The sequence below is a fragment of the Phoxinus phoxinus genome (genome assembly GCF_949152265.1).
Source record: "Phoxinus phoxinus genome assembly, chromosome: 9".
Classification (NCBI taxonomy): Eukaryota; Metazoa; Chordata; class Actinopteri; order Cypriniformes; family Leuciscidae; genus Phoxinus; species Phoxinus phoxinus.
In genome coordinates this window covers 28,287,350-28,359,438 of record NC_136884.1, presented here as the reverse complement: position 1 = coordinate 28,359,438, position 72,089 = coordinate 28,287,350, and the positions used below count along the sequence as shown (strand labels likewise).

Below are 72,089 nucleotides of genomic sequence, written 5' to 3'. Positions count from 1 at the left end.
AGAAGAAGAGACAGGCCGCAGTAGTGGGTTTGTCCCACAAGGGGGCGTATCTCTTTTCAGTGGTCAACCTGGTTGGACAGACAAACTCATTCAAATTAAATTCAAACTGGTTTTAGATTCAAATTTAAATAAGCCTGTGCAGAAATGTAAAAATCAGAGTGATATTTTATAATAATCCAGATGACGTTAAAGCATCAGTAATTACTATGAAATAATCAGAAGGGAAAGATGAAATAAGTACACACTTCAAAAGAGTGAAAGGGGAAAAAGAGTGGCACCGACTTAGTATCCACAAGGCCACGCGGTGGCGCTGTTTCCTTCTAGTGGATGACAGTGGCTGCCAGCCAAACAAGATTTAAATCCAAAATTTAAATCTGATTTAACTCGAATTTAGATAAGCGTGTGAGGGAATTGAGAACTCAGAATGATATCGAATAATAACTTAGATGCATTAAAGTATCAGTAATTATTATAAAATAATCAGACGAGAAAACAGAAATAAAGCAATTCACACAGAATTGGAAACAGAGAAGCGAGTTGAATGAACCGCTTTAGCGGGAGGCGGCCACTGGGTGGCGGACTTCCCTCTATGGGCTCTCAATGGCTGGGCTGGGATTTAATTTAAGTTTTAATTCACCTCTTGTTTGAACCAAACTCAAAGTAAATGTACCAGTCACAAGCAGGAAAATTGTCTAACACAAAATAATATTCGCACGAGCAAAGCTGGAAATGCCAATAATTATTGAGAATTTAGACATAAGCTAATTCACTATTCATCATAGAACACTTGAATTTAGCAGTATGAGAGCATTATCTGAAACGGCCACGAGATGGCGTAGTCGCGCTCATGCAGGCTGACGTCAGTGGGAGGCGGTGCTCACGCAGGGTGACGTCGTTGGGGCGCGTATTTTGAGACTTGAACACCTAAAAGGACCTCTGGTGTTTAGTCCGCGGAATTACAACCAATTTTAAATTTGACTCTAAAGAGCTCAGAGCGTTCAGCTCAGTCACGTGCTGATTTTCTGCAATAAAATCACAAAGGAAACAAGATCTCTACAGATCTTCGGGTGCTATACTGCACAAGAGAGAACGTGTCAGGACTTCTTCACTGCACTTTATTACTCAAATGTGGAAAACAGGAATTATCATCTGTTGTTGGGTTCCCGTAAACATTTAACCACAATAGCACTTATGATTTAAAAATGTCTTAGGTTTACAAAATGGGTAGCTAATCCAATTTTCGACCAGGAGTTATCGTTATTTTAACGATCTAATATTATTATTAGGCCTATTATCGAAACGGAGGAGACTCGCTCTGTTCCAATCTACCGCGTGATCAAAGAAACTCGTTTGATTTCAAGCGGGCTAAAGCAATATTAATTACAGGCTGAACAGAGATTCTTTTCTCTAGGACATTTACCGGTATTGTCACTTCCAGCGTCTGTTAATATGCTGAGCTGGCTCGGCGCCAGTCAGTTCTTCAGTGAGCGCGCGTGGGTTCGCATTTGGGCGCGCGCGTTTCCTCACTGAACCGCGTGGACTCTCGCTGGAGCGCGCGCGTGGGTAACACAATATTAAGAATGTACGGAATGTACAGAGATTCTGTTCTCTTTACCGACACAATATTAATATAATACATCGAAGTTTATTTTAGCAATTAACAGGGGCTGAAAATGTTAAACATATCTAGCAGGGTCAATTTGCTTTGACTGAGGTCGGCTTCGTGCCTTCTAACAGTCCTTCAGTGAGCGCGCGTGGTGGGCTCTCGCTGGAGCGCGCGCGTTACATTAATACACAATATAGACAGACTGAAACTGATTTGCTCGTAAAACACAAAGTTTGAGATTGCGCGTAATTTTCTCCACCAAACTGTAAACTATATGCCTTATGCTTCGGACTCTGGGTCCGGATGAATTAGCTCAAATGATCCATAGGGAATTTTAATAACTAATCATGAATATGATCAATATTTTGCATAGTACAGATACATTAAATTGTCGAAAGTGAAAGTGGATTATATGAATATATGAATAATCAATCACAACGAATTATAATTCCTCATTCATATATCAATAATCTTACTTAACTTCGATTATGAGATAATCTTTAATGGAAATTAATGTAATTATCAAATCGTTGTTCGTCCCGCGACCAACCGTTAGATTAAGTGATTAATTTCTCAACAAAGTTATCCTTTCTCATAAACTCCAAGAAACACCAACCTTCTGGCCGTGAACATTAATATTTCTGGTGTTCATAAAATTAAAACTACCTAATGAAGTACACAGGGAGCGCGGTAGCGCTGATCTGATCTCATTGACGTTTGTATTTTTACGAGCCTTTCACAGAAACAGTTGAATATATTGTTTTAATAAATGCAAACTACAGAGTATAACGGATTACACATAGTGATTATAGGTTTTATACGTCTATGTACAGTTACTTACATTAAACAGACAAGACAAAAACGGGTAACAGCTGATGAGAGAAGGAGAGTTATAGAGAGTTGGGGAGGGGCGCGCGCCGTAGCACGCGCTGAGATTGTAGAGAGATAAAGAGAGAGAGAGAGATTATTCTGCTTTAAGCTGGTGCTCTTTAGCAGTAGTAACGCACACCTCGCACGCGCGGGGAGCGATTTACAGAGGTTTTTGGTCGTGCGTTTGAGAGAGAGAATAAGAGGGAGAGAATGAGATCGAGGGCCGGGGCGCGCTCGATTTGAATGCGGAACAGAGAGAGAGGGAGCGAGGGAGAGAGTGCTCTGGGGCCCGCGCTCGATTTGATTGCGGGACAGAGAGAGAGAGATAAAGAGAGGATGAGAGAGAGAGAGAAAATGGTCACGTGTGACCATAGAACAGCCAACATCACAGACCTTTGAGAGAGACATCAATCAAAACACCTTAAAACATTAAAACTCGTAGAGCTTGATACTTGCAAAGTTCGTTTGTGTGGAGCTGTGCTCAGCCTGCGCGTGTTCTTGGAGCAGAGTGCGCGCGCTCGTGCTGAGGCGTGCGTGCTTGTTGCCAGAGCAAGCTGTTCGCGGGAGTTTTTGAAGAAGGTCTCTTTGGAAGGGAAGTTGCTGAAGGAATTCAGGCTTCGTTCGTTTGACTCGTAGATGGAAACGAACACAGTGGAATTTGAAAATTAAACAAAAGACTGAGATAAAGCAAATAAAAGGAGGGAACTCCTGAAGGAGTTCAGGTCAGAAGATTTCACATGATGAGCAGACGAAGGCAGGACGCGAGAGAGACAGGAGGGGCTTTGGGCTCTCTCTCTTTTAAAGGAATGTAAGGATAACGCCTTCTCATGGCGGATCGTCCAATCACCTTCAGTGATCTGAGAGCGGGAGACTTTTCTTTGTCCGCTGGGAACATCCCTCTTGCTCGGATTACCAAAGCGTTTGACTTAAAACTTTTCGGCCCCAGAAATATGAAATGTGTAAAACAATGTACGTTACTGCATTCTGCTATCGGAATTCGACTCCGTTAGATTTAGAGAATTACAAAGATACGAAACACATCATATTAACATTAATAGGAATACAACATTTGATTATTATGCATTAGTATAGACATTTAAAAGTTTAATTAATACATGCTATAATTGTAAACTAAACCCAAATCTGTCATGACATATAAATGGCAACACAGAATGCATTTGGTAATGTTTTAAATATGACTTGTTTGAAGAAAAGTCTCTTGTGTGTGTGTGCTTATCTTGGGAAAGGAATGCTTGGTGTCATATTACATGTTGGTGTGAGCAATGTTGGGCTGGGTTCTATGAAACAGCCACCAAAATGTCTTGTCTTTTCAGACCATTTAATGAACTATTCTAGAGAATCACAATTTATTAATTTGAATAAGCATCTGTCATTTTCAATGTTGCTACAAATAATTAAAACAGTTTAGAATAAAAAATAAAATACAGTACGAACATTCATTAAATGCAAAGCTAAACAGATGTGTTTTGAGTCTGGATTTGAATGTGGCTACTGTAGGAGCACACCTGATCTCTTCTGGAAGCTGGTTCCAGCTGCGGCTGGCATAATAGCTAAAAGCAGACTCGCCGTGCTTAGAATGAACCCTTGGTATTTCTAGCTGGAGTATATCTGCAATATATTGAGGTCCTAGGCCATTAAATTATTTATATACCAGTAATAATACTTTAAAATCAATCCTAAATGTAACTGGGAGCCAGTGTAGGCAAGGCAAGGCAAGTTTATTTATATAGCACATTTCATACACAATGGTAATTCAAAGTGCTTTACATAGAAGAAATTAAAATAATCAAAAGAAATAAGAATAATTAAAACAGTTTAGAGTAAAAAATTAAAATAAAATAAAATACAGTGCAAACAGTCGGACGAACAGTGGCACAGTGCTAATTCAGTAAATGCAATGTTAAACAGAAGTGTTTTGAGTCTAGATTTGAATGTGGCTACTGTAGGAGCACACCTGGGGGCTGTTCCATAAACCAAGATTAGAGTATAAGCCAGACTTATTTTGGTTAGTCAGACTTATTGTCGGTTGATTCTGTTTCATAAAGCAAACTTAAAATAGTTCAAACTCAGTTACCCTGGCAACTTATGCTGGGAAACTAGCCTGGTCCAGGGCAGGCTAACTGTCAGGCTAAGCCTCAGTTGTTGCACAGATCCTCTAACACTGACCAATAGGAACACAATTACTGACAATCTCTCATACCATTATTTGACTTTATTAACCACTATAAGTCCAAAAATAAATATACAGTAAAGAAAATCAACTTAAATAAGGCTACAGTGATAAATTAGACAATATAGACCTACAAACATATGTCGGGGTTTATATACATATATAAATATATAGGCTATATACATATATATCCTACAGGTTTTCTTTTCTTACTGGCTGAATTTTTTGTGATTTTATTAGATAGTTTAAAAAATGTATTAAATAAATAATTACAAAAGCACAGTATACATTTAAACTGGTAAGATGAATCTGAGCTTAGTAATTGCTATATTAACCTACGCTTGATTTACCCCATTACAATAGTCCCTTTACAGTTATTTATATCATAAAAATACACTAAATTGTAGGTTTAAAATTCTAAATAAGGCACATCTAATGTCCAACAACCAATATTTTAGCATTTATATTTTATGTACTTTATTATGTCTTTCAATTCAAATACATTTCACAATTATACAAATGGACAGTTCCTTTAAAGACATAATATTTCCCCCCGATAAATCTTATTTTTCCTTCTACTTTTTTCTTTTGTGATAATACCCACCAACACATAAAAACAATTAGAACAACAACCATTAAGTACATAGTTAGACACTTTTACATATGAAAAAAATGTAAAAAATCAAACATTCACATATTTATATCAAACTCTTATAATGACACATAATTCATAATAAGTTATTACATTAATATTATTTAAATATCAAATATTAAATAAGTAAATAAATAAAATAACAAATAACTAGAATTAAGGGAGCGAAGGTTATTTAGTTATACGCTAATGTAGCCTATTCCTTTATTTTATGGAATATTCTTTGATTTTAGAGTTGCACATATCTTTTCAAAATGTATACTTTTGCTCTTAATTTCATGTTATCCTCTAAATAATGCACTGTATAAACTAAATCTAACCAAACATTCTTATTTTCTCCAAAAAAAAAGAAGATTGCTTTAAAAGCTGTAATTCTCAGCATTCTAATTAAATAAGTATAAGTCATCTTTTTTAAGTAGCTTAGGTCCTAAACCCAAAACTATATTTTGTATCTTTATTATATTTGGTTTCTTAAAAAAAATTATTCCCTGAATTAGGCCTACTTCTGTTCAATTGTTTTATTATAAGTATAAAATTAGTGTAATGAGATATACTGTAAGTTCACTGCACTGATCCAACATCCTAAAGATAAATTATTATAATCAGAAGATATTATCATAAAATATCGCATAGCCTATTAATTTTCAAAGCAAAATGTATATTAGTCATACTGTCTATGATATTAGTCAGAATTATTGCGCTCCTATTTGGCGCGCATGCGCGCAGCAGCGCTCGTTCAATGTGGAGTTTACAGCAAAATTGAACTATTTGCACGACTTTCTAAGATTTTCAGATGGAGAATATTCCTGTGAAATGTAAGTTTTGCAAACTCCATGTCTCAAACGCATAAAACCGCACAAAATATATGCAGTTTGATGGTGGATCGATTTGATCTATGATCGACCTCCAGGGCTGCTTAAGAAACGCGTGCACACGCAGTTATCTAGACTAGATAAACCTGGATCAAATTAGTGGGATTGCGTGAACTTGAATTACCTTTTATGAAACCGCTTTAGCCCCAACTTATTTGTTAGGTTTATTCAAGTCGGGTTTTGGACTTTAATCCCCGCTTTTCTTAGCATCTTTTATGGAACAGCCCCCAGATCTCTTCTGGAAGCTGGTTCCAGCTGCGGCTGGCATAATAGCTAAAAGCGGACTCTCCTTGCTTTGAGTGAACCCTTGGTATTTCTAGTTGATGTGATCCTAATGATCTCAGTGATCTGTTGGGTTTATATTCAGTGAGCATATCTGCAATGTATTGAGGTCCTAGGCCATTAAATGATTTATATACCAGTAATAATACTTTAAAATCAATCCTAAATGTGACTGGAAGCCAGTGTAAAGACCTGAGGACTGGTGTGATATGTTCATATTTTCTGGTTCTGCTCAGGATCCTGGCGGCAGCGTTCTGTACGAGCTGCAACTGTCTTATGGTCTTTTTGGGAAGGCCAGTGAGGAGTCCATTACAATAATCCACCCTGCTGGTGATGAAAGCATGCACAATTTTCTCTAAGTCTTGACTGGAAACAAAGCATCTAATTCTTGCAATATTTTTCAGATGATAGTATGCTGATTTAGTTATTGCTTTGACATGACTACTGAAGCTAAGGTCTGACTCTAGAGACACACCAAGATTCCTGACTTGATTTTTAGTTGTTTGACCTCTGGAGTGAAGGTATGCATTCACCTTGAGAACTTCATCTTTGTTTCCAAATGCAATGACTTCAGTTTTGTCTTTGTTTAACTGAAGAAAGTTTTGGCACATCCAACTGTTTACTTCATCAATGCATTGGAACAGGGAGTCTATGTCTGTATGAGCTGCAACTATCTGGAGTCCATTACAATAATCCACCCTGCTGGTGATGAAAGCATGCACAAGTTTCTCTAGTATTGAGCCTTGAGGAACTCCGCATGTCATGGATGTCCACTCAGACTTATGGTCACCTATACTCACATAATAACCTGTCGCTTCCAAGTATGACCAGAAACATTTTAGGACTATCCCAGAAAGCCCCCACCCAGTTTTCCAGCCTGTCAAGAAGTATGTAGTGATCGACAGTGTCAATAATAATGATTATTATAATAATAATTTGCCTGTATCAGTATTTGAGTGAATATCGTTAATTATCTTTATGAGCGCTGTCTCTGTGCTGTGATGCGATCGGAAACCAGATTGAAAATTTTCAAAGTATCCGTTTGAGCTCAAGAATTTGTTCAGCTGATTGAAGACAACTTTTTCAATGATCTTGCCAATGAAAGGAAGATTTGAGATCGGTCTATAGTTGCTTAATATAGTCTTATCCAGATTTCTCTTTTTCAGGAGGGGTTTGACAACTGCAGTTTTCAGGGAGTTTGGAAAACTCCCAGAGAGAAGTGAGGCATTTACCACTTCTAGGAGATCTGCTTCGAAGCTGTTTAACACACTTTTGAAGAAAAATGTGGGAAGAGCGACAGGCGCAGGTTGATGTTTTAAGGTGCTGTACGGTTTCTTCCAAAATTTTGCCATCAATTTCTTTGAAATCAGGCATAGTCAGGGCTCTCAAGTGTCACGCATTGAGCGTGACAGTCACTCATTTCAGTCTTTTGTCACGCACTCCCACCACACATTGTATTTCTCACGCGGAAAAAAATTTTCTTTATTTTCTTTATTTTTTTTATAAAAAAATTTATAATATATTTAATATGCCGCAGCGGCCAAAATTTTTCTGGCCGTGCCGCTCTCACTATGGAAACGGCAAGAAACAAGCGTGTCGCCGCGTCTCCCCTGGAGTTCTTAGTTGAGCCTACCACTTAACAGGCAATCAAAAAAAAAAAAGGGGCTACACAATAGCCAATCAGAATTTAACGTAACAACCAATGGGGGGAAAAGCATAACCTGGAATTGTTCACGTGATCTTCCGAAAGTTTCGTTCAGCCACAGAGGAAAACACTGGATCTCCTCATGATCTCCTGTTTTAATGTTACAACAAATTCACAACTTGTTTGACACAAACAATGACAACTTGACTGCTTTTAGAGAATGTTTCCCAGATAATTACCATCAGTTTTTCTTGAGTTACTGTAACTTATAGCCAACAGTTTTACAGCCTGTTCACTGACAACACCTGCTCAGAACAAGTAGTCTAGGCCTGGTATAAAAAAGCATACATTGTATTTGGTTTGTATACAACATTACAAAGACAAGAACCCACAAACACTGAAACAAGACACAGGATTTAAATACAGAGACTAACAAGCTAAACAAGATAACAAGGGGGCGTGGCTAATCTGAAACAACTGGGGAAACTAATCAACATGACAGGGAACTGCAAAACATGGGACAAGACAGGGGAACACAGGTTGAAATCATAACATAGCCCCCCCTCAAAGAGCGGCTTCCAGACGCTCCTAAAATTGCCCAGGAGGGAGGTGGAGCGGAGGCGGACCCGGTGGTGGGATGGAGGGCCAGACCCGTGGAGCGGAAGAGGGCCTGGAGACTGCGGTAGGACGGGAGGCCAGGGCGGAGCAGGCAGTGCAGGCGACCAGGGTGGAGCAGGCAGTGCAGGGGACCAGGGCGGAGCAGGCAGTGTAGGGGACCAGGGCGCTGCAGGCGACCAGGGCGGAGCAGGCAGTGCAGGCGACCAGGGCGGAGCAGGCAGTGCACGCGACCCTTCAGGTGGCCAGGGTGGAGCAGACGGTTCAGGACTGCAGGGTAGACCAGACCGTTTGGGAGGCCATGGCAGCGCAGCCTCCATGGTCCTGTCAAGGGACCTCCTGCCCCCACCCAAAATTTCCTTGGGGGCAGCTATGGAGTTATGGGCAGGAACAGACACCGGCTCGGGAACAGGAACAGACAGCGTGGCGGCGGCCATCTTGTCCGGAGACTCTGGCTCGGGAACAAATACAGACAGCGTGGCGGCGGCCATCTTGTCCGGTGACTCTGAATCGGCAGAAGTGACGTGAACAGTCTCTGGAATGGCAGAAGTGACATGAACAGTCTCTGGATCGGCAGAAGTGACGTGCACAGTCTCTGGATCGGCAGAAGTGACGTGAACAGTCTCTGGATCGGCAGAAGTGACGTGAACAGTCTCTGGATCGGCAGAAGTGACGTGGAGCGTCTCTGGACCGGCAGAAGTGACGTGGAGCATCTCTGGACCGGCAGAAGTGACGTGGAGCGTCTCTGGACCGGCAGAAGTGACGTGGAGCGTCTCTGGACCGGCAGACGTGACGTGGAGCGTAGGCTCGGCAGGGCTGACGTGGAGCGTAGGCTCGGCAGGGCTGACGTGGAGCGTTTCAGGCTTTGCAGGCATGACACGAAGAAGCTCAGGTTCGGGAACAGGCTCAGACTCAGGAACAGACGAGGTCTCAGGAACAGAAAAAAGCTCAGGAAGCGTGGAGGCGGCCATCTTGGCCAGAGGCAAACTCTCAGACGACGTGGCAGCGGCCATCCTGGGAAGCAGAATCAGGCGTGGCCGCCTTCTTGGCTGGAGACTCCCCAAAGCTGCTGCTAGATCCATTTGCTAGACCCACTCGCAGTGTAATTCTGTTTGCATATTCCGGTTTTGTCTGGGCAATATTACTTTTAGTGATTGAAATACAGTTTTTTGTGTAATAAACATGCTCACAGTTGTCTTATAAAGATGATGGTGATCATCAGACACCTGTTGCAAAGAGGGCCAAGACAAACATTCAAACAAGCAACACGCATTGTCTCTGTCATGGAAAACAGAGACTGACATTGATATGGTCCAACAGACTCTGAGATTCCTGTCTGCACAGGAACCTGGACCACAACTGAGTCCTGCTGACACACACACTCCTCAGAGTCTCTTTAAAATGTTTTTTTCTGAGAATGCAGTGTCAACTCTGTGCCACAACACCAATACTCAGGCTGCTGGTGTAATGGCAAAGGGCAAGAGAGAGAGCATGAATGAAAACGCCATCCCTTTGAACCCAGCTGGACAACTCTAATTGGCTCCCGGGCACCGCCCCAATGATGAGTGACGTCCCACTAGGCCAATCACAGCAGCCGGCGAACGAGCTAGAAACAGAGAAGGATAATGGGCACAAACAATCAACACGTGCGAATATACTAGTGTGTGCAGCCCAGTGAAACAAGACAAAACACACGTGGAACGTAACAAGGGTCAAACCTCTCATGGACACTATCCGTCATGCTTGTAAATCCATATATCATCCTAAAAGAAACTTAGCTGTGGATGAAAGAATGGTGGCATGCAAAGCACACACGGGTATGACACAGTACATGAAAGCCAAGCCAACCAGGTGAGACTCATTGAATGGATACACTGTGGACTTTTCTGTTTACGCAGGAAATAACAACTTTCCCACAGGCCATGGACTGTCACATGATGCTGTAACATCTCTTTTGGACTGTAAAGTTTTGGCGCTTTTCCACTTCATGGAACGGTACGGTTCGGTACGGCACGGCACGCTTTAGCGCTTTTCCACTGCATGGTACGGCTCGGTTCGGCTCACTTATGGCGCATTTCCACTGCATGGTACGGTACGGTACGGCTCGCTTTAAATGGTACCACCTCTGTTGAGGTTCCAAGCGTACCGTACCGATACCAAATGTGACGTGAAAACACTGCAGATCACTGATTGGTCAGACAGAATCGTCACTTTAGCGTCATTGTATTTGTGACACGAGACACTAAACCCGCTAGATTTAAATAGCCAGACAACAGCAAACGCGGTAGCACCTGTTTATAGAGTATTTACTTAACAAAAAAAGAAAAGAAAAATCAAACAAGAAATGGCTGAATCGTGGTCAGTGGACGAGGTGCAGACGTTCCTCTCGTTGGTTGCCGAGGAGCGGAAGTAGCACAGCTCTTAGCCGCACACGGCTACCACCGGACTTACAAACGATCAGTCCCACCCACTTTGAAGCGGTACTAACTGCAGTGGAAAAGCAACCGAGCTAAAGCGAACCGAACCGTGCCGTACCGAGTCGAGTCGTACCACGCAGTGGAAAAGCGAAGCAAGCCGAACCGTTCCGCGCCGAGTCGAACCGTACCGAGCCGTACCATGCAGTGGAAAAGCGCCATTTTAGGCTCTGGGCACCATGTGTACATGGACAATTTCTACACAAGCCCAAAGCTCCTAAAAGACTTGTTTGCAATGAAGTTTGGTGCATGAGGGACTTACAGGGACAACAGGAAGGACTGCCCTCTAAATGCAGATAATTCACTCTCTAAAAAATCTGCCAGGGGATCCATCAGGTGGATTCGGGATGGACCTCTTGTATTTGTGAAGTGGATGGACACACAAGAGGTATCTGTCTGTTCCACCATCCATCCAGCTTATACAGGAGACCCTGCGCAGAGGAGGGTGAAAACACAAGATACATGGAGGACAAAGACATTTCCATGTCCTGCACCTGTGACTGCTTACAACAAACACATGGGGGGTGTTGACCTGTCTGATCAGCTGATACAGTACTACACTGCACAACACAAAACCATGAAGTTGCACAGAAAGATCTTTCTACACTTCTTGGACATTGCTGCCACCAATGCTTTCATTATCCACAAAGAGCTATGTGGTAACATGACCCATAAAGAGTTCATGGAACAGCGTATTGCAGAGCTCTGTGGTGTGTCACAGAAAATAGCACTAAAAGAAACCAGCAGTGACCATATACCCATTCCAGGAGATGAGCTGACCTCCGATGCAAAGGATATTTCCAAAGTTGGTCGCAAGAGCTGTGTGCTTTGCAAAGTACAGCTTGGTAAAAGGCAGAACACACCTTGGAAATGCCAGGCATATAATGTTCACTTGTGTCTTCAGTTGAACAGGAACTGTTTTCAAAAATGGCACAAAGAAATGTAACTGTAGTCTTAAAGCCGTGTGCTGTGAACTGTTCCCTTCAAAGTTTCTTGTCTCTCTCTCTCTGTGTGCACTGAACACTTAAAAAAAAAAAATTCACCTTGTCTCTGTTTGCACTTTTGGCTGAATGTTTCTTTTTAACTGTCTTTTGTAAATACAGGCTTTCCTGTAGCTCAAACAGTAGAGCGTTGGCGCTAGCAACGCCAAGGTCATGGGTTCGATTCCCAGGGAAAGCAAGAACTGACAAAAATGTAAAAATGTGTACCTTGAATGCAATGTAAGTCGCTTTGGATAAAAGCGTCTGCCAAATGCATAAATGTAAATGTAAATGTAAATGCAGCCTTGTAGAGCAGAAGAGATTCTTTAAAAAATGTACAGTTCTAAAACTTTTGAACGGTAGGGGTAGTGTCACGATCCACACACAGACGAAACAGTAGATCCAGTCGCAGTAATATTTATTTGGGGTAATCCGTACTCATAAATCCAGTTCAGGCAGGGGTCAAAACCAAAGACGCAATCCAAACATAAAACAGGAACAAACCAGAAAACAGGACTCAGAAGTGGCGTGATAAATAACAAGGACTCCGTGACAAACACTGAAACTGACAGGGTATATATACACAAGTGCTAAACGAGGTGACGAGAAACAGCTGAACACAATGAACACTCAGTGACAGACAGGATCATGGGAAACGTAGTGAAGAATGCCTAGACACCGTGAAAACTGAGGACCTCTAGTGTTTAACCCAGGGAAACACAAACCAGACACTGTGACAGGTAGGTCTAAAGTTTTTAATTAACGTTTTTATGTAAAGAAAATGTATAGTTGTATGTATTTAAGCTACTGTTAAAGCTAGGGTCGGTAATGTTGGAGAGCTAGCCAGATTTGAAAGTGGCACCTCTTCTAAGCTCCGCCCCCTCCTGTCAGTGCTCCGTCCAAAGCTACGCCCCCCCACAAACATGAACGCGCATCCACATTTGGAGTCAGCTGCATGTACCTACCAGTGATCCTGCGGTTACCCGCTGTTACGAGTCATCCAAAAATATTTTTAATGATATTCGGGTCGCCGTCGGTCGGGTCGTTTACCTTTGTAATTTATATAGTACTAGACACAATGTTCTATGAAATACATAGGTCTACACTTTATTGGCTGAATGCGCGAGGATGACGCACGAGCAGTCTGCAGATGAAAGTGGGAAATCCTTATTTACCTTTTGAATTTTGAGCGAGTTATTAACTTTTGAATAAAAGATGACACGGGACAAAATGCCCGATTTCCCAACGCGTTGAACTGAGCAATGCCATTGTGCCATTTTAATAGGCTACTTTTAAACGCATATAGCTCAGTAATGTCAGTTTTATGTAGCCTATTTGCTGAGAGGGGGCAGGATTTTTGTTGGGAAAGTCAGGGGAGAGAAGCACACGTCGATTAGACTGGATAAACACATGCAGCATCTTAATTGTTAAGAAAATGAAACGAAATAAATGAATAAATCAAGCCTTTATTACAAAACACTAGGCTATATCATACAGCATTCTGAAAAATGCGCACCCCTAGTTCCTCCGTCTATGGCCCATGACGCGATGAGCATTTAATATAGCTACTTTAAAAAACGCGGGTCAGGAAGCGGGTCAGGTACAATATTTTCTTTCTTTTTTTTTTGCGGTCCGAGTTGCGGGCGGCTTAGTTGAAAACGTCGGTCGGGTGCGGGTTGTTTATACATTGACCCACGCATCACTGCTGTGCACGCAGTGGTGCTCGGGCACCAGGGCGGAGCAGGCAGTGCAGGCGGCCAGGGCGGAGCAGGCAGTGCAGGCGGCCAGGGCGGAGCAGGCAGTGCAGGCGGCCAGGGCGGAGCAGGCAGTGCAGGCGGCCAGGGCGGAGCAGGCAGTGCAGGCGGCCAGGGCGGAGCGGGCCCTTCAGCGGGCCAGGGCGGAGACGACCCTTCAGCGGGCCAGGGAGGAGACGACCCTTCAGGGGGCCAGGGCGGAGACGACCCTTCAGGGGGCCAGGGCGGAGACGACCCTTCAGGGGGCCAGGGCGGAGACGACCCTTCAGGGGGCCAGGGCGGAGACGACCCTTCAGGGGGCCAGGGCGGAGACGACCCTTCAGGGGGCCAGGGCGGAGACGACCCTTCAGGGGGCCAGAGCGGAGACGACCCTTCAGGGGGCCAGAGCGGAGACGACCCTTCAGGGGGCCAGGGCGGATCGGCCTTGGTGGCCTTGCGTAGGCTCGGCAGGGCTGACGTGGAGCGTAGGCTCGGCAGGGCTGACGTGGAGCGTAGGCTCGGCAGGGCTGACGTGGAGCGTAGGCTCGGCAGGGCTGACGTGGAGCGTAGGCTCGGCAGGGCTGACGTGGAGCGTAGGCTCGGCAGGGCTGACGTGGAGCGTAGGCTCGGCAGGGCTGACGTGGAGCGTAGGCTCGGCAGGGCTGACGTGGACCGTAGGCTCGGCAGGGCTGACGTGGACCGTAGGCTCTGGCTCGGCAGGCATGACGCTCTCAATCTCAGGCTCGGCGGGCATGACGCTCTCAATCTCAGGCTCGGCGGGCATGACGCTCTCAATCTCAGGCTCGGCTGGACTGGCGTGAAGTGCAGGCTCGGCTGGACTGGCGTGAAGTGCAGGCTCGGCTGGACTGGCGTGAAGTGCAGGCTCGGCTGGACTGGCGTGAAGTGCAGGCTCGGCTGGACTGGCGTTCTCAGGCTCGGCGGGCATGACGCTCTCAATCTCAGGCTCGGCGGGCATGATGCTCTCAATCTCAGGCTTGGCTGGACTGGCGTTAAGTCGGTCTCAAACTCAGATAGCCTGTGGGGGGTTCAGGAGGTGTTAATGTTCTGTCTTTCATATGCAGAGTGAGCCTGATGACCAGGCAAAGGCAAAATACCTTTAAAGATAAATCTCCCGAAGTGTCCAAATGTAGGCCCTTAAATTATAAATATTGTAGTTTTATGTATTGTATTTAAAGGGGTTTCACACACACTTTCAGTTGAAGTGTTCAATCCATTTGTTTCAACTAGTTTTGTAGAATTTTAAAATGTTTGAGCAGTGTGTGCGTCAACAATCTGGCATTATCTAAACATGAACTATCGACGAAACGCGTTCTTGCCAACTAAACGAATGCAAGTGAGCAGCAGATCATACAGAGCTCTTTTATTCGCGATCCACCTCGTTTTATTGTAGCCTACGGTGAATTCAACTAGGCATTCTGTGTCTTTGAAGCAACAAAGGCTAAATCATTTGTTAGTTTTTTTTCGTGATTTGTATGGATGACACACAATGACATACTACAGTATTATCAGCTGTATGATGTGTTTTTACCCTGAAATGTTTAATTTCGAGAGAGACCCGGCGCGCGCAGTGCAGGGAGACTAAATAAGCTAAAATAAAAGAGATCCAGCGCGAGAGAGAAGCAAAGAAAAACGCATGATCTTCATTTATGTTGCTTTGAACTATTTTCGTTTTGTAGACTAGCCTACTGTTTTAATTGTTTATTTAGCTGCAATTCTTTGGCAATAAAGATTTAAAATGTCGCAAGAATAAGATTCTGTCTTACTTAGAAAATAAACTCTAACTCGATGCAACCCTGTTTTAAATAAATAAACTGCCCCCGACACTTTATTTAAACCTTGAAATGTCCAGGATCTGTTTTTAAAAATGTCTTCCTTTGCTATTGCGGGTATCAATGTCAGTCATCTCAATTTCGTGAATGATTCACAAAACTATAATTTAGCAGGTTAAAGATAGCTTCATCATTTTAATTTTCTGACGCGATCGGCTGATAATCTTCCTTCATCAGTTTTGTCGTCTGTGCAGCGGCTCTACTGGAATGTAGCAAATTTATTTTGTAATGTGCCATTAATAATTAAACAAAACGCTTGACTTCAATAAACAGTTACCTATCTAGGCATCAAGAATGGTAAAACATTTAACGCTGTCAGCTATATGAGATTCGATCTCGCATCGCTTGAAGCTCCGTGATGCTGGTGCTGTTGCGTTGTCCACAGAGCTATCATCGGTCCGCTGATAAGATCACGTCTTATGCTCTTCCAAAGCCTCATTGATGTAGCCTAATATTTTTCTATTGCAATGTTTTGTGTTGAAATGTTTTCATTATTTATTAAATATATTAGGCTACATTTAATTTCAGTCTTGTGATTATGAATTCATTTAACTACGTTTCACTTGAATTGATCTGCTAGTACCACATTTCAATCACTCTCAATGAGCCGCGGCGGCAGATTACGCAATAGAGAGAATAAACTGACACTTTTCAAAGTCTGCGATTGTAGCGCCTCTTAGCGGTCAAAGGCAGCAAATACACACCCGCAGTAAAAGTTGTATTCTGGTTGAGTACCATCTGTATGTGCGCTTGTTGAATTAACATCATTTTTATTAATATCTTTCACATCCAGTGCACCGTGTTCACTCTGAAGGAATCACTCAACATGGCTGGGCACTTGTAATGACACATCAAGATGTTAAAGGAACACTCCGACTTTTTGGGACTTTAGCCTATTCACCTTATCCCCCAGAGTTAGATAAGTCCATACATACCTTTTTCATCTCCGTGCGTGCTATAAGTCTGTTTGACGCACCCACCGCTAGCCTAGCTTAGCACAAAGACTGGATGTAAATGGTTGCAGCTAGCATACTAATCCAAATAAGTGACAAAATAACGCAAACATTTTCCTATTTATATGTTGTGATTTGTATAGTCACAGAGTGTACAAAGTCACAGACACAGTTATATTTTAACTGTATAAATACTGGGAACTATATTCTCTGAAGGCGAAGCACTGCTACTTGGGCGGAGTGATAACCGCAGCACCTCAGACGCGCTCTGAACGAACTCTCTGCTCCTCCTCACCACCATAGACATGTCTATGCTCACCACGGCGCGTCTCAGGTGCTGCAGTTATCACTCCGCCCAAGTAGCAGTGCTTCGCCTTCAGAGAATATAGTTCCCAGTATTTATACAGTTAAAATACGTCTGTGTCTCATGTGACTTTGTTTTTTGTACACTCTGTGACTATACAAATCACAACATGTAAATAGGAAAATGTTTGCGTTATTTTGTCACTTATTTGGATTAGTATGCTAGCTGCAACCATTTACATCCAGTCTTTGTGCTAAGCTAGGCTAGCGGTGGGTGCGTCAAACAGACTTATAGCACGCACGGAGATGAAAAAGGTATGTATGGACTTATCTAACTCTGGGGAATAAGGTGAATAGGCTAAAGTCCCAAAAAGTCGGAGTGTTCCTTTAAGAGGATAAAAGCAGGTTTAAAACTGGCCCCATTCAAGTCAATAGGGTGCAAATTTTAAAAAGAGGATTTTTGTCGTTGTTCTCTGTATTGACAGCACTCCAAATTTACTAAAAATTGAGTTCAATGTTAAAATTGACCGGAGTTCTCCTTTAAGACAAAGATTTTTGTTGTTTTTAAGATATAATTCTGTACATGTGTAGTATGACATAGGAAGACAAGAGGGCATGTTTCACATGTCATAGCTGAGGTTATTCTTTTAACTTTTATTGTGTGTGTTCTTCCTTTCATTCCTGGACAGTGGCAAAGTGTGGAATGACACCTGGGAGCCAGCACAACAATATGCATGACTCCATGGCAACAGCAGCACATGCAGAAACTGGTGGCTCTGACAGTTTTGGCACAGTTTCTACTTATAATAGAGCATGCTGTCATTTATAAATTGTTTCTTGATCATTTCATTGATGTTCACTTTTTAAATAAAGTTGTTGTTTTTTCATTAGAGTCGACGTGTGCTGTTTATGCATTATCAATTTTGATAAAAATTACAATCATGATAAAATACTGCCTGTGCTTTTATAAGCAACATATGCCTTACTGCCAGTTTGAAAACAGTCTACAAACACACTGAAATAAGTTTTAGAAAACATGTTACATCTACCACATTCTAGAGTTTCTGTGTTAAGTTTTGGTAATTTGTTGATTTTCACCACCTTATCGTTATGCACATACATGCAGGTAAATGGCTGTTCATAAATGTATTTGTTAATGTTGTTTACACTGCACTGTAAGAAGAAAACTGACATTTCAGTTTACCCTATCTGATGGGTTCTCATTAGGATTGAGTGAGACATTCAATTCAATTTTACTTAAATAGTGTTTAAACTATTTTTCCCAAAGCACTTTACAGAGCCTGAACCCTGTATAACAACTTGGTAGACAATAGGGCCAGGGGAAAACTCCCTATTTGACATGAAGAAACCTTGAGTAGTTACCAGACTCAAAGGAGGTACCCATCTGCTTGTGACTGGCTGGGTATAATATAACAATTAATATAATAATTATTCATTTAGCTGACGCTTTTATCCATTGTGCCTTACAATTGGCACACAATCGCCTTACAATATACCAGAGGTTGCACGTCTCTGGAGCAACTAGGTGTCTCGCTGGTGGACTAGAAATTGAGAAGAAGACGAAATGCCAATGATCCTGCATCAACGATTTTGTACCTCCAGCTCTTCGGAGAGATCCATTGTCAACCTACTTCAAACTGACTCAGATTAACAAAGGTTAACAAAGGTCTTTGTTAACATTGTTTTCATAATATACAATAATATCCTTTAATGTAAAATAGTATTTAATTTTAACTACATTAAAGATAAATTCTGTCAATTCCTTCCAGAAATTTTGGATAATTTTGCATTCAAAAAACAAATGCGTCAACACCTCTTTCCCACTTTTACAAAAAGAAAATATCAGAGTATAAGGTTGCTGACATTATTTGGTAGAATCAAAGTCCTCTACAGTACATTCAGTCTTCATCTGAAGTGCTGGAATCCAAGTCAGCTGCATCACCTTCTGACATCTCCTCCTCCGACGAGTCCATTTCCAGAAGTGGTTGATGGCTGAGAATTCTACTGTAAAAGCCCTTGACTTTTACCATTTCTGCTTTCAGTACAGTTTGTTTTTGAAGAACCAGACACTGTAGTCCTCTTTGTGCATCCTCAGACTGGTCAGCAAAAGAGGCTGTAAAAACAAAAGATTGACACTTTAATAACTTTAATTTAAGTCAATAATGACACTTTAATAAGCATTTACAAAAGTAGGTTTCAATAGTCATATTACAACAGGGTTGTGAAATGAAATTTAGATACAAGCTTCAGGGGGCAGTTTTTATATATATATAAAAAAAAACGTCAACAGTCAACACTTGCTGGTGCAAGCTATTGCTCTCTGTTCTGTCCGCTCAGTACTGGAGGTTGAGTACTATGGACGGTGACATTTGCTAGACAGTGACAGCCTGTTGGATTTATTACGTACCCAATCTAGTTTGCCTGGTTTATGTTTAAATTTCAGATTTTCAGGAAAGCAAGCAGACATTTCCCTTTCAGTAGAAGAATGTGGAAAAAAAACTCTAGTGACAAATTTTGCACAGACACAATTTAGTATAGTCCAGATCTGATATTTCAGGAGACATACATACTTTAAGTGGAGGGGATCAGTAAAAAACAACAAAAATAGCGCTTACAGTTTGCAGAGAGAGTTGCCAGCATCATAGATTGTGCCTTCATTGCTGTCCAGTGTTGCTGCATCTCTTTACAGATAATAATTTCCTCCTCCTTCAGACGTCGCACAGCCATAACCTTCTCGAACACTGTTCTTTTGGTGTGAAGGTCTGCAGCAGCTTCAATTCATCAACATCAAAACAGAAGACATAGAGTTAGAAGTTTTGTTCTTTGGATTAATACAAATAACAATATGCAAGAAGTGCTCAGATATAGATTTTATTTAAATGGATAACTTACTTTCACTTCTGTTGTTCCAAGGCCATGCATCAGTCAGGACACTAGCATCAGTGGACACAATTTGCTCAGATGGTTCAGCCAAGTTGTTGTACTCAAAAATAGTCGCTGCCAAGCGTTTTTTCTCATCAAGAATTACTTTTCGAATCTTGTGACGCCTCTTGTTGCTATCTGCAACAACAACAAAAGTCAGAGTATGTATGTATAGAATCAAATCCCAATTGTGACACTTTTGGCAAAGTTTCATTTTTGGAAAATGTGCATTTTATTCCTTTAACCAACCTGGATCAGATTTGTTGGTGTTTTCTGAACTCCTGCATAGGTTACCATGTGCATTTTCTAACTAGGAAAGTGTCAAATGTCTGCAACTGTGACCTACCAGTTTGTTTGTAAAGATTTTGGGTTCGCACTTTGATGATGACTGCTAGCTCCTCTATTCGTGCCTGCAATGCCCCAAGGCTGCCATCACCTGGATCCGTTTCTAAATCAGAGTCACATTATTGAGTATACACAATCACAATCATTCTATTACATTCAGCAATAATTTTTCTTTAAGCATAATTAGGCTAAACCTATGGTTTACATTGGCTCTGTTGTGTAACCCCATAACCTTTCCAGGAATTTTAATAACAAGACCACTGCTATACACTGTGTGCTATTTAACATAATTTCACGCAAATGTGCCGATAAAGCAAGCAAAGCAACCTTTCAACCAGCCAACTCACCCTCAGTCCATTGCTGCACTTCAGACACCCATAGCTGCAGTGTGTCGTCATCTACACCAAGCTCATCTTTGGTAGCATTCAGGATGTCCACTTGTTCTTTGAGCATCCTTACAGTCTACAATAACAAATGTTCGTACATGTACGCATGTACATTATTTGTGTTTATTTTTCATTATGATATCAACATCACTGTTAAAAAAAATTACCTTGGCGTATCTCTGGCTTAAAGTGGGGCCCATATTCTTGACTTTCTTTTTATTCCACCCGGAAGCCAGAAGGGTCAGCATGTTTGTTCTTCCTGAATTCAATGTCAGTACAAATTATTAACAACAACAACAACAACAACAACAACAACAAGTCCCCCCACCCCCCACACCTGCTTTGGACATGTACTTGGTCGTGATTGCTGCTCTGGACAAGAAACTGTTCACTTGCTCAACCTCTTCTCCAATTGTTGAGCCTGCACCTTCCTGAAATGCGCCTCCCCATTTGATCTAATAAGAAGTGCGTACAATAAATGTTATTTCTAAATTATTCAATGACTCAAATGACTACTAACTTAGTCATTAACGTTGCAATGTACCTCGCATTTCCCAGTGTGAGCCTTTGCATGCATTACAGACAGGAAAGGACGCATGGACAGGAGCTTCCTCATCTCAGGGCATTGCTGAGCCACCTTGGACAAATATGGGAAATATTTGCATGCCACATCGGAGCAAAGGAATGTGATGTTTCCTGGGGCATTTTCTGCTAACGTCCTTTGTAGGAAAAGAGGGTAGGCAAAAATCTCCCCTCGATACATATTTAGTGCTCCAAGGAGGACTCCATGGCGACATACAGCAATTTCAAGCCCTTCCTCATCCAATTTGCTGGTGTTTTTCCTGGAAGACTCCTTAGCTGCTCTCCAACTTGAAGATCCACTGTCACTGTTCATAATCCACTGTTTCCTTCCCGTCTCGTGTAACTGTTGTGTTGTGTTGTGTGTGTGTGTGTGAGTGGGCGTTTCCGCTCATTCTGGCAGATCAGTGATCCAGCTGATCTCACTCATTATCACCAGCTGCAGCTCATTCACTCTCCTATAAAATCTCACTGCATTCTTCTCTCATTGTCAGATCGTTGTTTATGTCTCTCGTGTGTGATCCCGTTCCCGTTGACGTTTCTGTTCGTGTCCCGTTCCTGTTTCCTCGTTCACCTTGGATACGTCTTCACCTGGATCATCACTTCTGCACCTCACTTAGGGGTGTAAATATCAATCGATTCGTATCGATACATCGATTATACAGCCGGCGATTCGATGCATCGTTGCGTCCGCAAGAATATCGATTAATGTGCTTATTTTGCCGCCTGTCATTTTTCAGCATCCACTCCGACATATGCGTGCAACCTACTCCTAAGCTGCGGGTGGCGATATCCTCATTATTGTCTTCTACGTCACACTGCTTCACGCGCCGCGCGCATTACGTTTATGTTCACAGTTCACACACTGTTGAGTCTGACTTTCAAGAGCGATGGAACCGTCAGAGCGAGCTGGCAATGAAAGTGAAACGTTACACACTCCAGTCGGCGTCAAGTCATGGGTGTGGAAGTATTTTGGCTTCAGGAAAATAGATGGAGCACTGGTAAGAGATGTTGCCTTTTGTAAAGAGAAAGACTGTCAGTGGGACATTCTAAAACGCTTAACGTGAAAAACGCTTAACGTGGCTTACTGTACGAAGACAGTGATATTAAAGGACCAAACTCAGTACACATCATATTAATAAACCATATTATGTATAAAAAAATCAGATGAGCCCAGAATATCAACGCGACGCGTTTAATCACGCGTTAAGCATGTTCTTACCATAGAAAACCACTATAAGAAAACGCTTAACGTGGCTTACTGTACGAAGACAGTGATATTAAAGGACCAAACTCAGTACACATCATATTAATAAACCATATTATGTATAAAAAATCAGATGAGCCCAGAATATCAACGCGACGCGTTTAATCACGCGTTAAGCATGTTCTTACCATAGAAAACCACTATAAGAAAACGCTTAACGCGTCGCGTTGATATTCTGGGCTCATCTGATTTTTTATACATAATATGGTTTATTAATATGATGTGTACTGAGTTTGGTCGTTTTAGAATGTCCCCTGTCAGTGTGAGATAAGATACTGCAGCAACACGTCGAATCTCTGTTCTATTTTCTGTTCATTTGCAGTGCATTGAGCACAAATGCTATAGTGTAACATACACATTATTATGTGAATAGATAGAATACTGTTTCTGTATTCTCAATAAAAGGCTAATTAAATGATTTATTTTTGTTGATTTATTTTGAAACTTAATAGATATCATCATGTAAAAATATCGAGCATTGAATCGTATCGAATCGAATCGAATCGTATCGCGGGGAATTCTGAAGTATCGAAAATAATCGAAGCGTTGGCTTAAGAAATCGGTATCGTATCGAATCGTCATGAAGGCCCCGATTTACACCCCTAACCTCACTTCACGGACAACATCGCTGACCATCCAGTCCCTGTGTCACCAGTGCTACTTACCACGGGACTATTACATCCTTCTTATAAACCTGAGTTTTACTTGCATATCTGCTTCCGTCTCTGTGTAAGCATGACAGAACGATCTGACCACGCTCAGGAAGCAGCAAGTAACCAGTCATCACTAGACACATTTGTCAGCACCAGCATTCAACGTATGGACCAGCAAGAAAGAAATCTCAATGATACAGCGAGAGCAGTCCAAGCGCTGGTGACGCAGGTGTCCGAGCTCACCCAGCAATTTCAACTGCTGCGAGGTCCCGCTGCGCCACCCACACCGCCCGTTCTCCCCCCACCACCGGACAACGCCTCCCAGTCAGAACCCCGCCTTCCAGTACCGGAGTCCTATGCAGGTGAGCCCAGTTTTTGCAGAGCATTTTTAACTCGCTGCTCGATGCATTTTTCCCTGCAACCCAGGACTTTCTCCAGCGAATCCGCCAAGGTCGCGTTCGTCCTCACGCTACTGACTGGGAGGGCAGCGCTATGGGGAACGGCGGTGTGGGAGAAACAAGATCCCTGCTGTGCCTCGTTCCAGACACTCTCCGCCGAGATGAGAGGAGTCTTCGACCGTGCCAGCACCGGGAGAGAAGCGGCCCGTATTCTAGCGGAGCTCAAGCAGGGAGAAAGATCAGTCTCTGACTATTCGATTGAGTTCCGGACTCTGGCGGTAGAGTGTCAATGGAACGAGGAGGCGCAGTGGGACATGTTCCTGCATGGGCTGGCTGACCGCATCCAGAGGGAGATCTATGCCCTGGATCTGCCCACGTCCCTCAATGAACTGATTGAACTGGCTCTGCGAGTAGACTGTCCACGACTGTCCCGGGTCGAGCGACGGATGCTGCCCAGCCGAGGAGCGGGAGGAGTCGAGAGTCAGCGGTCCAGCGGCGGGGGTTCGGTCAGTCCCATCTACGATCCCTAGCCCATGCAGGTGGGGCGAGCTCGGCTTACTCGGGAGGAGAAGGAGAGGCGGAGGTCCCAAGGACTCTGCCTGTACTGTGGAGCATCAGGACACTTTGCTTTCAACTGTCCAGTAAAAGGGCCAGCCCGGCGGTAAGTATGAGGCTACTGTCGGGTGGGATCTCCGCCGAGAAGACCTCATCAACATCTACACTCCTCCCAGTAAGACTAAGATGGTCAGCCCACGAGCACGAATGTCAAGCATTGGTGGACTCCGGGGCCGAAGGTAACTTCATGGATTATTCATTTGCACACAAGTTTCAAGTTCCCCTCCGTCCACTCACCCGCAAGATTGAAGTTCACGCACTCAACGGTCAAAATCTACCCAACATCTCGCTCACCACCGGACCCATCACGCTCGTCACGTCAGGCAACCACACCGAGACCCTTTCATTTTACATTTTGGACTCCCCCCTTGCACCCATTGTTCTATGACACCCCTGGCTCATTGCCCATAACCCCAAAATAGACTGGCAACAACGAGCAGTAGTGGAGTGGAGCACTAAATGTCATGAGTCCTGTCTTGTCTCTGCTTGTTCGTCTGTTTCGGTCTCTGTGTTTCAGGAGGAGGCATTGGATTTATCTAACGTGCCCGCAGAGTACCAGGACCTGAAGGAGGTGTTCAGTAAGTCTCGGGCTGCGTCTCTCCCTCCACATCGTCCCTACGATTGTGCAATAGATTTACTGCCAGGTACAACTCCGCCTAAAGGCAAGTTATATGCGCTCTCTGTTCCAGAGAGGGGGGCCATGGAGACATATATTTCTGACTCTCTAGCAACAGGGTTCATCCGTCCTTCCTCTTCTCCAGCGGGGGCGGGGTTCTTTTTTGTGAGGAAGAAGGACGGATCTCTGCGACCTTGTATTGATTACCGAGGGCTGAACAGCATCACGGTAAAGAATACTTGTCCTTTGCCGTTGATGTCTTCAGCCTTCGAGAGGTTGCAGGGAGCGTCTATCTTCAGTAAATTGGACTTATATGTACTTATACGTAATGCTTATCATTTGGTCCGCATCAGGAAGGGGGATGAGTGGAAGACTGCTTTTAACACCCCCAGGGGGCACTTTGAATACTTGGTCATGCCTTTCGGGTTGTCCAACTCCCCAGCAGTCTTCCAGGCACTCGTCAACGACGTGCTGCGAGATATGGTCGACCAGTTCATATATGTCTACCTGGATGACATATTGATTTTTTCATCATCTCTCCAGGAACACGTGCAGCACGTCCGGCGAGTGCTTCAGAGGTTGCTAGAGAATGGGCTTTTTGTCAAGGCGGAGAAATGCGATTTTCATGCACAGTCTGTTTCTTTCCTAGGTTACATTGTGTCGGCTGAGGGAATACGTATGGATCCTGAGAAGGTTAAGGCTGTAGTAGAATGGCCAAGTCCAGATTCCCGTAAGGCCCTACAGCGGTTTCTGGGGTTCGCCAATTTCTACAGACGGTTTGTTCGCAATTTCAGCCAACTAGCCTCACCTCTGACCGCCTTGACCTCCCCCAAGACTACGTTCAGGTGGTCAGACGCAGCTGAGGCTGCGTTTGCCAAACTCAAGAGTCGCTTTGTTTCGGCTCCCATCCTGATTATCCCTGATCCATCACGTCAGTTCGTGGTGGAGGTCGATTCGTCAGAGGTGGGGGTAGGTGCAGTGATATCCCAGCGTTCTCCCACAGACGACAGAATGCACCCATGCGCGTTTTTGTCCCACCGCTTGTCCCCTGCCGAACGCAACTATGACATTGGTAACAGAGAGTTGTTGGCAGTCAAGTTAGCGTTGGAGGAATGGCGCCACTGGTTAGAAGGGTCGGGGGTACCTTTTATCGTCTGGACCGACCACAAGAATCTGGAATACATTAAAACCGCCAAAAGATTGAACTCCAGGCAGGCTCGGTGGGCACTTTTTTTCGGACGTTTTGATTTTACTCTCTCGTACCGCCCGGGTTCCAAGAACATCAAACCCGATTCTTTGTCGCGCATTTTTGAGCGTTCCGAACGCCTGTCTACACCCAAGTGCATTTTACCCGAGAATCTATTTGTCTCCACACTCGTATGGGAGGTCGAATCGAAGGTCAAGACGGCCTTAGAAGGGGTAACGCCCCCGGTCGGTTGCCCACCGAATCGTTTATTTGTACCGGAGGAGTTAGTCGTACCAAGTTTCTGGTTAAGCAACGATTCTGGTGGCCACTTATGGCTCACGACGTTCACAATTTTGTGTTGGCTTGCTCAGTTTGCGCCACTGGTAAGACCTCCAATCGACCCCCTGATGGGCTACTTCAACCGCTGCCAGTCCCTTCGAGACCCTGGTCCCACATTTCGCTAAATTTTGTCACCGCCCTCCCACCCTCACAGGGTAACACGGTAGTTTTGACCGTGGTGGACCGGCTCTCGAAGGCGGCCCATTTCATTCCCTTGCCCAAATTACCCTCAGCCAAGGAGACAGCGTTGACCGTCGTTAATCACGTCTTTCGCTTACATGGCCTCCCGACAGACGTGGTTTCCGACAGAGGACCCCAATTTGTGTCCAAATTTTGGCGAGAGTTTTGTAAGTTATTGGGGGCGACTGTCAGTCTGTCCTCAGGGTTTCATCCCCAGAGCAATGGTCAAACTGAGAGAGCCAACCAAGATTTGGAGAGAACGTTGCAATGTCTGGTTTCCAAGAATCCTTCCTCATGGAGCCAACAACTAGCTATGGTGGAGTACGCCCACAATACGTTGCCAGTGTCATCTATGGGCCTATCTCCGTTTGAGTGTAGTGTAGGTTACCAGCCACCAATCTTTCCTAGTCTGGAGTCCGAAGTCGCGGTCCCCTCCGCTCACGCCTTCGTCCAGAGGTGTCATCACACTTGGACTAGAGCCCGCGAGACTCTACTCCAAGTGGGAGCGCGCACCAAGGCCAAAGCCGATCGCCACCGGTCTAGGCCTCCCGTATACGTCGCTGGTCAAAAAGTGTGGCTTTCCACCAAGAACATTCCTCTCCGCTCCGTCTCTAATAAACTTGCTCCAAAATTTATCGGCCCGTTCACTGTCACCAAGATCATTAGTCCGGTGGCAGTCCGCCTCAACCTCCCTCCAGTGTACAGGAGAATTCATCCCGTGTTTCATGTATCCAAAATCAAGCCCGTGTTTTATTCTCGAATTAATCCGCCAGCCCCGGTTCCCCCGCCGCCGCGACTCGTAGAAGGGGAACCATCATATTCGGTAAATCGTATTCTGGACACGAGGCGGAGGGGACGCGGAGTCCAGTACTTGGTGGACTGGGAAGGTTACGGTCCAGAGGAGAGAAGTTGGGTGCCTGCCAGAGACATCCTGGATCACTCCCTTATTGATGATTACAATCAACAGGTAAGGGAGTCTGGGGACGCCAGGAGGCGTTCCTAGGAGGGGGGGTACTGTCACGGTTCATAATCCACTGTTTCCTTCCCGTCTCGTGTAACTGTTGTGTTGTGTGTGTGTGTGTGAGTGGGCGTTTCTGCTCATTCTGGCAGATCAGTGATCCAGCTGATCTCACTCATTATCACCAGCTGCAGCTCATTCACTCTCCTATAAAATCTCACTGCATTCTTCTCTCATTGTCAGATCATTGTTTATGTCTCTCGTGTGTGATCCCGTTCCCGTTGACGTTTCTGTTTGTGTCCCGTTCCTGTTTCCTCGTTCACCTTGGATACGTCTTCACCTGGATCATCACTTCTGCACCTCACTTCACGGACAACATCGCTGACCATCCAGTCCCTTTGTCACCAGTGCTACTTACCACGGGACTATTACATCCTTCTAATAAACCTGAGTTTTACTTGCATATCTGCTTCCGTCTCTGTGTAAGCATGACATCCACACGACCCTTTTCCTGAGATCTATATATTCAAAGATTATAACATAAAACTAAATGAATTTTTAAACCCTCTAAGAATTGTGACTAACAGGTTCTCAAAGTTACAGGACTGGATGATGTGTTCTGTTTGCAGAACTAGGATAAACTAGTTTAACACATGTGGAACCTCCAAATGTATGGATATAAAAAGCCATCACTGTCCTTTTGAAATAGATAGAAAAAATTAAATCTGAGCTTCATAAAGTTTTCAGGTATGCCTTTTCTTACCTTAAAGTAATTTTAATAAGACATTAAACCCTGGAGAAGCCTAAATCAAGCAAGTCTAAAAAATATCAGTAATTTCCTGCACAGGTTACACTTTCTGTTCTTACTCTTTCATGAATAAGTCTGTATGATTATGTTATTGTACTTAAAGTAAATAGTATCAAGACTGCAGTGAGACAAAAACAAATATTAAAACTTGCATGGTTTGTTTGTCTGTGGATGTTGTCAACAAACTCAGCAACCTCCTCATCTTTCTGAATAAAGACACCTTCAAAGTTGCCTGGCTCTGAAGTGCCGAAACAATACAATACAATACTCTGAAGTGCTGAATGTTGACATGGGCTACTAGTTAACTTAACCCATATATCTAATGCATAAAATATAATTTCATATTAAATTTCGACATTTTGGCTCCTTAACCTGATTTGGCTACTAAACATTTGAAGTTTAGGAACCAATAGTTAGGAATACTTTTTTGGTCTAAAACCCTAAATGTGAAATACCTTGCATTTGATTTGAAGGATTAAGCTTGCGGTTTCCGTCAACTGACACTGCAAGCATCTCTGGAGTGCAGGCAGGGCAGTCAAATGATTTATCACGGAATATCTTCTCCACCTCGTACGTCACAGCGACCCACTCAGAAAAGCTTTTGCTGAAGGTATCAGCTGATATTTTGCCAGCCTTTTAGATATAGGACAAACATAAGAGAAAAGTCTAAGGAAAATAATATTTGTGTATGTGTAACTCACCATAAACACTAACTAATAAACATTGCATGCATCTTCATTAAGCTTGGCAAAATTGAAAACTCACTCTTCCGAAGCGCCCTGTTCTTTCATCAAGCATTTTGATGTACGCCTTAAGTGATACACCTGGTGCGGCCATCTTAAGGTCATAGAAAGACTGAAAGACATCAGTGGTATACAGGGTGCAGAAATTCATGGTGCCAGGCCAGTATCCATCACGCTGGATGTCCTTAATGGTGGGGGACCATGTTAGGAAACAGCTGGTGCAACTCACAGCTGGCAATACAAGGTTGTAGCGGCCTGTAGGGAGCATGAATTCAAATGAATAAATTAAGTAATACTGTTAATTTATCTCAACAGAACAAGGAAACAGGCCGTTGTTTCTAATTCCCTCTTTCTGATAACTTTAAATGGTTATAGGAAAAGTTCATGCAATTCTCAGCGGGCACAACTCGGCACAAGACTGGCAAGCGAGCAGAGCAGATGTCAACAATATGCCTCAGTTTAGCTGTGGTAAGTGACTGCGTAATAGAGTTACTAAATAATAGAGACTGCAACTCTGCAGCTTCTCAAGATTAAAGCGAAGCTACCATGTGTAAAATGTCCACTTACGATTTATGGTAATGACAGCCACATTTCTGCCAGGTGACACATGAATGTTGCCTGTTGAACAGCCACACACACGATCTGGTCTCTGTATAGGTAACAGCCGTGCTATCAAAAAAATTAATTGTGTATTGTTTAGATACCCCAAAAAAAGCACACACACTAACTTGTTCTGCAAATAATAACTAACTTGTTCTGCAAATAATAACTATTTCTTCAACTAAAAAGATGCATTGCATAGAGAATTTGAAAAACATCAACATTTGGTTTCTTAATGTGAATCCAGTAACAGGAATAGCACATGTTTCATACATAGTAAGGCATAATACTTGGAAATGGTCTTACCCATTTGCTGATGCAACTCTGACAAACGGGAAAGGCAGGCAGTCCAGACACCTCACAACAGCTTGTTTGCCACACTGGTACCCACAATGTGGATGTGGATGTTGGGTAGCCAGCATATTTTCAACAAGAAATGGCCTGGCCTCTTTCCACTTTTGTGAGGACACTTTGTTTCTGATCTCCCAGTCAGTAGCAGCTGACTCAGGTGACGCCTCACAAGTCACTGCTGTATCCTCTGTACTGTCTACTTCATCGTCTACTCATCCTTAAGCAGCTCAAGGAGCTCCTGACGAAGCACCTCAGTTTCAGATCCTAACAGAAAAAGAATTAAACAAATAAACTTCGCCAATAAACCAACTCTATTGTTTCAAATTGACAACAGCTCATTCATTTCTACCTAAACCAAAACTGTCAAGAAATGACATCTAGACTAATTAAAAGTATAATCTATCCAGGCAATTACAATACACTGTGCTTTAATTATGTACCTTTTGTTAGGTTGACACTGGCAACAACATCAGTAGGTGCCGCACATCTGGGCTGTTCTGTGTTAACAATAATTGTTTTAAGGTACCGGTAATACAGTTGGCAAAGACATGCATGCTTTATAAGGGAGACAATCAGTTTTCAGTACAATTCTGACAACAACATTTGCTCTGTTTCATTAACTAATGGTATTGCTGATGAGACTGCAACCCCTTCAACATGACATAAGGAGAGAAGAAAGACAATCTGGAACTTTGAAACTCCTTTTCACAGACTTTAATAAGGTTATGGAGATTAAAACCATGTCAATATCAATCTTTATTAGTTTTTCATTAAATCACAAAATTTGTTTTTGCTTTACCTGTGCGTTGGTGTTGCTTAGTAGTTGCCGCTGAAAATGACCTTGAGACTAATTTAGTAATGGAAATTGTTAAGTAAACAGAAAGGAGAAATATAAGTATGACTACTAACCAGATGGCATTCCACTGGTTTTCCTACTACTGGATGAAGGCCTTTTAGGAATAACAAACCCATGCCTGTCACGCTTCTTCCATTGGACAGGGGTTGGGTTGTGTTCCCTCTGTGCCTTGAGTTCCTTCTGAGCCTCACTCTGTGTAATTCAACAAGACACAAGAAAGGCAACACTCCCCAGCGAGCAAAAAGTAGTCTAGAACACGTCTATAAGACGTAATTGTTAGACATCCAGAAGACGTCCTCACAGGAGCCAGAATGAAAGTTTTTTATACGTCTTTTCTGGACATTGCATAGACGTAAATTAAAGACATGCTACAGACGTAATTGTTAGACATCCAGAAGACGTCCTCACAGGAGCCAGAATGAAAGTTCCCAGCAAACATTGGTCCGACGGCAACGTCGTGTCCCTGGCCAAAAATAGTCGCGGTATGACGGCATAAATCGGTAAAAATATGTAACACAGAACATTTCCTAAAAATGCATTCAGATACATTTGTGCATGTCTACAGTTATCTGGGGTTGCATGTATAATTGTTATTTTGACTTTTAGCTACGTGTAGTTCAATATATACAACGTTGTATTTCGGGTGAGAGAGGACGTCACCATGGCGACGTCTTTTACACGTGCATTTATAGTCCACCATGACCCTCTATGAAATCAATTGTGATAAAGCTGTGCTTCATTCTTGCATGGTTAATACTGCAATAATTAATTAAATTCGTCAAGTTTTAAGAAGTTGTATGAATACGTCCACTGACGTCCTTTACACGTCTATATAAGGCTGTGAATTGTCGTCCACTGACGTCCTTTACACGTCAAGGCTGTAAATTGTCGTCCACTGACGTCCTTTACACGTCTAGTTAAGGAAACCATTAAAAACATGAATTATCTTAATGAAATACACAATTTTACACACATATATTTACTTTATCTTGTTTAAATAAATTATAAGATAAAAGTGCCCAGTCAGTGTGGTTAATTGATTTCAAAGCCACTGCATTTTAGTCATTATTTCAACCTGTTGTAACTGTATTCGTTTATATATATATATATATATATATATATATATATATATATATATATATATATATATATATATATATATATACGGAATGCATATACAAAACATAAATATATCCGGTCACCATTATGTCTGAGTTGGAACACTTTTTTTATTTATTTTTTATTGAACAACAAGAACATAAAAAAAAAACTGAAAATACATCTATAATTGCATTGGTGATAACTGTGCAAGGCACATCAGTTAAATTAATAAATAATGATGAAAGAAAAAAAATAGGTAGGCTATAGAAAAAGAATATAATAAATAAGAGATTAATCACTAGAGATCAAAATCTCTTACTATTTGAAACAATTTATGTGCCTTACTTTTCATACATTTCAACAATGGAAATAAATTACAAATAAAATGTATTTCTTTTTCTTTAAAAGAAAAACAAGGTTTCATCTTCATATATATACATTTATGAATAAACAATTGTCCAAAATGAACATTACATTAATTACAAATTAATTTCATTTCTCATCTAATAATATTCCAAACATAATGTTTCCTACATAGACTGTAAAAAAATAGGTTTCCTATTAAAAGTGGGCAGTGAATGAATCTTTGACCCCACCCCCCCACCCACCCCCATATAACATTTTAATGAGTTTCTTTATCTTTACTGGAAAGCTAATATACTGTGTTCGCAATTTTTTAACGGAGGGTTTATCATAAGCTTGGAAAACTCAGTTATTATACAGAAATGTCTGAATAAAGAATTAAAACAAGAGCGAATACGTTTTTTTTTATGTCTGAGTTTGAAACTGCTGCCAATGTAGTAACAAAAGATCTCGCGATAGGATATATTATCTCACGAGATGTTAACGCCTTCTGGTTCTGGCGGAGGACCGGAACCTATGACCGGAACCCGGAACCCGGAACCCGGAACTTTATCATTGCCCAACCACGAGGAGAGGAGTTTGCGTCGTATTGCTATTCGAGATTATTAAAAATCTACCGTTGGGTAAGTACATTTTTTTTACTTGTTTTTACATGAATGAACCGAAAGAAATTATGCTCACACTGTCAACTGAAAAGTACTGGGTTTGTCTAAAAAAGATTATCTCACGAGAATGTTTACGCGTTCTCCCCATAGACTCTGGAACCCGTAACATTAGCACTTAGAATAACCACAAGGAGAGGAGGAATTGAGTTGTACGTTATCGAGATTATTACAATCTACTGTTGGGTAAGTACATTTGATTTTGTATTGTTAGATTAACGTGCTTGTGTTTTACTTGTTTGAACCAAAATGAACCAAAATAAAATAATGCCCAGTGTCAACAAATATACTGAATGTGGCTAAAATTAGTTAACTTTAGTAGGCTAAAAGTTACTTTCAACTTATACAACAGTATAATGTAGTACAAAGTATGTTAAATGATACAGTCAAAGTTATTACTTTAACTATTAAAGGGTTAGTTCACCCAAAAATGAAAATTCTATCATCGTTTACTCACCCTCAAGTTGTTCCAAACCTGTATGAGTTTCTTTGTTCTGTTGAACACAAAGGAAGATATTTGGAAGAATGTTTGTAACCAAACAGATCTCATTCCCCATTGACTACCATAGTATATATTTTTTCCTACTATATGGAAGTCAATGGGGAATGAAATCTGTTTGATTCTGTCATTCTTCCAAATATCTTCCTTTGTGTTCAACAGAACAAAGAAACTCATACAGGTTTGGAACAACTTGAGGGTGAGTAAACTATGATATAATTTTCATTTTTGGGTGAACTATTCCTTTAATGTAGTCTTTGAAAGGTTTATTTCAGAAAGTAAATGATCTGAATTTGAATTGTATCTTAAATTGTTTTCCTATGTGCTCTGTAGCACTTTGAGATTGCTAATGTAAAGTGCGTTACAAATAAAATGTATTCATATTTTAATTAAAATTAAATGTTTAGCTGGATTTGGACATGTATGTTGTCAGTAAATGCGTTAAAAATATTTTGTAATTTTAGAATTGCTAAACATGTCCTCCGAATACAAAAAGAAGTGAAGACGACGAAGGTCAAGGGTTGATGCCTTAGCGGAACATGGTAGCAGCTCTGAATCCGAGGGGTCAGTGGAGCCAGCCTTGGCGGGGGAGGGCAGTACACTGGCGGAGGGATCAACATATGACGATTTACCTACTATGGAGGGCTGTAGTTCTTCCAAAAGCACAGTAGCAGTGTCCATTAGTGGTGATACCGATGAAGAACATAATTATGAGACAGAATCTACTGAAACAGATTCTGAGCATTTGGATGAGACTTCACATTCAACTGATGAAACTCCTTCTCTCCACGAAGACTTGGCTAATTGGGCTACTGCTACAAATCAAACCCACAAGGCACTAAATTAGCTTCTTTGTGTGCTCAGGCGCCATGGGCATAGACTTCCTAAAGATGCTAGAACCCTTCTTGATACTCCACAAGGAGTGCCAGTTCAAAATAAATGCAATGGACAGTATATTTATTATGGTATTGAGCGTTATCTCCTTGAACACATTTCAAAAAATACACAGCCAGGACAAGTTGAACTGTCCTTTAACGTGGATGGCGTGCCATTGTTTAAATCGAGCAAAATGTGTTTCTGGCCCATTCTTGGTCAAATTCCGAACTTTCAGCCATTTGTTGTAGCTCTGTATTATGGATCCAGCAAGCCTGACTCTGTTGAGGAGTTTTTACAAGATTTCTTGGAGGAGTTGCAACCGCTCATCCAAAATGGAGTTTCATTCCAGAATTTGGTTCACACAGTTACAGTGAAGGCAATCATCTGTGATGCACAAGCCCGGTCATTTCTAAAAAGTATCAAAAGTCACAATAGTCTGCATGGATGTGAGCGATGTGTTGCAGTAGCTCAAATGATTGAAAATAGGGTAGTTTATTTGACAAAGGGTCCTTCTGAAGGAAGAACAGATGAGGTATTCAACCGAGTTGGATACCCTGACCATCAAAAACAAATGTCACCTCTTGTCAGAGCTGGTATCTTGTGTGTGAAACAGTTCCCCCTTGACTACATGCACCTAGTATGTCTTGGAGCCACAAAAAGACTGCTGACATACTTGTGGCGTGGGCCAGTTATCTGTCGGCTGAGTAAAGCTCAGAGAGAGCAAGTACAAATGAACATTACTCATTTGAAACGAGCTTTGCCTGCAGAGTTTGCAAGGCAGCCAAGAAGCATGGAAGAATTGGATAGGTGGAAAGCTACTGAGCTACGTCAGTTCATGCTCTACACAGGGCCATTAATCTTGAAGGATGTTCTTCCTAGTGACCAGTACCACCACTTTCTTTGTCTGAGTGTTGGTATGAGCATTCTTTTGGATGAAGCAGATGAGAAGAGAGAGTCTTATCTAGGATACGCGCACAACATTCTGGAACACTTTGTGGATAGCTCTGTGGATTTTTATGGACCCACCTTTCCAACATACAACATTCATTCCATCAAACACTTGGCAGATGATGCTGCAAACTTTCACAGCTCTTTGAACAATATTTCATGTTTTCCGTTTGAGAACCACTTGCAGGTTATCAAAAAAATGGTGAGAAGTGGCAAACAACCGCTTGTGCAAGTCACAAAAAGACTTGCTGAAAGACAATGTACTGAAAGACCTGCCAGACAATCCCGAAGTACAAGCAAGCTTACAGCAAAGATGCCGGACAACTGTGTGTTCCTGATGGATAATACAGTGGGATTTATCCAGGAGAAACGAAACGATGGAACACTAAGGATGGATGTGTTTAGGGAAACTGACTGTGAAAGTGTCTTCGAAAAGCCATGCAATTCAAAGCTCTTCAACATAATGTTTGTCAGCGGTGACTTGTCAATGGCAAAGCGAATACTGACAAACAGAGAAAGCATCTACAAAAAGGCTGTGTGTCTTCCTTACAAACAAGGTTATGCTATATTCCCTCTGCTGCACCAACAAGAATAACAAGACTTGGTAATAATTTTTTATGTATTTTTATATATATATATATAATATTTACACTGTTGCTTCAATAAGGTTTGAAAAAGCACCTAACACACTAATTAGCAATAACATTAAATCCACCTGATGATTTTAATCTTGTGGTTAACGGTGGTCAGCATGATTTGACTTGGGTGTAGTTCAATCAACATTCTTTTGTATATACAATTACTAGCATGTTATATTCAAAATTGTCCAATTGCTTTCCAACTGTTGGAATAAATGGACAGGTTTTAGTGTCCTGAAAGTTAAACTCTGTCCTGTTGTTTTATCTTTTAGGTAATGGACAATCGGGGGAAAGAAAAACGAACTAGAAAGAGGAAAGTCTTCCGTGACTTTGTTAATGGTACATTATTATTTGGTGTTTTAAAACGGATTTAAATTACAATTTGTTAATGCAGTCTTGACTGTTTTTCATATGTTAAACTGAAACTGTTACAAATGTGTTTGTTTTATTTATTTTAGATTTTGACCTTGACAATGACAGTGACGTGACTGACATTGACATTGAGTCAACACAGCTCAGTCAAAGTCTCCTGGCAGTCAAAAAACGTGAGTTACCAACTTTTATTATGTTATTGTGTGTCTTTAGCCTAATCACAAATATTATCTTTGTAGAATTTTAATTGTAGCCCTTCAAAATGAGGGCTTTCAGAGGAAGAAGTTTTTTGGCATGGAATTACAATGATTTGATTGATTAATCATTGGATATCTAAAATGTTACATACTGAAATACTGTTCTGTACTAAAAGCTCAACATAAGTGTTGGATTAACTTACTTTGCTTTTGTTTTGTACAAAGGAAAAGTGGAACCTAATCCAAATAAAAATAAGCAAACTGATAAAAGGACTGTGTCCTACCCACTTCCTCCACCAAAATATAAAAATCCAAAACCCAAGCCAGGTAAATGCCCATGTTTATAAATACACTTAAACATTTTGGATTTGTTATTTGTAATTAATTATCATTAATTACAATATCATTTTATTTACAATTCTTCAAGCAATAAAAAAAAAGGTATGGTAAACTGTAGATATGATTGTGTAGATGTGGCTTAAACAGTCTACAAATTTGTTAATTACCTAATTTGTCATATGTCCTTGTTTGTGCTAAAGATCAAGTTTTGTGTCCAACACACCTGGATGAGACGTGCCCGACCCCTGACTTTGAGTACCCTACATTAAGTTGTAAGTTGTTGTTTTTTATTACCTTTTTTTTGCCAAATTTTTTTGTTATTCGTACAGTTATGGTTTGTTCATTCTTTAATGTGTCCTTTCTTACCTTAAATAACTTATTATTTTTCACACCTTTTGTTTTAATGTCTGTATAGTATTGTCTCAAGTCCCAAATTCAGGATTGATGCCCCAGCATCTTAGCACGCCCCAGCACCCTAGCACGCCCCAGCACCCTAGCACGCCCCAGCACCGTAGGACGCCCCAGCACCGTAGGACGCCCCAGCACCGTAGGACACCCCAGCACATTAGCATGCCCCAGCACCGTAGGACGCCCCAGCACATTAGCATGCCCCAGCACCGTAGGACGCCCCAGCACATTAGCATGCCCCAGCACCGTAGGACGCCCCAGCACATTAGCATGCCCCAGCACATTAGCGCGCCCCAGCACCCTAGGACGCCCCAGCACCCTAGGACGCCCCAGCACCCTAGGACGCCCCAGCACCCTAGGACGCCCCAGCACCCTAGGACGCCCCAGCACCCTAGGACGGCTGAGCACCGCAGCACGCCCCAGCACCCTAGGACGTCCCAGCACCCTCGGACGGCCCTGCACCGTAGGACGGCTGAGCACCGCAGCACACCCCAGCACCCTAGGACGCCCCAGCACCCTAGGACGCCCCAGCACCCTAGGACGCCCCAGCACCCTAGGACGCCCCAGCACCGTAGGACGGCTGAGCACCGTAGGACGGCTGAGCACTGCAGCACACCCCAGCACCTTAGGACGGCCCTGCACCGTAGGATGGCCGAGCACTCCAGCACGCCCCGGCACTCCAGCACGCCCCGGCACTCCAGCACGCCCCGGCACTCCAGCACGCCCCGGCACTCCAGCACGCCCGAGCACCGTCGGACGCCCGAGCACCGTCGGACGCCCGAGCACCGTCGGACGCCCGAGCACCGTCGAGCGGCCCACTGTATGTGAGAACTTTAGTCGCATCTTATTTTAAACACATTCTACCTTAGTGACAACAGCCTAATATATACTATTAGTCTAAAGTTTGGAAAATTTACTAATTTGATTTTGTGATCATTCTTTGATTAAACATTTCAGATAAATACTTATCTTTTGAACTTATTAGTGTTTGTAACATTAGAAACATTAAGTTTTGGGTTGGTAAGAATCTTTTTGGGGAAAGAGATTAAAGAAATGTAGACTAATATTTATTAGCAAGGATGCATTAAACTGATCAATTGACAGTATAGAGATTTTAAATGTTGCAAAAGCTTTATATTTCAGATAAAAGCTGTTCTTTTAAACTTTCTATTCATTAAATAATCCTGAAAAATTAATTGTACAAAACTATTTTCAACATTGATAATGATAATGTTTTTCTTGAGCATTAAATCAGCATGTAAATTTAGTAACAGGATTTCATAATGTTGCATTGAGGAGTGAGCACAGAAGTTAGATATATGTTAATGGTCTGTTTCAGCCATGGGGTTGTCCTATCACAATTTAATTAACTTTCCTTTTTTTTTTTTAATAGGTGGCACCAGACCCTCAAAGAATGCGTACCCCATGTCAACCACAAGTAAGAAATAAATGTGGTGGTTTTAAAACACTGGCCAGCTACATAAAATGCATTAAGCTCCCATGATTTTTCTTGTTTTTGTTTTTTTTACATCAAAAAATGTGTCTAGATGTGTGTACGTATTAATCTAATACAATTTTCTTTCAGAATTTCAAAGGAAGGTGTTTTCTATGTTGTTTGATTTAAAAGATCAACTTCAGCAAGTAGCCGGCATTCTTGACCCTGGCAGGTCTACAGCAACTATTAAAAAAATGGAATCTGAGAGTGACCTAAAAATCTTTGAAGATAAAATTCAAAATGTTGATGATCGGTTGATCTGCTTAAGTTATGACAAATATGTATATATGTATTTGTGTGTGTGTATGTGTGTGTATATATATATATATATATCTCCATCTATCTTTTTCTAACATTATTTCAATTATCACATTTAGGTCCAGCAACTGTCCAGAATCGGTGGGTCTACAATAAGAGACTGTGTGAACAAAGTTATGAATAGGTATTTTTCTTGAATTGTTGACTTTTTTTATTGTGGCATAACCATAATGATAACCAACCATAGTCTGTACTGGCTCAGACAGTCAGCCAGACTGAAAACAAGAAATCAAAACATGATTTCAGTGTAAACCATGAACGACATTCATCACTTGTCAACAAAGCACTTGGTACATGATCGATGAGTAATTTTAAAAGTTTGTTTTAACATTGTATGCAACTGCTATGCTGCACTATACTGTTAATTTTGATTTATTGACCTTATTTGGATATTTTTTCTAAGGTTAAGTAATCCTTTTTTCTTTTTCTTTTTTCACAGAGTGATGTCCAATGCTTTAATGGCCAAGTTCAACATGAGGGGTGGTGGCCAGCTTGAAAAAAAGCAATTTAAAGCCACACCTTTGTATAATGTAATTCAAGGTAATTTGGGGCATATGCTGTTTTTTTTTTTTCTAATCTAGCACTTTTAACCTTTTTTTTTTTTTTTTTTTTAGTTATAGGACCATTAAAAACCTCTTTAAAATATTTGAATGTCATTTTTTCCTACTTTTTATTTTGTTTATTACTATTAATGTAATATTCTCTTTCCTTAGATGCTGTGAAGAGGTGGAACCCCAATTCAACGGAAACGGAAATTGATGGCGCTATGGCTGAACATCTAAAACATGCTCCAGGAAGAGCGGGGGGTGGGGGTTATAAAAAATAAGTTTTCGGTTGAAAAAGATGTGGGAGATATTTGTGACAGCTGAAATTGAATTTGTGTCGTGATGAACATGTTAATTTTTCCTGTTTCCCAGGTGAATTTGTATTAAAACCATAAAATAAATGTGATAAATAAATTGTGACTTAAGTTCATCCCGTTATCTTTGATCATTTCGTAATGAACTACTAAAATGTTAATAATATAACACTTTATTTTACAGTGACCTTAACCTTATATTCAGATGCAGTTAATTATATTAAGTACTTAAATGTATAAGTAAAGTAATGTGTTGTTTGATCTACACGTGATTATAACGTGTTCTAGACGTTTAGGTATGGCTGGGCCTATTTTGGCCCTTTTTAGAACCTTTGTCAAGTTTAGATGTGTAAACGTCAAAATCGCCTGTTTACGATTTAACACAATTAGTGTATGATTATTTTTATATGCAGGCTTATATGCCTACACTTATGCATAAACACACCTTATAAACATCCAGAAGAAGACTAATTCTAACGTCCAGGGACGCGCTGAAGAGACGTGGAATTCACGGCCAGAAATGACGTTGAATTCACGGCCAGAAATGACGTTGAATTCACGGCCAGATGACGTCAAAGACGTCGGTTCAACTTCCATTTTGGAACTATTTTTCAACCATGACAGGACGTGTCGGACGGACGTCTTTTCAACGGTCATTACACGTCCAAATGTTTGCTGGGTTTTTTATACGTCTTTTCTGGACATTGCATAGACGTAAATTAAAGACGTGCTACAGACGTAATTGTTAGACATCCAGAAGACGTCTTCACAGGAGCCAGAATGAAAGTTTTTTATACGTCTTTTCTGGACATTGCATAGACGTAAATTAAAGACGTGCTACAGACGTAATTGTTAGACATCCAGAAGACGTCTTCACAGGAGCCAGAATGAAAGTTTTTTATACGTCTTTTCTGGACATTGCATAGACGTAAATTAAAGACGTGCTACAGACTTAATTGTTAGACATCCAGAAGATGTCCTCACAGGAGCCAGAATTAAGTTTTTTTATATGTCTTTGTAGGACATTATTTAGACGTCAATTAAAGACGTGCTAGTGCTACAGACGTAAGTTAGACAGCTAAAGGCAGCCAGAATAAAAGTTGTATTAGATGCGTTTTCTGTAGAAATGTCAAAGACGAATGTTAAAGACCCATACTAACATGGAAATCCCATCTATGCATATTTGCAAGAATCAAACATTAAAAATGTTTTACTTCAAACAGTGGCAGTGAGTTAGTTCTCACTGAGAAAAACCCAGTTACTCATTGTTAATGGTTGTCGCGTCATGAAACTGCAGACAGACCATATACCTAAATTAGATTTGAAAGATTATTGAGAATAGTGAATATTCAATTGAATAACTGTGTAACTAGTCTTGCATTTTTGTATCTTATCAATATAATTGTAATAAACTGCTTATCATTTTCCAGTAAACCAAACTGACCACTCCAAGAAATCAACTATTTAAATCTCAAAATATATTTTTATTACTAATAGGCTACTTGACAAAACTTAAAACTAGAACAGTAGTATAAATTAACACAATAAAACTTAGAACGAGAACAGGAAGTATAAATTAACACAATAAAACTTAGAACGAGAACAGGAAGTATAAATTAACACAATAAAACAAAAGCCAAAACAGTAAAGTTATAAATAAAAGTGCTATAAAATGTTATAAAAACGGTAAACGGTTAACAAAATGTGGCTGCTTTAAGGTCCCCAGTATATCTATTTATAGCCACCACCCCCAACTCTCCCAGGGGCATGTTTTAAATGGTCAGATGCAGCAGACTTTATTTGGGCCTCTGTTGCAGCTGGGTCCCATTTCATGACAGCATCTACAATCAAAAAAGAAAAAAAAAATCCACATGTAAAATAAATAAATACGCCACTGTTGTGGTTTAGCTTGCAGCAGAGATAGAGACATAGTATACATAGATGAAAATTTGAGTAACCGAATCAATTAAATGAAAGTTATTAAATCACAAATCAAGTAAAATTACATCAAGCCTGATATTAAGCATTCCACACACACACTTTTTTAAATTACCATAATATGAAGCTTACCTTTTACTGCTAAAAACAATTTCTTGTCTTCAATTCCCATTTTGTCTTTTTTTCCCTTCCCCTTCATATTACATCTGGTCATGAGCTGATTGGTGAAGAGCCTAATCCAATCCAAGACAAAAATAATATGCAATTATTCCCCCCCACACACACATTGAATTGTCTTCAAATTAAATGAAAAACCAAACAGAGATTTTGATAGAGGAATGGCATTATACACAGCCACACTATTTTTACTTCATCAAATCGCCTGAAAATGACACTACACAATATAACCATACAGATCTCTACATACATTAGACCTCTTGCTTGGCTAAGAAGGACATTGGGCTTCATAAATTAGCCAGCGTCAGCCTTAGGCTGGCTACACATTGGCTGCGTCGCATGAGCCTGCCGTTTCTGTTGCGTGGCGGCTGCATTGCGCTTTCTACAGCATGTCTTTGCACACCAGAACGTGTTTGAATATCATGCTGCTGCTGATAGCCTTTTCTGTACACGAGCATGTTAAAGGATAATTCCGGTATTTATCACCTTGAGTCTATATTGTAGTTTGTTTTGGATGAACAAGAGTGGTGGACAACATTTTTTTGACAATGGTTCCTCTCTCGAGTTTTTGACTATAAAAGAATTGGCCATGGACCCATTTAACATGGGAGTCAATGTGCATGTCCGAAAATGTCATTAAAACAACCTTTAACATTAGTTTTCAAAACTGTGCAACTCACCGAGTGATTAGTGATGTTAGTTGATGTTCCAGAAACAAAAAGTGTTGCGAAATACAGTTTCTGTCGTGTTTTATTCGTCATTTTGTAAAATCCCAATGTTGAAAAAATAGTTCCACTATAGCAAAATAAACGGATTGGAATCATATATTGCGACGATATATTGTTTATAATCATCAACGAACACCACTAACCACTCGGTGAGTTTAACAGTTTTGTAAACGAACATTATTGGCTGTTTTAATGACATTTTCGGACATGCACATTGACTCCAATGTTAAATGGGTCCATGGCCAATTCTTTTATAGTCAAAAACTCGAGAGAGGAACCATTGTCAAAAAAAATTTGTCCACCACTCTTGTTCATCCAAAACAAACTACAATATAGACTCAAGGTCTTAAATACCGGAATTATCCTTTAACAATTGATTTACTGCAGTAGTACACTTCATGTTAAACATATACTGATTTGAAGACAACTTTGGAAGTATTGACGGGAAAATAGGCTACAGACTATCTTGTTCTGTATTGACAGGTGCAATATATAAAAAAATTTATTGGCACTTCTCTAAACCAATCACAATCGTCTTGGGCGGCGCTAAGCACTAGGCAAAATAGCCTCAGGAAGACATTTCTTTTGGTGGAACGTGCACGTTCAAAAGTTGTTTTAGTCGTGCAACAGAAAACTTAAGCTTGGACAGATAGTCTAGCTAGCTGTCTGGATTTACCCTGCTGAGCAATTTAAATAAAATCGACCAGTTTAAATTCACTTTAAAGAAAGGTAACAGACATCTGTCCGAAAAGAGTGAAATCTGGTGGAATTTCCTCTCATGCTCTCTCTTGTCCATGAGCCCCTGTCTGTCTCTCCTTCTCCCTCTCTTAATCCTGTTATTGTTGAGAAATAGTTTTTTTTTTATTCAACGTAGGGAATAAAACAGGGATTTTATTTTAATGACAGTCCGTTTAAATAAAAGTGCATATGACATCTCACAGGTGGCTTTGACTTACAAACTTAGCCATTTTCATAAAAAAATACGATATACAGTTTATTTTTTAGCACCATTTAACCAAAAAACACCAAGATATAATTGTTTTTATCCATATTGCCAAGCCCTAGCACACGGTCCTCCTCAACTAAACCAAATGAACCATTAAATGAAAACAAATTGGGGATCTGTGTCCAAGTTAATGTGTAAATATATACCTGTCCAGCACTTTGTGGGTGCAGTCCTTTACGTCTTTCCCCCCCACTCTTGCCAGCTGACAAACCTATAATTAAAAAACACATGCAAATATATTAAGGGTAAAAAGCTGAGAACATGTCAAAAATCCAATAAGGCAATACAAAAGACAAACAAGAACGGTGTAGATCCAGGACAACGACGTGTGACGACATATAACAAGGACTCAGTGAAAGACACCAAACAGGCAGGGTATTTAAACACACAGAAACTAACAATCATGATGGGGAACAGCTGGGTGCTATGAACAGTGATGAGAGCAGACAAGGATTGTGGGGAATGTAGTTCGTAATGTGACAGACACCGTGGGGGAAAAGGACCTCTAGTGGACACCAGGGAACATGAACCAGACACTGTGACAGAACATTGTACGGATAGAAAAAACTAAGTTCAACCAGTGGGGTCCAGTTGTTTGCTGCCCTGAAAAACAGTGTCAATTTTGACAATTATATACATATAACTGAGTGTATAGTCTTGAAATAATTGAAAGATTTGTTTAACGCAAATATCACATATTTTCCAACACATTGTAACAGCAGGTAAAATACAAAATGCAGATATAATTTGCTGGATCGATATTGAAATGTATCAAAACATAAGATATCTGCTGTATTACTGTGTTGCATATATCTTCTGGCATAAAATGAGAAATAAAACAAAATTAACACGCCTAATCTTTCAGAACCATATCACCCTGACTGAATTGCAGCTTGGCACAACAAAAACTCCTGCTTTTCGGATGTTGCCATTTCTGATATTTTAACATTCCAACATTTTAATTAAAATACACTACAATTTGATCAGAAATAAGAATTTTATTATAATAAGCAATACTTAAGTTACCTAAGACATGACCTACCGCTGCAGATGTGTACTGAAGTGAAAAGTGGAAATGATTAGACCTGTTTTCCAGTTAGAACGTTTGGCATTAGAGGTTTAAAACTTCTTACCAGTGTTTCAAATTTGTTTTTATCCAGAAGAGAAGCCTCCTCCCTCTCGAACTCTTCCAAGGTGTCAATCTTTCTAATCTGAATCCTTGAGTTAGGTACGCTCCTATTATATTGGTTGGCACATCCCTATTATATTGGACTTTGCATGTGAAAGACCTAAGCAGGAAAGAAAAAAGTGTGTGAAGCGATCAATATATTTAGAACATTTGTACAATGTGCCTCATTGAGTGATACAACCAATGACATTCACCATCTATGGACCTGCTTTCCACAGTCTGGGACCTGGGTACACCTGAGAAACCCAAACACCAACATTAGTCAGTCCAGTAGCAATAGTATTCTTCATGCTAATTTGATATTCAATAAGACAAGCCAAATGTAACTGGCAATACTCACGACTACTTGAACTGTCCCAGCCCACGGACCTGGATGAACCTGTGCAACCCAAATGTAGCCATTGTCAATAGTGCTAATTACCTATGCTGACTTGATGTTCAATAAGACAAACCAACTGCGCCTGGCTATACTTACAACTACTTGAACTGTCCTGGCCCACAGACCTGGACCTGGACGAATCTGTGTAACCCAAAACTGAAACATCAGTTTGTCATGATCAATTAGTAACCTGCATGCTGATTTCATAATCTGAAAATGAAAAGTTAAACTCACGACTAGTTGACCTGTCGCGGCCCGCAGACCTGGGTGTACCTAAGCAATGCAGAGCAGAAACATCAGTCAGTCATTATCAATACTCCAAGTGACCTGCCTGCAAAATTCAGCAATGAAAGGCTACTCACGACTAGTTGGCATGTCGCGGCCCGCAGACCTGGGTGAACCTAAGCAATGCAGAGCAGAAACATCAGTCAGTCATTATCAATACTCCAAGTGACCTGCCTGCAAAATTCAGCAATGAAAGGCTACTCACGACTAGTTGGCATGTCGCGGCCCGCAGACCTGGGTGTACCTAAGCAATGCAGAGCAGAAACATCAGTCACTCGTTATCAATGGTGTTAGTTACCTGCATGCGGATTTTAAAAATCTAAAAATGAAAAGTTATACTCACCACTAGTTGACCTGTCACGGCCCGCAGACCCGGGTGAACCTAAACAAACCAAATCGAAAATGTCAGTTAGTCATGATCAGTAGTAGGGCTGTACAATTAACCCTCTGGGGTCGGCAATCACGCCGGCGTGATTTGTGCGATTTTTTTTTTCACATATCAGCTGAATGGACTTAAAATACTCCGTCATTTATGGTCATACAGACTTAATAAATATGAAAAAAGAATCTGTGAGATGTCTACTTTTGTATGTGTCCACTTACAATCAAAACAAAACGTTGTGCTTTTGTAAAATAAAGAAAAAAAACAGGGTGTGCTTTCTGCCTCTCCGTCTCGTGCACTTTTTTTTCTTGAGCACGTCTCTAAACAAACAAAACTCAGCAAATACTTGTCGCACATTTATGAGCTCTTTATCTTTAAACATTTAAGTGTAAACATATAAAAAGTAAACTGACCACCAGGGCAGTTGGAACGAATTCTTAAAGTCAAATATAATTTGAATAGTAAAGAAAAATACTATTTGAATCCTAAAATTACAAAATGCTTTTCTCACGTCACGTTTTATGAACAAGTCAATTCAAGTTAGCGAGAGTGAGAAACACAAGGTAATGTGAGGTCTTTAGATTACTGAGCTAACGTTAAGTACCGAATAACGTTAGTACAGGGAAGAATGACAGGCTGCGGCTGAGAATGGGAAATAGCTTTAACAATAACTTTAAAATCGTCATCCACCGAGCCAAAATGTTTGTTATCATTAGTCAGCAAATTATTTTTTCCTCACTACATTGCGAGTTAAAGAAGTTTAGCTGGGAGCTTCATGGAGACAGCTAAAGTTAAGGTAAGCTGCTCTACAGCTGTCAGAGTTGGCTTCGACTTCATATATTACCTTCTAATAGCTGATTCTCATTAACATCACAATCAGCAAGAAATAGGTTGCGTATTAACTCACTATAATGGTAGTGACAGCACTGCTTGGCTTAAGTAGCAATGCCGTTAGCATCGTGGCTAACACTATTGTTAGTTTATGACAAATCTTTTCAGCTGTGCTTTCGAACATGCTGTAATTGTGCTAACCGAGCACCATTAGCCCTTACAAGAGAGCTGCTTCAATACACTTAGATAATGTTTCATTACGGGGTTGACAATGCATAATAGTGAAGTACAGGCTGCATTTAAGCATTAAATATTTGAATATTAAAAGAAAAATGAAATTTGAATGGTATTAAATAGGAAGATTGATAGCTCTACTCACCACTATTTGATCTGTCGCGGCCCACTGACAACAAAGATAGACAGTTTAATACAAATACTTAAAATATGAATCTGGTTAAAATGCGCATGGTCATCTTCGCAACAACTCACCATTCTTTGACTTTTTGATTGGTGGGGTGGGAAAGACTGGAATCATAGGACTGGCATCTTATCAGTAAATAAGGGGTATAAAACAAATTAACATGCAGTTTACTTAATTGTGTATTGAGCACAGGCAACGTTTCAATACAAGAAGATTGACAGCTCTACTCACCACTATTTGATCTGTCGCGGCCCACTGACAACAAAGACAGACATAGTTTAATACAAATACTTAACTTAAAATTTGAATCTGGTTAAAATGCGCATGGTCATCTTAGCAACAACTCACCATTCTTTGACTTTTTGATTGGTGGGGTGGGAAAGACCGAAATTATAGGACTGGCATCTTATCAGTAAATAAGGGGTATAAAAAAAAATTAACATATAATTTACTTAATTTTTTACTGAGCACAGGCAACATTTCAATACACATTAAAGTAATGCCACAATAAACATTTCTGTACCTCCTTTCCTCTCTTTTTCTTTTTCCTCCCCCTCAGCAGACGCCTCAGACAGGTCCGATCCTTTTAATATTAAAAAACACGTTACAATTGTAACATGAGTTTGCATGGTTTCACTATTCAACCAATGATGGGGACATACCTTCAACAAAATCTTCAAAACTTTTTGTTTTTTTCATCCTCTTTTTCACTACAACCTCTTCATCTTCATCTTCACATTGTTCAGCATGGCTGGTTTGATCATACTCCTCACACTCATGGTGACTTTCTGCAAAGACAGCATGCATGTCATCAAAGCTTATATCAATGTATAGTCCACATTACTTCTCACATTTGTTTTACCGTTGTATCAAAATATAAGAGGTTACCTGAGGTAAATTTCACTTTCAACAATGGGAAAGTTTCCCAGTCCTCCTTAGGAGCCACATGGTTGTCAAAACAATATTTTGCCCTCGTCTTTGGCCATCGAAGGGTTTTTTCAGCTACATTAACCCAGGCATCAGGGATGGTCCCCTCCATTTCCTTCCCATTTTCATTCCAAACGGCTCTGACGAAAAGCATAACCTGCAACAAAAATGAATATAATAAATAAATTAATATATATATACATTAGTGCTGCACAATCATATGATCAACCGATCATTATTGTGAAAGAATGAGGCGCGAGATCTCATCGCTGTCTCTGTCAGCAGTGGCTGGTCTTAAAAAGACAGTAGCCACTAATTATCTTGGTCAGTAAAATTAATCAAAGAACAAAGAGAACAGTGAACATTACTCACTGCTCTTGGCTAAAGAACTTTTGTAGCTTTAATAAGGATTTGTCTATATTTCATTTATAATTTATGCAGTGCAGGCTGTTGTATAACTTTATTCAATGTCGGTACATGTCCAAGGAAAGGCCTACCAGTTAGACAGTAAGGGCACAGGTAAATATGACATCTCTTTTTTACTGTTGTACTATTGAGACAAATAACAAGCCTGCAGTAATGTAAAGATGTCAATATTGAATTTAAAAATATATATTATTTCAATTTGAAAACTCTGTGCATTTAGTTGTTGCATGTTTCTAGATTTCAGCATTATCACTAATCTGTGTGTGCATTTTACTTGAGAACCAAGCAAGTTGACTCATGAAACCATTTGTTTATAATATCACAATCGCATATCGCAATATTGACAATATGACATTTTTCCCAAATCGTGCAGCCCTATATATACATACCCAACGTACTTTATGTCTTGCCAATCTTCATCATGAATGTTCAATGCCATGCAGCAGAGGAATCATGACAGAGCCATTGTTGAAAGGTAGACAGGCTACTTTTCGACCAAGGTCTTTTTCCTTGACTTCTTTTCTTCGAAATCTACGGCCATTCCCTATGTAAGCAATGTTCAAGAGCTTTGACGGACATGGTGTGTCAAACAGGTTGACAGTGTGTCTCTGTTTTACCACATCGCAAACAACTGTCCCATCTCCCTTCCTCTCTTGAACAAAAGCAAAGCTCTCATCTTCCAGAAGGAAGCAGCTGTCTCTCCTTTTTGATGAAATGTACATTTGGGGCTTCGCTTTAGGCTGTGCACTGGAATTCCCCTGGGCATGTTCGATTTCGACCAGGCGTTTGGACACCTGCGCTAATGGATTTTGGCCAGTCCTGACCAATCTTTTGATCTGCTGCAAATAGTTCTCATATGTAAAGCAACATATGTCATTTAAAGAGCACCTGAAACGAGAGACATCTTCATGGATGTGTAACAGGGCATGCACATTGTACACCGTAAATGTTTTTCCATAGAGTGCAGGGCAGCTAGACACAAAGTGCCTCATCAGTTCAGCAGAAAAATCCAAATAGGCAGCTCTTGTCCTGTCATCTGAGTCCAGCATGATGGATACTGCCACGGTAAATGTCACAAAATGATCATAGAGCTGTGAGGAGACAGTATTTTTGAGTACTATGGGTCCCGTGTAAAGAAGAAACTGACGGAACTCTGTGGCTTTCCACCTGTCCAACTCCTGAAGGCCACGGGGCTGTCTCGCAAACTCACTGGGCATCTGGCCTCGTAGCATGTTTAGTTTTTGTGAGATTTCCATTTTCTGTCTCACAGAGATCCTACACAGTTTTGGGCCTCTAGTCAGATACACCAACAGCCGCCTAACAACACCCAAGCAAATCGTATGCATATAATCTAAAACAAAGGCACTGACACAGGGAATCCCAGCAGCTATTAAAGGGCTAGACCCATTTTGATGGCGGGAATACTCTAACTGACTAAATGCTTCATCTGTGCGCAAGGTGGATGTCAGCTGATTAAAGACAACTCTTCTTTCAACATACTGTCCTTTCACTTGGCACCTCTCACAACTGTCATATGCAGTATGACCTTTAATGCATTTTAAATATGCTCTTGCCGGTGCATCACATACAAAGGTACGAACATTTACGGCATATTTTTTCTCACGAAACACCAGGCCATTCTGTTGGAGATTATTGAACTCCTCCAAAAAGTCATGGAGATATTCATCAAGGGGCTCAGGCTTGCTTTCCCCGCAGTATAATGCCACAATAAATGGACTGAAATTGCTAAATTTCACCAGTATTGGCCAGAACTGGACTTTACTACTTTTAAAGATTGGTAGTCCATCAATGTTGACATCCAAACTGACCGTACTGTGTTGTTGTCTGAAAGCATCATTTTGACACAGTACACGGGAAATGCCACCCTCCAAGCCATAGTATATATACTGGCCATTGCATTTTGAATGGCTGTCAATGACTTGAGGAGTGGCTAGTAATGTGCGTGCATCTTTGGGGAGTACATGTCCATGATCCCTTAGAATCTGCAATAATTCATTTAGGGACCTATTAGTAATTTGGTGTCTTGTACTCCACTCTCGCAAGTCATCGCCTAGGTTTCTAACTTGGACCTCTGGTTCGGGATTCAAAATCTCCACATCTGAGTCACACATTCCGATGTCAGTGTCAAAGTCTGAACCATCAGTGGTCACACTGGTGCTGTGGTCATCAGTATTGCTTCCACCATCATCATTGGTTGTTTCCTCTCTATCATTTGTCGTCACTGCGTTGTCGATTGTCACCGCATTGTCATCGTCAGACTGGAGAAGTTCATTAATGTCTGCTTTACGTTTTCTCCACATTCTTAAATAAGCCATCTGTAACCCTTAAGTTGAAAGTGTCAAAACAAAATCCAGTAATATTAAATATAGGGCAGGACAATAATTCGATATCAATATGTATCGCGATATAATTTTTTTCAATAACGGTGATATGATTTTTAAACACATTTACGATATTTCGATATACATTGCAGGCATGGGCTACGTTTACGTTTTCATTTTTACTGCGTGATAAATATAAGCAGCACGGCACAACGGTTAATATGTTCATTGCCTCCAAATTGACCGTTCGCAAAGACCCGCCCCTTTAGTTACTGTTGCTATGTCCAACAAGCTACACCGCTCTCTCACGCCACACTGTTCTCACTCAGTGAAAAATACATAGCGGAGAGAGCACACTGACATCGCGGAGCAGAAAGCGCGCCGACAGATAGGACAGAACAGGTTACTTTAGATGTGAAACAAACTTAGATGTCTCAACTTTCAAATTTGGCAATTTTGTCAAGAAATGTAAACAATAAATACAGTCTTTAATGTGTCTGACAGATCGCTGTAGAGCATCAGTTAAAGCCTATCGAGTTCTCTTTCGGTCTTGAACAAACCATAACACACACAAATTATGCCAAAATGTCCGTTTTGTTGAGTGTCCTTATAAGAGCAGTCTTAAATGATTTAAATAAAGTCTAAAATAGAGATTTGTGAGAAAATGGGACGCGTGTCAGATCGCGTCTCTGTCAGCAGCGACTGGTCTTAAAGTGTCATTAATGTTAAAGGTCCCGTTCTTCGTGATTCCATTTTTTAAACTTTAGCTAGTGTGTAATGTTGCTGTTAGAGCATAAATATACCTGTAAAATTATAAAGCTCAAAGTTCAATGCCAAGCGAGATATTTGATTTTACAGAAGTCCCCTTTCAAAGCCTACAGCGAACGGCCGGTTTGGACTATATCCTCTACTTCCTGCTTTAATGACGTCACTAGAACAGTTTGACTAACCTCCGCACACATACACAAAAAATTTATTAGTATTGCACACTGCAAACACAATCAAAGCTTCAAAAACACACGAAAAACGGGACCTTTAATCAAAGAACAAAGGTAAGAGAGTAAATGACTCACTCAGACCCGGCGCCAGGAGGATTATTATACAGGTAGCCTAAAAATTATGAATGCACTCCGTTCTTTTAACACATCTCCGGCGAACGGCTTCTTCACGCAAAAGAAAAACTCTTCATGAAGCGCAGTGAAATTCAGCGACAAATTTGGCGTTTCCTGATGGATCGAGGTTGTTCGTTAACTTCATTATATATGTGCAATTAGGGGTGTGCGATATTACGATTTTTGATCGTGGACGATTAAAATGTCTCCACGATCTGCTTTTGAAGAAATATCGTAGGATCGTGCATTTGATCAGTTTGCATTTCTGGCGCCTCCGTCTCAACATACTGTACAGCGCGACGTATATCCACATGAAATGCAGAGGAACGGGACACTAGTTCATAAAAATTAATTATTTGCATGTGCTTTAAAGCCTTGCCGGTTAAACATGTAATTCGCTGCTGATGCGCTGTTCTAACGGGCGCTTTTCTGAGCGCAAAACACCCGACGCGCACATGCACTAAAAGCCTGTCTAACAGCGCCTGATTACTGGGCTAAGTTATCTTTCGAGTCTTATTGCGCTAATACTGTCAAATACACACAAGGTTTACATAAACAAAGTTGGTTATGTCTAAAGTGAAAGAACAATAGAAAATATAGCTGCAAGCAGCGATTACGGGCCCAAGCCGGTGGCACCGCCATCCCGGTGCCTTTAGTTGCACTAAATGCACCGAGGTGGCGGTGCCACCGGCTTGGGCCCTCCATCGCTGCTTGCAGCTATATTTATATATATATATATATATATATAAAAACCGCCACCCCGGTGCTTTTAGGGTTCCTGTGCACGACGGGCAATAACGTAACTGCTCTTTGACTGTCGAGAAGAAGTCTGCTTTAGAGCTTGCATCAGTGTGGGTTCTGCAAAAGTGCGCATTGAGGGCACATATCAACCACAAAGTATGCGTGAGCACCCTTCTGAAACCTAAAATGAAAAATTAGACACCCTACAGTCTCATGGACTTAACGGACACATGAAATCAGCAGCCATTGTAAGTACACAACACCGAAAATTCCTATGAAGTGTGGTATATATATTCATTGAAATGACTGTACTTTAAAACACTTGTTTAAAAGAAAAAACACATGTATACATAGTATAAAACACTAGATGGCACAATATACCTATTTTTAATAGAGTCTTTCTGCCCCCTTCCCCACACACACAGAGACAGGGGGGCTGTCTGTGTGTGTGCCCTCCCTCCCCTCCCCACACAGACACACACGGGGGGGGGTCAGACAGACAGACGGACACACACACACACACACGCACACACACACACACGCACACACACGTGCCCTCCCTCCCCACACAGACACACACAGGGGGGGCTGTCTATGTGTGTGTGTGTGCCCTCCCTCCCCTCCCCACACAGACACACACACACACACACACACAGAATGGCTGGGGGAACTCTGTCAGAGAGAGGCAGAGAGAGACAAAACCACATTCAAACAAAAATATCTGACTTCCTGTTAGTCGGAGCTAATGACTGTAAATCAGAAAGTTGTCCGGCTCGATATGCACAATATACATACCAAGTTTTGTGACTGTAGGTAAAACTAACCCTCCCCCCACTTTTGTCAAAAGTGACACACTTCCTGCTGCCAGTTGGTGGCGCTATAACTTTGACTCACATTAGTTACATCCATGTGATCGCTCTCTTACAACAAACACGCTACTGAAGTTTCATCAAGATCAATTAATGTATGAAGACGTTATAACACATCGTGTTTCTCTTTTCTCGCCATAAATTCGTTTCCTCGCCACGGCCAAACTGTTCGAGATATCAAAAATCCGTCAGCAATTTAGTATCCTTAATGTCTTGACATCATGCTGACCGAGTTTGGTTGCGATTGGATGAATTTTCTAGAAAGAGTGTTTCAAATGCCAGAACATGCGTTTTCATACCACCCACAATAGCCGACTTCCTGTTGGGCTGGCGTAAAACTTAGAGCACGAAAGTTGTTCGGCCCGATGAGATCTAAATGTGTACCGAGTTTCATATTATTACATGCAAGCGTGTTTGATATACGGACAAGTGTTTGAATCCCATTCCAGGGGGCGCTGTCGAGCCCCCCTGCCACGCCCGGGTACCAGCTTCAGCCCGGCCCTGATGGCCGCGGGTTCTGACCTGTGTGCAAAATTTCAAGAGTTTGAGCACGTTAAGGGCCCCAAAAGTGCCCGAGATTTTGCACACAGCAGAGAAAAGGTTAAACTAAACTAGCCCCCCTCCTCACACACACACACACACACACACAGATCCCCCCCTCCCCACCCCACACAGACAGACACACACACACAAACAGAATGGCAGAGAGACAGAGAGAGACACAATTCACATTCAAACCACAATATCTGACTTTCTGTTGGTCGGAGCTAATGACTGTAAATTAGAAAGTTGTTCGGCTTGATAAGATCAAAATACACGCTGAGTTTTGTAACTGTAGGTAAAAATATAACTAAGTTATAACACACTTTATGCATCCTTTTTTAATCATAAATTCGTTTCCTCGCCACAGCCAAACCGTTCGAGATATCAAAAATCCGTCCGCAATTTAGCATCCTCCATGTCTTGACTTCATGCACACCGAGTTTCGTGGTCATCGGATGAATTCTCTGGGAGAAGTGTTTCAAATGCCAGAACATGCGTTTCCATACAGCCCATAATAGCCGACTTCCTGTTGGACTGGCGTAAAACTTAGAGCACGAAAGTTGTTCGGCCCGATGAGATCTATATGTGTACCGAGTTTCATATTATTACATGCAAGCGTGTTTGATATATGGACATGTTTTTGAATCCCATTCCAGGGGGCGCTGCCGAGCCCCCCTGCCACGCCCGGGTACCAGCTTCAGTCGGGCCCTGATGGCCGCGGGTTCTGACATTTGTGCAAAGTTTCAAGAGTTTTTGAGCACGTTAAGGCCCCCAAAAGTGACCAAAAGGTAGTAATATAATAATAATAATAAAGAAGAAGAAGAAGAATAATAATAATAAATAAATATAGCTGCAAGCAGCGATTACGGGCCCAAGCCGGTGGCACCGCCACCCTGGTGCCTTTAGTTACACTAAAGGCACCGGGCTGGCGCTGCCACCGGCTTGGGCCCTCCATCGCTGCTTGCAGCTATATTTATTTATATTTATATATATATATATATATATATATATATATATATATATATATATATATATATATATATATATATATAAAAAGCCGCCACCCCGTTGCTTTTCGGGTTCCTGTGCACGACGGGCAATAACGTAACCCCGCTTTGACTGTCGAGAAGAAGTCTGCTTTAGAGCTTGCATCAGTGTGAGTCTTTCTGCTCCCCTCCAAACACACACAGAAAAGGGGGGGGGGGCTGTCTGTGTGTGTGCCCTCCCTCCCTCCCTCCCCACACACACACACACACACACACACACACACACACACAGAGAATGGCAGGGGGAACTCTGTCAGAGAGAGACAAAACCACATTCAAACCAAAATATCTGACTTCCTGTTGGTCGGAGCTTATGACTGTAAATGAGAAAGTTGTCCGGATCGATAAGCACAATATAGAGACCGAGTTTTGTGACTGTAGGTAAAAATAACCCACCCACTTTAGTCAAAAGTATCTTGAAAGTAACACACTTCCTGCTGCCAGTTGGTGGCGCTATAACTTTGACTCACAATAGTCACATCCATGTGATCGCCCTCTTACAACAAACACACTGCTGAAGTTTCATCAAGATCAATAAATGTATGAAGACGTTATAACACATTGTGTTTTTCTTTTCTCGCCATAACTTCGTTTCCTCGCCACGGCCAAACCGTTCGAGATATCAAAAATCCGTCCGCAATTTAGCGTCCTCAATGTCTTGACTTCATGCTGACCGAGTTTGGTGGCGATAGGATAATTTTTCTTGGAGGAGTATATCAAATTCCAGGGGCATGCATTTTCATACAGCCCATAATAGCCGACTTCCTGTTGGACTGGCGTAAAACTTAGAGCACGAAAGTTGTTCGGCCCGATTAAATCTATATGTGTACCGAGTTTCATATTATTACATGCAAACGTGTTTGATATATGGACCAAGTTTTTCGGACCACGTTCAAGGGGGCGCTGTTGAGCTCCCCTGCCACGCCCGGGTACCAGCTTCAGCCCAGCCCTGATGGCCGCAGGTTCTGACCTGTGTGCAAAGTTTCAAGAGTTTTCGAGCACGTTAAGGGCCCCAAAAGTGCCCGAGAAGTCCCACACAGCAGAGAAAGGGTTAAAATAAAGCCCCCCTCCTCTCTCACACACACAGACACTGAGAGAGACTGGCAAAATTCCCATCAAATCACATTCAAACCAAAATATCTGACTTCCTGTTGGTCGGAGCTAATGACTGTAAATTAGAAAGTTGTCCGGCTCGGGGAGATAAATATAAATACCGATTTTTGTTACTGTAGGTAAAACTAATACCCCATTTTTGACTAAAGGTGGCGCTACTGAGCCCCTTACCACGCCCGTTTCTGAAACTTCACACATGCCTAGTACCTAATAAATCTGATATGCATGTTGAGTTTCATGCAATTTGAAGCATGTTAAGAGCCTCAAATGCACCCAAAAAGAATATAAAAGTTTAAAGCGTTGCCATGGCAACAGTATTTAAGATATCAATAATTCTTTCACAGGTCTACATCTGCCGTGTGTTTACATTATACACATAAAGTTTGAAGCAAATCGGGTAAAAATAAGAGGGTGAATTCAAAGCATTTTGAAAGTGACACACTTCCTGCTGCCAGTTGGTGGCGCTATAACTTTGACTCACAATAGTCACATCCATGTGATCGGCCTCTTACAGCGAACACACTGCTGAAGTTTCATCAAGATCAATTAATGTATGAGGATGTTATAACACACTTCCTGTTTCCAATATTCGCCATAAATTCGTTTCCTCGCCACGGCCAAACCGTTCGAGATATCAAAAATCCCCTCGCAATTTATCATCCTCCATGTCTTGACTTCATGCACACCGAGTTTCGTGGTGATTGGTTGAATCGTCTAGGAGGAGTATTTTAAATTCCATTGCATGTGTTTTTTAAACTACGCCAAATAGCCGACTTCCTGTTGGGCTGGGGTAAAAAGTCAGAGCACGAAGGATATATGAACCGATGAGATCTATAAGTGTACCGAGTTTCATATTATTACACGCCAGCGTGTTTGATTTATGGACCAAGTTTTCGGACCGCGTTCCAGGGGGCGCTGTCGAGCCCCCCTGCCACGCCCGGGTACCAGCTTCAGTCCGGCTCTAATGGCCGCGGGTTCTGACATTTGTGCAAAGTTTCAAGAGTTTTTGAGCACGTTAAGGCCCCCAAAAGTGCCCAAAAGGTAGTAATATAATAATAATAATAATAGAGAAGAATAATCCGGAGGAAAACAATAGGGCCTTCGCCTTTTCAAGGCTTGGGCCCTAATAATCCTAAGAAAAACAATAGGGCCTTCGCCTTTTCAAGGCTTGGGCCCTAAAAATGAAGAAAAAATCTGCTTGTCAAATGCGTGTAGACTCGTTGCGCGCAGGTCTTAAAGTGACAGTAGCCCTAATAGTAAACATGCTGCCGCTTGTCCTTAAAGGGACAGTTACCCAAAAAAAAAAATTCTGTCATTATTTACTCACTCTCTAATGTTGTTCCAAACCTGTATTCATTTCTTTCTTGTGCTGAACACAAAAGAAGATATTTTGAGGAGTGTGTAACCGGGCGGTTGCTGGTCCCCATTGACTACCATTTAGAGATGTTCCGATACCCTTTTTTCCTTCCCGATACCGATTCCGATACCTGGATTCAGGGTATCGGCCGATACCGAGTACTGATCCGATACCTGGGTGTGTATCTATACAGCTGCAATTCATACTAGCCCTGCATGAATTGATAGAATTAATTTATGTTGTGCTTCAGACTTATCCCTCAATAAAACATGAACAAATACACACAGTGAACTAGAATATTTTTTATTATCTGACATACATCTCACAGTAGTATATTATTTATTTTTAAGTGAAAAATAACTTCAAATGCAGCCACAAATCTAATACTGTAAACGGAAAAAGGTATTTTAGTTTTACAATATAACTGTATAAAAAACAGTAGCCTACAACAAATAAATCTAGGAATCAAAAAAATTATATATGAATAATTTAAGAAAATAATCTCTTTAAAACTTAAAGATTACAGCGTCACTGTGCCCACCCCACGCAGAGTGCTTGTCAAACTCAGTAAAGACAGCGTGTCGCGTCGCAGCTCCAGATGTCGATAGTAAAGCTGTTTGTTTGCACATCTTTTAGTTTAACGTTAACTTACATGAAATGTGTTCACGCACTGTCTCGAATAGCTTAGGGAGCGCTGTTTCAGAGATGTATTTGCGACCAGGCAAACTGTACCGCGGCTCCAAATGTTCAATGAAGCGGCAAAATCCAACGTTTTTGACGACTGACAGTGGCTGGTCATCCAGAACAATAAACTCGATAATTGTGTCGGTTATATTGCCAAACAGCGCACATACTGCTAGCGCGTGCATTTTAATTTCTTCTTCACTGCTCTAAACGGTGCGGTTGCTTGTGGCGACACAGCACAACTTCCTGTGTTGCCGCGGGCAACCACTGTTTAGAGCAACGAAGAAGACTTGATCTCCGATTTGCAGCGTCAAGCAAAGCTAGCGTGCATGCTAGCGTGCAATAACTATGTATTGTTTATGAAAATGGTATCGGATCGGTACATGAGTACAAGTACTCGCCGATACCGATGCCAGAATTTGTATTGGTATCGGCGGCATTTCCGATACTAGTATCGGAATCGGACCATCTCTACTACCATTGTAGGAAAAACCTATTATGGAAGTCACTGGGGTACATCAACTGTTTGGTTACCCACATTCTTCCAAATAACTTTTATTTTCAACAGATGAGGGAGACTTAATCGGGCTTAAAACGGCTTGAGAGAATTTAATTTTTTTAATAAAACAACAAAATACAAAGAGCATCTCACTCACTCTTGACTGAGAACTTTAATAGTAGCTTTAATAAGAATCAATGTAAAAGTTATACAGTGAAGTCTATGTTTTATTTTCATATTTGTTCATTTAATTACTTTCTTCAATGCTGTTAAATACACCTGTAGCTGAAAAAATAAAGCAGTTTATTTAATTTGTATATTAAGTTGTGTATGTGTATCTTTGTTCTTAATTTTTAATAAAGAAAATGACAAAGATTTTTTATCTTCGCCACTTTGGCCTAAATGTCTGCCATTCTTTTTTATTTTATATTTTGTTACCTAAGGCTTTGTTTTTAAATAGGGACATTAGTTTGGCTGTGATGCTCAGTCACTTGCAAAATAGTAAAACCAACATGAAAAGGAATCGTGATAAAATCGTGATTTTCCTGAAAAAAATCGTGATATGATATTTTTGCCATATCGCCCACCCCTATGTGCAATTCACACGAGCTCTAAGCGCATATGAGACTGCTGCGAGTAGTCAAACTTTATTAATGAAGAAGAAAATCAGAGGGAATAATTTCTGTAATGTTGGCCGTCACACGGCTTTCATAGTTTTCAGTTACGTGACTGGTGCGGAGACCTGGAGTGTTATTTAAATTTTTTATTTAGTTTTATTCATTTTTTATTTACATCACTCCTCCCACCCGATGAAACCGATATTACCGGTGTTGTCACAAGTCGAGACATTATTAATGGGAGAATATTATCACTGTCACATCTCTATTGCTGCCCTCAAATGTTAATCTGAACTAAAATAAACATTTGTTTATAAGTACAAAATATTACATTTCATTGTTTTGTTTTATATGCTCCTATTATAGCTCCATCATTGCTCAAAGTAAAAAATATAATACTTTATGAAGTTAGTTTTAATAAAAAAAGAATAAAACAAAATCAAGGAAATTTCTCTGGCATTTCTTTCTTTTTGCTGTATTGAAAACGTACAGAACCGTGACACAAGTGTAACGTATTGAACCGAACCGTGAATTTTGTTAACCGTTACACCCCAAGTACTTATTATTAGATACTAGTACTTCTATGGCAAGCCGTTTTTAATCATTTCAACCGACTAGTATCTATTTTCATGCTACTAGTACATATATTTTTTACTAGTATCTATTCTATTCCATTAAGTAGCCTACTAGTACTTATTCTTTAGGTACTAGTGCTTATTCTTTAGGTACTAGTGCTTATTCTTTAGGTACTAGTGCTTATTCTTTAGGTACTAGTGCTTATTCTTTAGGTACTAGTGCTTATTCATTAGGTACTAGTGCTTATTCTTTAGGTACTAGTGCTTATTCATTAGGTACTAGTGCTTTTTCATTAGGTACTAGTGCTTATTCTTTAGGTACTAGTGCTTATTCTTTAGGTACTAGTGCTTATTCTTAGGTACTAGTGTAGTGCTTATTCTTTAGGTACTAGTGCTTATTCTTTAGGTACTAGTGCTTATTCTTTAGGTACTAGTGCTTATTCTTTAGGTACTAGTGCTTATTCTTAGGTACTAGTGCTTATTATTTAGGTACTAGTGCTTATTCTTTAGGTACTAGTACTTATTTTGATAGTGACTAGTAACGTTAACTATTCTTTTGTTACAATTGAACTCCACAGTCACAGTGGCTGTTCTGACTAGTCAAGAATAACCACTAGGTTGGAATAGATACTAGTATAGAAAAACATATGTAACGTTATAGCATGAAAATAGATACTAGTCGGTTTAAATTATTAAATGTTAAAACGGCTTGCCATAGAAAGGTTTGAGGCTGATTGCTGCCAACTAAGCTAGCTTAAGTAGCTAGCACGTCCATTTAGAGGAAAAACATTTAACGTTACCTGGACCAACTGGCACTAACGAAAAAAACTTTATGATAACATTTCGGGAATCACTCACTAATAGTATTACCAATATTATAACATAGTTACTTACAAAGTCCTTGATGCGGACGTCGACTCAAGTGCAAAACGAGACAGCGACACGAGACGAAGACGGCCTTCCTTGGCAACTAAACTAGCTTAAGTAGCTAGCACGTCTATTTAGAGGGGAAAAAAACATTTGAATTACTTAGCTGGACCAACTGGGACTAACGATAAAAACTTTGAGATAACATTTCGGGAATCACTCACTATTAGTATTACCAATATTATAACATAGTTACTTACAAAGTCCTTGATGCGGACGTCGACTCAAGTGCAAAACGAGACGAAGACGGCCTTCCTTGGCAACTAAACTAGCTTAAGTAGCTAGCACGTCTATTTAGAGGGAAAAAAAACATTTGAATTACTTAGCTGGACTAACGATAAAAACTTTGAGATAACATTTCGGGAATCACTCACTATTAGTATTACCAATATTATAACATACTTACGAATTTTTTGATGGGGACGTCAAGTGCAACTCGAGACCGCGACACGAGACGAAGACCTTGGTGCGGAATGCGCGGAGAATGTTGCGCGGCGGACTACAGTCACATATCCGTCCGCCACAGAACCGGAGAAACTTGTATTACGAGCATGTTTGATCATTTAAAAAAATCTCAGTATCATGTTATAAAAGTTAAAACATTTTTTCAAAATAATGTATACTTGACACAGTCCCTATTATTTATTTTCACTATAAAGGAAGAACTGTTTTTCACAGGGGATCGAGGGATATCACGATCTTCTTGAAACCGGTGTACCCAATAAAACCGCCTTTTCCACCACACTTAAACAAAATAAAAATAACACTCTTATCCGAAAACCTTCTATGCTTATCACTTTTTTAATATAATTTGCATACACATAAAAAAAAAAATAATAATAACAGCAAAACAATAAGCTAGCCTATTATAAATTGACAAATTTAACTAAAATTACAAAGGCTGACATTTGGAGGAGTATAGTTGTTATGGGTGAAATTGATTTTATATTTGGGCTTGGTCCTAGCTGAAGGAGTCAAGGTGGTCAGAACAGCTATTTTGGAACCCCGGCCAGGCCTTCAAAGAGCACTGAAGGCCCAATATAAGTGGACATTTCATCACCCTCAAACAAAGACAATGACGAATAAAAAAATACAATAAATGAATCACTTTTTTTTAGAATATAAATATAATTTTATATAAAACTTTAGAATAAATACTTCATGGACTGGAAGAAATCTGTCCTAGCCATTTTCCCAGTTCCCAAAAATTCATGTGGCTATAACTCACATGTTATCAGTTATTGACAGTTTGGTTTCTTCCTCGCCTTGAGTTTGAGGGATTAGATCTGTCAATTTGTGCCAACCTGCCTGTATCCTATAGGCCTATACTTCTCAGAGATGATCAGATCATAAAAAATCAGTAAAGTCATCCTGCCACTGCTTTCCCCATGCTGACTGACCTGCCTAAAGTGAAAGTTTAAAAGAGCAAGGTGACCAAAATAATTAAATTATGTAGAGGGTTGAATGACAGGGATAAAAAAACCAATAGCCAATATGCATACACTTATAGCGTCAACTAGCCTACACGCAGACGGCGTCGCTCCTACAGCGTTGTGACCCTTTCGGAGTGGCTAGGGGTGATAAGTCTGAGGTTATTTGCAAGGTGTCTGCCGTTAGCATTAGCAAGCAAACCTGCCCTAAAAAAATACTGCTTGCTGGCTAATTTCAAAATGTTACTGCATATTTAAACGAATAACCATGTTATTGTAACCAAAATATGTATTTATTTGCAAAGTCAGTGACCGATGCTTAACACCATCTAACATACAGGACGAGTTGACCAAGTCCTTGTGGCCTGCGTTGCCTTGACATGAATTAGGGTTACACATTTTTGGAGGTGTAGACTTTAGGAAATTATCTGGACTGAGGGACTCTGCAGTTATGACAATGACAATGGTTGTTATTTATGACATCTTTTTTGATTGGTTGACGTTTTGTTTGTAGCCTTAACATATTTTCTGTCATTTATTGACTAAATCTGGATGTTTACGGATGTTTAGATTGTGGGCAGATTGGACATCTTTATTCACGTCATTCATCAATTAAGATTATTGCCTGTATTAACGTCTTTTCTCAACTAATTCTGGATGTCAACGGACGTCCAGATTATGGCCAGATAAACATCTTCATTCACGGCATAAATCGACTAAATCTAGATGTCAATGGACGTTTAGATTATGGTCAATATGAACGTCTTTCCTAAACTAGTACTGGCTGTCAGTGGACGTTTAGATTATGGTCAGATTGGACATCTTCATTCACGGCATAAATCAACTAAATCTAGATGTCAATGGACGTTTAGATTATAGTCAATATGAACGTCTTTCCTAAACTAGTACTGGCTGTCAGTGGACGTTTAGATTATGGTCCGATTGGACATCTTTATTCACGTCATAAATCGACTACATCTAGATGTCAATGGACGTTTAGATTATAGTCAATATGAACGTCTTTCCTCAACTAGTACTTGCTGTCAGTGGACGTTTAGATTATGGTCAGATTGGACATCTTCATTCATGGCATAAACCGACTACATCTAGATGTCAATGGACGTTTAGATTATAGTCAATACGAACGTCTTTCCTAAACTAGTACTGGCTGTCAGTGGACATTTAGATTATGGCCAGATTGGACATCTTCATTCACGTCATAAATAAACTAAATCTAGATGTCAATGGACGTTTAGATTATAGTCAATATGAACGTCTTTCCTCAACTAGTACTGGCTGTCAGTGGACGTTTAGATTATGGCCAGATTGGACATCTTCATTCACGTCATAAATCGACTAAATCTAGATGTCAACGGACGTACAGATTATTGCCTGTATTAACGTCTTTTCTCAACTAATTCTGGTCGTCAGTGGACGTTTAGATTGTGGCCAGATTGGACATCTTTATTCACGTCATAAATCAACTAAATCTAGATGTCAATGGACGTTTAGATTATAGTCAATATGAACGTCTTTCCTCAACTAGTGCTGACCGTCAGTGGACGTTTAGATTGTGGCTAGATTAGACATCTTTATTCACGTCATAAATCGACTGAATCTAGATGTCAACGGACGTCCAGATTATTGCCTGTATTAACGTCTTTTCTCAACTAATTCTGGTCGTCAGTGGACTTTTAGATTGTGGCCAGATTGGACATCTTTTTTCAAAGTCATTCTTCAACTAAATCTGGATGTCAACGGACGTCCAGATTATAGCCAGTATGAGTGTCTGTTTTGAACTAGTTCTGGCCGTCAGTGGACGTTTAGATTGTGGCCAGATTGGACATCTTTATTCACGTCATAAATCGACTAAATCTAGATGTCAATGGACGTTTAGGGTGTATTCACACCTGCCTTGTTTGGTTCGATTGAATCGAACTCTAGTTCGTTTCCCCCCTTGGTGCGGACCTTTTGGGCAGGTGTGAATACAGCAATCGAACTCTGGTCCGGACCAAACAATCGAACCGAGACCCAGCTGAAGAGGTGGGTTCCAAACGAACTCTGGTACGGTTCGTTTACGATGTGAACATGAACCGACCCAATATCGGCCCAATATCAATATCGGCCCAATATCAATATTGACCCAATATTGTTCGTTCAAGTGCGAAAGAGAATTCCATTCCGGCGCGCTGTCTGGCCACACGATACTGTTGCGCGTCTTTCTGCGCGTCGTGTGTGCATCATTGGCAGTGTTGTGCATGAACGCGTTCAATGAACGCGTTCATATTTTCGCCGAACGCTGAACTGAACGAATCACTTTTCATACAATGAACGTGAACGAGAGATTTTTCGAGAGAGCTCATCTGATTTTTTGTACATAGCATAGCCTATTTGTTAGGATTTTAGTATCATAATGATTAGGCTAATAAATGCACGCACAATTATCCGTGAACTTGATTTGAACAAATGCCTTTCAACTTGTGTGTGCAAAATTCAGAATTAAATTAGGCTAATGTGCAGATATTTGTACAAATAGAGAGTAGGATATGTAGGGCTACTATACTGTTGTAGCCATTAAAAAGCGCGTTTCATATTTGTTAAAATATTATAATGTTATTTTTTTTCCCATTTATGTTGATTTATGAAAAGTGAACAGCACGACCGAGATAGGATGCGCAATATGAGACATGGAGCGGGTCAGACATGATTTTGACCATTGAAGTTGAAGTTGTTATAGAAAGCCTTTCTTTAAAGTGAATTTCGTTTTGTATAAATTGTATCTTAATTTTAATCAATTTTTCATCAACCAATTGCCTGTATTTAATGAATAGGCCGACGAAACAAATATAACGGAGGCGCCCGCGCGCTCACTTGCGCACGTGAACTAGAGCACATCCTAACTTAACGAAACTCAGTGTATGCCTCACACAGACATGACAAATACACCAAATACACAAAGCTTGAAATTACTTTAAACGAAATAATTCAAAACGAAAAAATAGGCTCCTCTCTGATTATGTAATCCATTATTAGGCTTAGCCTATTTATGTGCATTTCTCTCTATAAGCGCGTTCACACGGAGATGGCGATCGTCAACTTCATCTTTGCAGCCGAATCGACACTTTTAGAGAAAACACTAGTTTATTAGGCTAATAAAAAAAATCAATACACGCGTCACCGGATTTACAGATGCACGAACACATATTATTTCGAAATGACGAGATATTGTGTTGAAATAACATTATTATTAATAATAGCCTACATCTTTGTTAAAAGAATTTAACAAATGAACGTGAACTTAGTTCATAAAAAAAAAAGAACTATGAACATGAACTAGTTCATTATCATCTGTGTGAACTGAACTTTGAGCTAGTTCTTTTTAAGTAGCTATGAACTGGCACAACACTGATCATTGGAATGGAATGAATGAATGAGTGTGTGCGCATCAGGACATTCACACACAGAGCGTTCTCAGTCTAATCGCGCATAAATGCTTTAAAAGCATGTGCATGAATACGAGCGAGTTCATATAATGTAACGATAGTTTCAAACAATGATGGTGGGTGTGGGGGGGTGCTGCGTTAATTTACGTTAAACTGGTCAAACTTAATCGCAAGCGTTAACGTTGACAGCACTTGTTAGCAGTATATACAATAAGAATCTCATTATTTGAATGTGTGAACATAGCCCCTCTCTATGAATCTAAACTTTATACTTTATACCCACTGTCAGCATCCCATGGTAGGCGCACATGAGAGCATGATGTTCTCTCCGCCGGAACCGTCTTGCAGCACATCGTCGTCTTCTCAAAATCCGAATTATAACATTGTATAGATGACATTGTAAATGGGAATAGGAGCGGGCTTCACTCAGTGATTAAAGTAAACTTTAAGAGTGCTGGCCTGAATAATTGGAATATTTAGAACAGGAGAGAGGCCGCACTATGCATAAATAGTCTTTTTATTTGCACAAACGCGTTTCGGCGCGTGCCTTCTTCAGTGTGCACACTGAAGAAGGCACGCGCCGAAACGCGTTTGTGCAAATAAAAAGACTATTTATGCATAGATGACATTGTGTCATATGATACTCATTAGTTTCTTCATATTGCGTTTGTAGAGAATAACACAAAAACGGTAAAAGAACAAATATTGCATTACGAAATACCAACATTATCTCCGAGCCTTTTTTTTTTTTTTTTGCACTTCCTGATTTCTCTACTTGAGAATCCTTGTCCAATGAATGAACGACCTTAGCACACGTGTGGTTTTGTTTACACATTTAGGTTCACTTGCAAAAAGAGCAGTGTGAAAGGGAACCGTACCAAACAAAAAAACAAAAACAATTATTTGGTCCGGACCAAAGCAAGTGAACTATCGGACTTTCATGGTGTGAATACACCCTTAGATTATAGTCAATATGAACGTCTTTTCTCAACTAGTACTAGCTGTCAGTGGACGTTTAGATTATGGCCTGATAAAACATAATTTCTCAGTGTCATTAATCGACTTATTCTGGTTGTCAATGGACGTTCAGATCATGGCCTGGACGGACGGACGCGATATCAACCTGTTTTGTATGTCCACAGACGTCGCTTGCTCAGTGGGTCCAAATAATCAATAACTTAAGTCAATAACTTAGGTGTAAAATAATTTTCTTCAAACATTTTGCCATAATGCAACACTAAACTTACCTCCAAAACCCGAAGAACTCTGTTAACATCCTGAAGCTCTTCCTCTAACTCCAAATCTTCAGCATCAAAATCCAAACCACTCATTTTCAACAAACTAAACAGAGATAATATTGACAGAACATGTCTGTAACATTAAAATAAAGAGATAGCTTACTTAATGAAAACCTATAATCAAATGCATCTTCATAGTTTGTACTCGGGTGAAAATGTAAAGTAAAACAAATATGAAAATACATGCAAAGTTATAAAGTGAGGTTACAATGTCATCCACGTTGGCAATTATTATTTTTTTTTTTTACAAAAATACCTGAATTTTAATTTTACACACTCACTTTAATAACGTTACAATATATAATATTGTAATGCTCGTTTTGTGGCCCGTACAATTAATTAATTTTGCCTCAACTTCATAACAGATTGCATCAGTCTTCTCAACAGATTAACCTGCAGCCATGTGTTTCCCTTACGGTAGAATTTAGCTAGCAAGCCCGTTAGCTAGTTTAAATTGTCTTAAACTACTTTGAGAACGAGTCAAAGATTTACATAAAAAAAATTTACTTCTTGAAAAAGGTTTGCGAGATTTTAGCAAATCAAGCCAGACATGTTGTCTTTCTAAAACAGCTGTATATCACCTTCAGAAAATAAATAATAGCCAAAGTTTGACTTACCTGTCTCAGAAATTCTCATCAAGAAAAAACTCCCATCAAACTCTGGTGCATTGGTTACAATTGATTGGGTGAATGCAACGGATTATGGGTAGTTCTCTTGTGCCAAATATTTTATCGAGATTAATTCATTATTAATGGTGAAATGGTAACGTTTGTGGCTAATGGTAGGCTGAATATAAATATATTATTAATAAACTAATCAATAGGCCTATTCATGACGCTGTTGTAGAGGTAAAAAAAATAATGACCATAACATTTTAATATTGTATTGTAGGATTATCAATCACATGTGTAGCAATATTGACTTTGAGTATAAATTGGGGAAATTAGCACTCAAATGGGAAATTAAATATTCATGGTTTTGATGAATATTATTTGCATACGCCCTAAAGTGGTTCCAAATATGGGCTTATACCGTTTTGACCATATGAATATGTATCAGGATTACTCCGGACAATATACATACAGAGAAAGGGAATGATCTTAATCAGTCGTACTTGGAAATACAACTTTAACCACTAATGCGTATAACATATAATATTTACCTCAACACTTCGATCCGTTTAGTTCTTGGCAAGCAAAATTACATCCATATGGCCATTAATGGAGACAACTTACCCTCCACGAGATCAGATTGGGAATATTTAAACTATGCAATGTTTAAAAGTGTGGTAGAGCGTGTTAAAAGGTAGCATAGATCTACTTTCATTGACATTCAGATTTTATGGATTCATAAACACATTAAATGAAGTTTAATAAAAGACACTTTAAAATACATACACGATCAAAAGTGTATCTTTAACAATATGCATAAACAAAACAAATTATTATAAAACGATTACGTAGCGTGTATATATAGTACCACGATATTAACCAAGAGATGGAGAGAGAGAGAGAGAGAGAGAGAGAGAGAGAGAGTGAGATATGAGAGAGATGAGAGAGAGAGAGAGAGAGAGATTACACAGTTTAAAGGGTTAGTTCACCCAAAAATGAAAATAATGTCATTAATGACTCACCCTCATGTCGTTCTAAGCCCGTAAGACCTCCGTTCATCTTCGGAACACAGTTTAAGATATTTTAGATTTAGTCCGATAGCATTCTGTCCCTCCATTGAAACTGTATATACAGTCTACTGGCCATGTCCATAAAGGTAATAAAAAGATCATCAAAGTAGTCCATGTGACATCAGTGGGTTAGTTAGAATTTTTTGAAGCATCGAAAATACTTTTTGGTCCAAAAATAAAACAAAATAAGACTTTATTCCGCATTGTATTCTCTCCCGGGTCTGTTGTGAATCTGCGTTCAGGACTCCGCAGTGACGCTGCTGACGGAAGACGCTGATGACGTGTTATCTGGTGCGCCCGAGCTTCGTTTACAGTCTGAGGGAGACGGACGCTATATTCAAGCTATTCTACATTGTTTGCGTGGATATAATTTTTTTAATGGTGCGTAAATGTGCATGTCATGGATGAGACACTTTTACAGCGTGCGTTTCCCTCAGACTGTAAACGAAGCTCGGGCGCACCAGAAATACACGTCATCAGCGTCTTACGCCATCAGCGTAACTGAAGGATTGACAACAGACAAGGGAGAGAATACAATGCTGAATAAAGTCTTATTTTGTGTTATTTTTGGACCAAAAAGTATTTTCGATGCTTCAAAAAATTCTAACTAACCCACTGATGTCACATGGACTACTTTGATGATCTTTTTATTACCTTTATGGACATGGCCAGTAGACTGTATATACAGTTTCAATGGAGGGACAGAAAGCTCTCGGACTAAATCTAAAATATCTTAAACTGTGTTCCGAAGATGAACGGAGGTCTTACGGGCTTAGAACGACATGAGGGTGAGTCATTAATGACATTATTTTCATTTTTGGGTGAACTAACCCTTTAAGGAATACTTTCAATAATCAAGAGACCGGAGGATTCTCAGACAACCTTAACTAGCTTTGTTTCAAAGACCAGATTTGGAATTAGCCTACTGTGTTTGTCGTTGGAAAGTCGTCTGGTGCTAGCGCTGTTTCTTTTGGAGCCTCGCGGGTTTCCGGGTTGCGTCACGTGGTTGTTTTGACGCAGAGTGGAGGCGCTAAGCTTTCACTCGTTAAAACGCTGGATCAAGGAAGTAGCTTTAAAACTTGTATAAAAATAAAGACTTAGTCTTAGAAACGGAAAGTAAACGGAGAGCCAGGCTCTCTTGAAGCGGAGTTAAAGCTAAGAGTTAGAGAGACTAGCCGTTTAGACTAGAATCAGAGACTAGAGACTAGAGTGGGAATACTAGAATTGTAGCGCAGAAGTGAAGAAGAAGAAGACACAGAAGATGGGCTCGTCTCCAAAATATGAATGAAACAGGAGCACGCCCATTCTGAGCCTGGGAGCCAATCACGAGTGGGAATTTTGTGGCGCCAAGATTCCCTTTGTCTGAACGTGCCTATTCAGCGCGTGGGGAGAGGTCAGAGTTTTATTCTGACATTATTCTGCACATCAGTAAATGTTTAATAATGCATAATAGATTGTTTCTCAATGCAGATTCGGGTTCGTCTAATTTCCTGGTTTATAATCATACCAAATTTGATAGAGTTTAGATTAGGTTAAAGAGAGCTATATTGACTTTTGGGTATTATGCGCTTCTACTGGTTGTTTTAATCCGGAAAACGCTCATTCTACGTCAGATTCTGCATGCTTGTTAATCGCCGTTTCAAACAGAATGTTGCATTCTCACAAAAAAGCGTTTTTCTCACTTTTAGAATTCTCGTGCGTGTGTTTCTGTTCCTCACCCCCCACCGTGTGTGTGTGTGTGTGGGACGAAGGGGGCGCGCAGTTGGCCTTGACCTAAAGGGGTGTAAACATATGTCTGTGCGTTCGGCTTTAGAACAATACATGAATGGAACTTTCACGGCGGGGAGTCCCTGTGAAAGAACCCAGACGCGGTGTGTGCGTCTTTCGGATGATAAATTCAATTAAAACTTCGGGGTATCTCACCTTATCTAGGCAGAGAATCAACTAAAAGCTTTCAGCACGCGTTAATGTCTCTGGCAAAAGGGGAGAAGACAATTTGGAATGCATTAAATCACAAAGTCTGTGTTTTGTCTAAGTTTAGCAAAATGTCAAGAAACCTCTTAGCCATGCAATAAGTCAACAAGATAGAAAATGTATGCTTTTATCTATCACCATCTGGCAATGGTGCTACACATGATTGTGTTGAAATATATAAAAATAAAATTATATATTTATAAAACATCAACACTCAGTTTGCCATGCCCTGGGCGTCCAATAGTAGCGCGGATGGGTTTACATTGGAGTTAGTGGAAAGCTCTGTGCGTTTCCTATAGACGCTGAAGGGTGCCATGTGCGTTGGAAGTAGACGCCGACGGACATGACAAAAACGTAAGGATATAACGCCCTGGGAATGAGAACGGGTTGAGCAGGCGTAATGATATGACGAAGCACTTGCCGTCAACAAACCGACGTGACAACCTGCTTGCACAGGGAGCGTGCCTTGTAGCATGGAGACATTTGTGAGAGACGATTTAGATTACATTTACTTTGGTGCTGATCCCAAACCGTATTTATTTGGAAACCTAATTTGCCGCCTAAAAACTACACAAACTTAGTCCCGGTCATGTTGGAAGTTACCGAGCTGGGGACTATTTTCATGTGCTTCGTCATATCATTACGCCTGCTGCACCTTCTCTTCGTTTTAAGTCGGTCAAACTTAAGATTTTAAGTTAAAACATGCCTAATTTACAGTTTTTATTGTCATAACATACTATGCATGAATAATGGACAAAGCAGCCAATGAATGTGAATACATCCATTTTCAGTCAAGCAATTAATTAATGTATGAATTAATCTAAGAATTATATTTAACTGACTACAATAGGAAACATGAACAACGAGGAAACAAATGGATAAAACTAAAAACTAAACATCACAATAAACAAATGCAAGTCAACAACACATGAAACAAAGCTTTATTCAAATTTGTTGTTTTAACAAACTATCACATATTTACAGGCGGTGAACCCCACATCCTACTGCCATCTCAACAGAGCTGTTCCCATTCTGCGGCTTTATTTTGATGAAGCAGCTGACCACCGTGCCCACCTTCGCCTGTCTCTGCCGTCCATCAGGTCCCTGATTGCTGCAGTCAGACTGGGATCTGACCATGGATGGGAAAGGGACATCGAGGTGCTTGTGTTCCTCTACTGGCTGGCCCATGCAGCATCCTACAGGATGGTGTCACGGACCTTCGATA

At 40.7% G+C, this 72,089-nt stretch overlaps 2 protein-coding genes and 4 long non-coding RNA genes across 7 annotated transcripts; 3 read left to right on the top strand and 3 right to left on the bottom strand.

Annotated features, from left to right (window-relative positions):
* Positions 1 to 18,901: 18,901 nt before the first annotated feature.
* On the bottom strand, positions 18,902 to 21,595 carry LOC307004525 (uncharacterized protein; the record flags this gene model as incomplete). Its single annotated transcript, XM_079623844.1, has 8 exons — positions 18,902 to 19,160; positions 19,663 to 19,818; positions 19,940 to 20,107; positions 20,316 to 20,417; positions 20,662 to 20,776; positions 20,868 to 20,959; positions 21,038 to 21,155; positions 21,245 to 21,595. 8 exons carry the CDS (start codon positions 21,593 to 21,595, stop codon positions 18,946 to 18,948), a joined length of 1,317 nt encoding a protein of 438 aa, XP_079479970.1. The 3' UTR covers positions 18,902 to 18,945.
* Positions 21,596 to 30,655: 9,060 nt separating this feature from the next.
* Positions 30,656 to 67,418, bottom strand: LOC307003795. Its single transcript, XR_013798813.1, has 3 exons — positions 67,159 to 67,418; positions 30,903 to 31,041; positions 30,656 to 30,822 (listed from the first exon to the last, which is right to left on the bottom strand). It is a non-coding gene; the product is annotated as an uncharacterized lncRNA (long non-coding RNA).
* LOC307003798 lies at positions 32,868 to 33,970 on the top strand. 2 transcript variants are annotated; one of them, XR_013798818.1, is made up of 4 exons: positions 32,868 to 32,936; positions 33,069 to 33,161; positions 33,637 to 33,673; positions 33,939 to 33,962. It is a non-coding gene; the product is annotated as an uncharacterized lncRNA (long non-coding RNA). The 2 variants fall into 2 exon arrangements; XR_013798817.1 differs by lacking the exon at positions 33,637 to 33,673 and having other exon boundaries at positions 33,939 to 33,970.
* On the top strand, positions 33,986 to 37,881 carry LOC307004006 (uncharacterized protein; the record flags this gene model as incomplete). Its single annotated transcript, XM_079622947.1, has 7 exons — positions 33,986 to 35,902; positions 36,209 to 36,275; positions 36,395 to 36,481; positions 36,731 to 36,832; positions 37,045 to 37,116; positions 37,260 to 37,823; positions 37,874 to 37,881. The coding sequence occupies exons 2-7, from the start codon at positions 36,212 to 36,214 to the stop codon at positions 37,879 to 37,881; spliced, it is 897 nt and encodes a 298-aa protein (XP_079479073.1). The 5' UTR covers positions 33,986 to 35,902; positions 36,209 to 36,211.
* On the top strand, positions 39,125 to 40,034 carry LOC307003792. Its single transcript, XR_013798810.1, has 3 exons — positions 39,125 to 39,189; positions 39,505 to 39,605; positions 39,779 to 40,034. It is a non-coding gene; the product is annotated as an uncharacterized lncRNA (long non-coding RNA).
* On the bottom strand, positions 41,099 to 44,060 carry LOC307003801. Its single transcript, XR_013798821.1, has 3 exons — positions 43,920 to 44,060; positions 41,995 to 42,095; positions 41,099 to 41,765 (listed from the first exon to the last, which is right to left on the bottom strand). It is a non-coding gene; the product is annotated as an uncharacterized lncRNA (long non-coding RNA).
* Positions 67,419 to 72,089: the final 4,671 nt, after the last annotated feature.